Here is a 72,089-nt window from a genome sequence, read left to right on the forward strand (position 1 = left end):
ATAGTGACAACACTGAGACACCTGCTCAAGGCTAAACAGCTGGTACGATCCCAGTGACTCTGACATTTAAATCCAGATGCTATGGACTGAATTGTCCCTCTCAAGTTCATAGGGTGCAGCCCTAGCCCTCAACATGATGGTATTTGGTAGGTAGGGCGCTTTGGGGAGGTAATAAGGGTTAAAGGAGGTCATGAGGGTGGGACACCCATGGTGGAATTTGTGTCCTTATAAGAAGAGGGAGAGAGAGATTGCACTCTCTCCGCCATGTGAGGACACGGCGAGAAGGCAAGCCGGGGAGAAAAGCCAGGAACCAATATGGAGTGGGGGGGGATACCTCGATCTTGGGCTTCTTAGCCTCCCAGACTGAGAATTAACTCTCTATTATTTAAACGCCATAGTCTGTGATGTTTCGTTATAGCAGCCCAAGCTAATACACTAGGTTTGTCTGAGCCTGCTGACTCTTCTCAGCCAGTCTGGGGCCACCCCAGGTGTGGGGCCCTCGACAGGTGTCCCCAGGCCCCTTTACTGACCACCGACCGCCATCGAAAGTTCCATTCATCCTCTTCCTTGGGATGCACTTGGCCTTGGGGCTCCTTTGAGCTCTCGGACCACCCCCAGACAATGCTGAGCATTTCTTTTTGTCAGAGCCAGGAGGCCAAGCCCAGGCCTCAAAGTCCAGGCCCTCCCCTGGGCTGGCTTCCCTCCGGGCAGCCACCACTCTTTAAAAGAACGCTTTCTCCTTGTTATCTTCACGCCAAGGTTATCTGCTCAAGTGTGTACCGAGTAAATGAGGTTGTTTGGCTTATGGATACAAATAGATACTGCTTTTTTGACTTGCAAAATGAATTCCACCGTGACTGGCTCAAACTTAAGTATGCTAATGCTCAATGAACCAGTTGTCTATTTATTTCTGTTTGTGCCTGCAGACCCATTAGCAACTTTTTCTTGTTTTCTCTGAGAATATTAAACGGTTCCAACATATTCTAAAAATTAGTTGATTAGCTTGTTAGGGCATATTTTAACTGCTAGCTCCGCCGAACCAAAGGAGAAAATGAAGGTAATTTTGTTTGCAAGGAATATATGATTCGGAGCTGACTGTTGAAAGATGTGCCACGTCAACGTAATGAGGGAGTGTAATATCTTAGTTTGCGTCAAGATGGAAATAACCGTGCGCTTTGACAGACCTGATGCTGAAGGCATCACCCGCCTGCTCATTATGCATTCTGGCTCTGATTATGAAAAATAGTGTGTTTTCTTTTAAAGAGGAATTCACATTATCCATCAAACCACTCCAATTATTTCCGAACGGGATCACAGTGAGATAGACACAGGGGCTTTCCAGCTAGGACCGCGCCTGATAGGCAGGCAGATCTTCAAGGGTGTGATATTTTTATTTCATGACAGTTGCTAGTATTAATTAGGAACACTAACGAAGTATTTTGTGTGGGGTACCCAGACAACCTGGCTTTCCCTGCTATCATCCGATCTTTATTATTTTGCTTTAATGAGCCCTGTCTTAAATAATATCAGTGCACTTCTAATGATACCTCTCATCCAGCCTGATATTCCAATGCTTCTCTGAGAGGGTTGTCATAGCAGGGAAATAAAGAAAGGAAAGGAGTGGAAAAAAAAAAAAAAAAAAAGACAACAGGAAAATCCTAGCCTGTGATGAGCGAAACCAAAACAGGAGTATGAAAACAAAATGACGCTCATTGCAACGGGGAAGTGTTTCCTTGAGAGTGTGTGTGTGTGTGTGTGTGTGTGTGTGAGAGTGTGCGCGTGTGCACACGAGATCTCTCTGTGTGGGTGACACGTGGGTTTGGAGATGACTCACTTGTTATTTTTATCCCGGTCTTGCAGATAAGTTAGAAGAAAAGTCCAGGGGTCAGAACAGCGGCTTGTGGGCCTCACGCTGTCCCCCACCGGACTGCCAGCTGCTTGAGGAAGGGCATGTGGGGCTCGTGTGTGTTTCCGGTAGGTTATCCCTCGGACCTCATGCGAGGTTGGCCCTCAGGATGTGTTTGCTGAGCGGACTCCGGAAAGAAAGGAGCTTTCTCCTTTGAGTTTAAAACCTGCATTTACACACCTGGAGAGCACACAGAAGCCCACATTCTTCTTGAACAAAACACAGTGAAAAACCAGTAAGAGGTATGATGGACGCTGAGTACGCGGGTGGGAATCACTTAGACCCGGACACGCTTCCGACGTGACCTTGGGCGCGTTGCACCACGTTTTCGATCGTCAATTTCCTATAGAACCAGCGGGGGCGGGAATTAGCCACAGCGTGGGGAAGCCGTGGGTGGAGGGTGGCATTCCAGCCTTGGTGGGCGATGGCTCAGTAAACGCTTGCTGCATGAACGAGTTGGGGGAAGACGGCCGCACCTCTTGGTGACCTTCCCCTTGAATCCCCCAGCAGGGGGGCACACTGACTGAAATGGTTTGGATGGTTGTGTTGTTCCAGCAGTGGAACCGCTGGGTGGTCTGGGGTGTGGGTGTGGGTTTGTACGGACCTGCAGGTGCATTCCCTCACGGCTCCCGAATGGGTAGCGGGGTTGTCATTTTCACCACGAGATATACACTTATCAAGTGCAAACTCAAGACCTCTCTGTCCATGGATGCTGGACCCCGGCCAGCGCCCCCCGTAAGTGCTGCTGCTCCCCAGCCCCACCACTCATCCTCTCACCCACACTTCGCCTCACCCGGGGCTTCCGGGGTTGAGGGAGCTCTGGCCTCTGTGAAGCAGGTGGCGATACCCCTTCGGACGCAGACCCTCGTCTCCCCTGAATGGATCATATGGGTGTGAGGGATTCCCTGTTCCCGGAGTACCGCTGCTTGGGGCCGGGACACAGGCCAGGGCAGATCAGAAGCACTAGGAGGTGAAGCCAGAAGGCCTGGGATCGCAGCCAGCCTGGAGAGAGATGTAGAGATTTGTCTGGCAAACGCTGGGGCTGAGAGCTTGAGCCTTGATGTTCTCGCATAACATATTCTGTGGGTCCCAGAGACCTAGGCCAGTTGTCTGTACTTACATTTTCATGGATGCACTGGTTCAAAACATGGGGTACCTACAATCTGCCCAGAATGCACAGGATAAGGCTCAGTTTCTGCCCTTCAGGAACTTGCAGTCCAGTGGGAGAAGTAAGACACACTGTGTAACCCAAGTCAGAAATGGTCAGTGACTTAGACAGGCCTTCTCTGGTGCTGCCTTGGTTCTGAGCCTGGGGGGATCATAGGCAGCTGGGGGGAATCAAGGAGGGCTTCTTAGAAGAGGTGGCTTTGTATTCATTCAACAGCAAGCATTTCCTGGGGCGCCTGGGTGGCTCAGCCGGTGGAGCATCCGACTTGGGCTCAGGTCATGAACTTGCGCTCTGTGGGTCCGAGCCCCGTGTCGGGCGCTGTGCTGACCGCTCAGAGCCTGGAGCCTGCTTCAGATTCTGTGTCTCCCTCTCTCTGCTCCTCCCCCACTCGCACTCAGTCTCTCAAAAATGAATAAACGTTAAAAAAAGATAAAAAAGAAAACCAATAAGCATCTCCTGAGCACGTCTCTTAAGGCTCCCTACCTGCCATAAGGTCTGGGCTAGAAGGTCCCTGTGCTTACGGAGCTCACATCGTCGGGGAGGTGAGGCCCAGCGGCAGACAATGAACAAGCCAATGAGTAAATGGAAAGGACCCTTGGCAGGGAGTGATGAGTTCAGAGAATGAAGATGTCCGGGGCCTTGATGAATGTGTAGAAGTGGGTCCTTGGAGGAAAGGATGGCAGGGTGCTCCAGGCAGAGTGTCCTGAGGGAAGAACCCTGGAGGAGAACAGGGGCGCAGAAGAGTAGACAGAAGACAGGAGGCGGGAAGGGGGGCCGGGAAGAACTTGAACACCAGGCTCAGGAGTATACATCTTAGCCAGGTGCAGTAGGGAGCCAAGACAGGTAGTCGAGCGGAGGAGTGCGTGATGAGAGCCAGATGTGCTTTAGGGAGCACAGCAGAGCGGCGGTGTGCGGGACGGAAGAATTGGAGTGTGGCTGGAAGGGAGAGACCCACGGGAGGGTGCTGAGATGCCCAGGGATGGAGGAGTGAAGGGGATGAAAGGCATGGCCACCGGAGGCGGCATGGGGTCATTTGCACAAGGGGGGGGCATGGTGGCTTCTGCATGGGGACGGGCAGGACAGATGCAGGGGGGAGTGGAAGGGGGTCAGGGGAAGGTGGCGCAGGGCGGAGTACTTCAGCAGTAGGACCCGTCAGCCTTTCCGCGGCATCTTTCCTCTTCTGATCCTACCAATGCTTGGCGACCCCCAGAGGGACAGGGTACGAATGGACGGCTAGCATTTCTCAGTGCACTTAGGCTGCAGGGTGAGATTTCCCAGCGCCTGTGCCTCCTCTGTGGCCGCATCCACACCGCGCTTGAAACTACAGCTTTTTGATGGGGTTGCCGGATCCAGCAAATGGAAGTACAGGATGCTCTGTTAAATTTGATTTTCAGGGGCGGAAAAAGAAAAAAAAAAAAAAAAAGGGATAATTTTGTAGTATAAGTATATCCCACCCACTCTTTGGGGGTATACTCAGACTAAAAATTGTTTGCTGTTTATATGAAATGCAAATTTCCTGGGTGTGCTGTTATTTGACCAGGCAACCCTAGTCTTTGGTAACCATTGATAAGAAGAAGTTGCCAGCTGTGTCCTAAGAAACAATGTTTGTGTGTGTGTGTGTGTGTGTGTGTGTGTGTGCGTGCGTGTGGGACACAGAGAGAGAGAGATCATGTCTTAGTTTTCGGAATGGAAACAACAATTCTGAACGACTTGAACTGGAAGCTGTTTGGACGGAAAGGGCACCGCACTGCTGTCTCCACGGCCAGTCCGACTGGCCGGGGAAATCCTGCTCACTGGACAGTGTGTCGGCTTAGAGGCCGTGGTCTCTGTGGGATCCTTCATTGACAGGGCTCCTCCTTCCCAGGAGCCGCTGGGGCCACACGTCAGGGAGGATCCGACGATGTCACCTGCACGCTTCCGACTGCAAGAACCCGGATGCTGATGACCGTCTGGCTCCCCTGGTCCAGCTGCCTCCCTTGTGTCAACAGGAAGAGTCAGCACTTGTGGGGATCGCACATGATGTGTCCCGTGTCCGGGCGTCTGTGATTTGTACGAGCGGGAGCAGGATCCTGCCGGGCGGTCAGCAGGCAAAGCTGGCCTCGGGGGACACCTACGTGTTCTCAGGACCTACTGGGTTCATCCCCCCTGAGGTGATGCAGGCAAAACAGCTTCTGGAAGCTCTGGGTCCGACTTGTTCCGGCGTGTTGCCATTACTACGGGGAGACTACGAAGGCCAGCCCCACGGCAGGCACCTGCAGTTCTGGGCGCTGAGGACCGTGACGTCTCTGGCAGTGGGTGTTGGGGGTGGATGGCACCTGGATCGAGGAACTTGGTTTCGTGTTCCAGGGATGTCTGGGTATCAGTTCCTGGAGACGGTTTTCCTTCTGCCGAGAAAAGGCTTCCTCCCCTCCTACTCTGGAAAGTTCCACAGTGCTTTCAATTATCCACATGGGTCTCTCCCTCCCGCCTGATCCCTTTTGGCCTGTCTTGTACCAAATTCTGCTTGGAGTTGGCTGTGGGGGCACAAAGATGATGTTGAAAGTCTACTGGAGCTCTGCTAAGCTGGGACACGTGTTCCTAAACTGGGGGGACTTTAGATTTTTTTTAATGTTTATTCATTTTTGAGAGAGAGACAGAGCGTGAGTGGGGGAGGGGCCAAGAGAGAGGGAGACACAGAATCCGAAGCAGGCTCCAGGCTCTGAGCTGTCAGCACACAGCCCGGCGCGGGGCTCGAACCCACAGACCGCGAGATCATGACCTGAGCTGAAGTCGGCCGCTCAACCGACTGAGCCACCCAGGCGCCCCTGGGGGGTATTTCTTAAAAAAAAAAAAAAAAAAAAGGATTGTCATGATCATTTCCTCCCTCAAAATTCAAAAAGGCAGCCCTTGAAGGCCCGACGTTGGGAAGAGTCAGAGATGGTCCTAGAACGTGCACCTGAGAGCCAGCCAGACCTGGATGTGAGCCCCGCCCCCCTCCCGCTCCTGCGACTCTACTCAGGGGCTCTATGACTTTGGGGCATGCACGTGACCTCTGCGTGCTTCAGTGACCTCATCTCTCCAGGCCCGGAGAAGCGGCTGAGAGCGTGGCGGTAAGACCAGTGGCCCTCGGCGGGCACCCAGGAGCCCAGAGATCATCACCACGTGCCACGTGCTGTTTAAGCGCTTTGCACACATCAGGCTCACGTAATTCTCAGCGTGGTGCTGTGGCTGTGGTTCTACCCATTTTGCAGGTGAGGAGCCTGAAGGAGAGGCGTTCGTTCTTTCTCCTCCTGGATTAGGATCTGGCAGGAGGCACCGACGGTCCCCCTAAGTGGAGTGCGCTGGTAAGCCTCGCCAAAGGGCTACAGAAGGTACTGGGAGAAGGCGCGGGGGTGGGACTCAGATTAGCGGCGGTGGGGAGGCTTTTGGCTGTGGTGGGTTTCAAGAGGGGACTCTGAAAATCCAGTGGAGTGTCGCTGGGCGGAGATGGGAAGAGAGAGGGGCCTCAGACGGGGCACAGCAGTGGCAGAGGACAGAGAGTGAGGACGCGTGGCGGGGAGAGAGGTCCTTGCTGAGCTGCAGCTGGGTGCTGGCTCCGTGTGTGTGTGTGTGTGTGTGTGTGTGTGTGTGTGTGTGTGCGCGCGCGCATCAGAGGGGACAGGGAGGCTGAAAGCTCGGCCCAGCCCTTTGAGTTTCATTCTGTGGAAAGCGGTGCTATCTCCCAGGTGCAGACTCCGAACCTGAATCACCTTTTAACTCTATTATTGAATCTGTCCATCTTTTTAATAAGATGTTTTTAATGGCAGTGAAAGCCTGCCCTTTCCGATCAAGATGGGCCACTGGACTTGACATTTAATGGAAAACAGAGTTCGGGTCTGCAAGAGAAGGTAAGCAAGATGGGCACGTGTTCTTCCAGAGATTATCCTGCACCTGGGGAGGACAGGTCTGGCTTCTGTTGCGGGGACTCTGTCAGTGCTCGGCTGAGTCTCCGTAGAGTTGCAGCCAAGTCACTGCGTGCGAGCATGGCTGGCGGAGGCACAAAGCTGGGGACGTCCCGGCTTCTCCGACGGCTTGCCGACACGTCGCTCCTGCTGGGGGAGTGGAAAGGACATCTTTGGACGCAGCTGTAACAGAAGGTCAGATGTGCTAAGTGTCTGAAAGGTGCACGTAAAGGGCTGTGGGAGGGGCAGTTGTGCCCCTCCGGGGTGGAAGGGAATGGCTCTGTGGGGCGGGTGTCCCATACCATTTGGGGTGGCCATTCTAGTTAGGGAGTACAGCTGGAACAAGATTCACTGGCCAGACAGGTGATCGTCAGCCAGCAGACGCTGGGCACTGATGCGACAGGGGAGAAGAGGGAGGGGTTGGTAGAGATCGGAGACCTGGAGGGCTCCTGGGGAGGGGGACAGGACGTGGAGTTCTGGTCTAGGAGAAAAAGGCTTTATCACAGACTTTCCCAGGCTCAGGATTTCTCAGCAGCCTCTGAGGGCCTTGAGAAGAGGGAGGAACAAGTTGGTTGGCCAGGGTGCTCAGGTTGCAAGCAGTAGAAACGAACTCTGGAGTGAAGCTAAAGAGAATTTATTGGACGAGTATCCAGAATCAACGGGAAGACTGGAGACCTGGCTCAGAAATAGGCAGAAACCAAGGAAGCTTCTTGGGGGCGGAGGGTGGGGGTGGGAGAGGGGGAGGGTGGAGTAGAACGGTGGGAATAGCCTCAGGGCGGGAATGCTGGGAACATTCCTGGACAACTAGTCTACCGGCTCAAGATCCGCACTCATGGGGCCTCAGCTCAGATCCCAGCGTGAGCCACCCATCTTCCTCTTGGCTCGGGGAGGGCAGGGCCCTCCTACAATCCCACAGGTAGAGTAAGTTCCCCATAAAGACACTGCATTAGGAAGGTGAACGGGGGCGGGCGGCCCTGAGCCACACCACGGCCCACTAGACATGCACACTCTCCTGGAGAGTCTGTGGCTCACGCCTGGTTGTCGAGAGTGTTGCCAGCAGGGACAGGTTGGCCTTTGGCCTTCAGGGTAACCCTCAGAGTATCCACAGGCCTCATACCGGCTGGTGGCGTGGGGCTCTAGGCAAGGCCGTTCGGGTGCCCCTGCGGTACAGAGAGCTCATGTCCCGGCCGCGGTAGCCCCCGTGTCAGTGGGAGAGAACTGTCCCCAAGCCTTTGCAGGAGCAGAGGCAGTACATACGTTCGGCAGCTTTTAAAGAGAATTCCCCAGCACGAGCCTCGTTCTACCAGGAATGCAGGCGCTTCACGAAAGCCAGAATAAAAGCTGGGAAAACCTGACAACTTATGACAGACCGAGCCAAGCAAAAACGACAAGCCATGTGACGAGATGGTATTTTGGGGTTGGGGATAGAGTTAGAAATAATTACAGCACAACTGAGCACAGCTTTCCCACCCCTCTTGCTGTGCTGCTGGGGCCTTGTGTGCATGGACGGAAGAGAAGGGGGAATCATTTGACTCTAATTTCCAGCCTTGTTCCTCTAATGGTTCCTTGTGGAAAGATGTTAACTAATGATCATTATTACGGAGCCCTGTGCGTTGAGCAACTCTCGTCAACTGCAGCTGGGGCCTGTGGGGTTTGTCATTTCTCTCCGAGATCGGTTTGTGAGGCCAGTCTACAGATGCGTGCGATTATTTCCTCCCAAACTTCCTAACTGCGCTTTGGGTAGGCATCACCAGATGAACCCAGACATTTGGCGTTTGGCATCGTACGTCCAGCAGCTTAGGCCTTCCGTGGTCACGGAAAACTAGGATTGTGGAGACTGATGCACACTCAATGCCCGGATGACCGTCCACGCAAACGCTATTCATTCTTTTATCCAGGCACCTCCGTCCCATTCCAAGACTAGTGATGGCCATTGAGGGAAGCTTTCTTCTGTGCCTGGTGCCCGGCCTGAGGCTGAGGACCCAGAGGGAAACAGGATATGCTTCCCCTTTCCAGGAGTTCAGAGAGCACGAAACCACTGGTCATAATAACGTGCAAGGCATTCTTTTTATTTAATTTTTTAAATTTTTTTATTTTTGAAAGACAGTGAGAGACAGAGCACAAGTGGGCGAGGGGCAGAGAGAAGGAGACACAGAATCCGAAGCAGGCTCCAGGCTCTGAGCTGTCAGCACAGAGCCCCACGCGGGGCTCGAGATCCCACGGACCGCGAGATCATGACCTGAGCCGAAGTCGGACGCTTAACCGACTGAGCCACCCAGGTGCCCCGCAAGGCATTCTAATAAAGACGTGCACACGGGGGTTAGGAACTAGCGAACGGATTCCCAAGCCAGTTTGGAATGGACAGGAATCTAAGAGAGGCTGGCGCTTGAAGGGTAAGTAGGAGTCAGAGAACAAGTCTGTTCCAGGCAGGAGGGCTCCATGAGTCACGATATGGAGGCACTCAAGCAGACTGCAAGTCTAGGGGCAGGAAGGGTGACCCAGTGGCTGAAATGAGGCAAGACCCTATTTTAATTTGAAAACAAGTAAGTTTTTCTGAGTAGAGCAATAATAAATGTTTAAAGATCACCGCGGTTAAAACTTGGGTATTCCTCCTCCGCTGCGTCCTCCCCCCACTGCCTCCTCTACGAGCAGACTTCTTCCCTACTCATTTATCTCTCTCTCCAGAGTCGGGATGAAATTGCACACCTAGTTTTTATATCCTTATGGCACTTACGGATTATGTTATGAACATTTCCCCTATCGTTAAATATTCTTCCTCGATATTATTTTTAACGACTTAATACTTCATCACATGGATGTACCATCGGTTTCTAAACTGTTCTCTCGCGTAGGACATTTAGTTTGTTTTCAGTTTTTTTGACACTGCAGTGAACGACAAGATCAATACTTTTGTCCATATTTCTGATGAGTTCTTCAGGATAAATTCCTAGAACTCTAAAAGTGGAACGAAAGGGTATGAATGTTTCTAAGGTTTTTGGTACACATCGATTGCTTTCTTTAAAAAAAGTTCAAACCAGGGGCGCCTGGATGGTTCAGTTGATTAAGAAGTGTCTGACTCTTCGGCTCAGATCGTGATCTCTTGGTTAGTGAGTTCGAACCCCGCGTTGGGCTCTGCGCTGGTAGCATGGAGCCTGCTAGGGATTCTCTCTCTCTGCCTCTCTCTCTCTCTCTCTCTCTCAAAAGAAATACACTTAAAAAAAAAGTTTAAACCAACTTCCAGGTAAAGATGGCAGATGAAAACACACTAATTTCGCTCTCCTTCCCCCCCAGTACAGCAGGATTTTTTGAAAAGGCATAAACTTGCAAGAATACGAGAGGAGCACAGCAGCACAATCTGGGAATCTGGGAAGCAGATGAACAAGGGGTAGGTAGCTGCTTTAGCAGATTTGGGAAGACTGAACTCCCAGCCGGTAGTGGAGAAAACAGAAAACCAATTCAATACACTCAGCCGAGTCCTCGAAACAGGCAGGGGTGGTACCAAGTGAGTCTCGGAAGCTGAGAGTTTTTCCAGAAGCAGTCAGATCCCTCGACTTCCTACTGAACTCTGTTGGCGGGGCATGGAGTGAGTCCCACACCCTCCTACACCTTGCATGCATTTGGATGTTATTCTCTGGAGAAGGTAAGACCAAGCAACGTTGCATTGGGCCATTAGATGCAGTTGGGGTGGGGTGTTTACCATACCTGATAGTCTGAGTGAACCTAGGCAGGGTGGCTGCTGGAACCCCCACTAAAACACCCCCCCCCCAAGACTCCTGGGACATGGACAGCCAGGCAGAGACCGCCAGGCTGGAGACTGAAGGATTTTTTTTTTAATGTTTACTTATTTTTGAGAGAGAGAGAGAGAGAAGGGAGGGGGAGAGAGAGAGAGAAAGAGAGAGAGAGAGCAAGCATGAGCAGGGGAAGAGACATAGAGAGAGAGGGAGACACAGAATCCAAAGCAGACTCCAGGCTCTGAGCTGTCAGCACAGAGCCCAATGGCGGGCTCGAACTCCCGGATTGTGAGATCATGACCTGAGCCAAAGTCAGATGCTTAACCGACTGAGCTACCCAGGTGCCCCTGCAGGAATTTTCTTTAGGGAGACCGTTCAGCACAGGAGGAAAGACTGTAAAGATACTAATGTGCAGAATTTCAGATGAACTTCCAAGGATGTTTGTAGTTGACATGCCCTTCCCACACACGCAGAATCCCTAGACCGATTTTTTAGTTCCTCATGTTTGAGCATGTGAAGGTCACCAAGGATTACCAGATATCTGCAGAATGTCTCTAACGTGGAAGGAAAGGGCCAAAGCAAACTGTCAGAAACACTGGCCTCTACCTCACGCCGCACACAAAAACCAGTCTGAGATGGACCATGAGACTGAATGTGAAAGGTACAATAAGTCATAGAGCTTCGAGAAGAAAACATAGCGGAACTGTCATGATTTTGAAGTAGGCAAAGATTTTTAAACTAGGAGAGACACACACACACACACACAACCCATTAATTAAGAAATAAAAGATGAATTAATTAGAATTCACGAAGATTTAGAAGTTCCGCTCCTCGAAGGACACCATTTAGAGAATGAAAACATAAGACACAGAACGGGACTAGATATTTGTAATTCTTATATTAGACAAAGGGCTTCTATCCAGATTATATAGAGAACTCTACAAACCAATAATTAAAAAAAAACCAGCCAGCAAAAAAAAGATCGTTTGAAGGTTAAAAGTCTTCTAGAAATGGGGCGCCTGGGTGGCTCAGTCGGTTAAGCTTCTGGCTCTTGATCTCGGCTCAGGTCATGGTCTCCTGGTTTGTGAGATTGAGCCCCATGTTGGGCTCTGGACTGACAGCGTGGAGCCTGCTTGGGATTCTCTCTTTTCCTCTCTCTCTGCCTCTCTCCTGCTCATGCTTGCTCTCGCTCGCTCGCTCGCTCAAAAAATTCTCCTAGAAATGAGAAGCCCAGAATAGGGCTAAAAAAGATAAAGTTGAAGAATCTCACAGAAACAGAGTGAAAAGACCATGGGATGGAAAATAAAAAAGATGAGACAATGAGCAGACCAGTTTAGAGAGTAGGAAGGGAGGAAAGAGAAAAGAGAAAATAGCAAGGGACCTGATCCAATAAAAAAATTTCAAACTGAAAGGACATAGGTTTCAGAAGGAAAGGGGCTCATGGGTTTACCCTGAATCAGTATAGAGTCACATCATGGAATTCCAAGGCACCGAGGACAAACTATGAGCTATCACAGAGAAAAGAAAGAAAGTAAACCCAATGCAAGAGAATAAGTCCTACTCGTAGGGACAGATGTCAGGCTGGCTTTGGATTTCTTAGCTTGCAAGCCACCTGGCAGTTCCCAGACAATGAGCAATGCTTTCGTAACATGGAAGGAAAGTGATTCTCAGCCCCAAATTCTACCCAACTGACCTACCAATCAAATCTGAGAGTAGCATAAACTTAGTTTCATGTGTGTAAAGTCCTAGAAAGTTTATATCCCATACGCACGTTTCTCATAAAGCTGCCATAGTGTATATTTTACCAAAATAGCAAAGTGAACATAAAGGAAGACTGGGAGGCAGGAAACTGGGCAAGCAACAAGGAGAAAGGCAGGTGGAGGGGCCTCTAAGACCGTGGTGGGGGGTGAATGCTGGCCCCAGCTAAGTAGCCAGCTGCTACTGATCGGAGGGCCCCCGATCAAAGCTGGGGGGAGTTGAGACAAGAGGGAAGGGTCGTCGCCACCTTGATGCCTTGTGCCCTTTTGCTCTCTTGGTATTTTCTGCATTAAAAAGCATTTTAAAAATTGTGGTCAAATATATATAAAATTTGCCATCATAACCGTTTCTAAGCGTCTAACGCAGTGGCATAAATTAAGTCTACATTCACAGTGTGGTACAACCCTCTCTACTAGCTGTTTCCAAAACTTGTCATCACTGCGAACAGAAACTTTGTACCTACTGAGCAATAATTTCACGTTCTGACCTCCCCTGGTCCCTGGACCTCCATTCTGTTTCTTTCTATGAATTTGACAATTCTAGGGACCACACAGAAGTAGATTCATACAATATTCATTCTTTTGTGTCTGGCTTATTTCATTAAATTTTTTAAATGTTTATTTTTGAGAGAGGGAGAGAGAGAGAGAGAGAGAACACGAGTCAGGGAGGGGCAGAGAGAGAGAGGGGGACACAGAATCCAAAGCAAGCTCCAGGCTCCGAGCTGTCGGCACAGAGCCTGACGCGGGGCTCGAACCCACAAATGGTGAGATCGTGACCTGAGCCGAAGTCGGACGCTTCACCGACTGAGCCACCCAGGCGCCCCTCATTTTTCATATTAATTACCATTTACACTCATTTATATTTAAGTAGTTGTTGATAAATAAGAATATTTGAGAAAAAAGAAAGGTTAAACTAGCCTAAGTCCAGTCTAAGAACAGTATCCTTGTCACCACACAATATACATTGTTAGTGTTCATACTTTGATGTGACATATAAAGGTATTACTGTTTTATTTTTCTTTGTTCTGATCATTAGTGAGACTGCCCGTTTTTCTTCTGTTTATTAGTCGTTTGTATTTATCTTCTGTTCTTCAGCCCATGCACTTTTTAAAAAAGTTTATTTATAGATATATGTATGTGTATATATATATATATATATATAGATGAGAGAGAGAGAGAGAGAGAGAGGGCGCGAGAGAGCGAGCAGGGGAGGGGCAGGGACAGGGAGAGAGAGAGAATCCCAAGCAGGCTCTGTGCTGTCACTGCCGAGCCTGACGTGGGGCCCAGTCCCACGTACCGTGAGATCATGACCTGAGCTGGAATCAAGAGTCAGGCGCTTAACCGACCCAGGCGTCCCCAGCCCAGGCAGTTTTGATTTTCACATTGAAAGCAATGCTGAGTGGGTAGGAACAGCGTTTCTAAAGAAGAATTCCTACTTCTTTATGCACTCCTGCCCCGCCACCCCCCCCCTCCCCCTGCATTAGCACGCTCCTGGAGGAGATGGAGGCTGTAAAATGCCACTTATGCGCTTGAACCCAATGACTGTCATCAGAAGTACAATGCTGGTTCTCTGGAAAGTCAAAGTTGCCAAAGAAGTTAGTAAGCAGAAATGAGGGATCGCTGCGAAACCAGATGGAGCGTTTTCTTCTAATCGCATCCGTAGAAAGCACACGGTCTCGCGAAAGCAAAGTGCCCACCGCCCTGCTGGCTGCACTCTGTGTTCGGAACCAGGAAGGCTCACGGGATGCCAGGTGGGAGTCCCCGGGGGTGCTTTCACCTACTGGCCTGCAACCCCAGACCCTGAGAATTTGGCAGTACTCTGCTGAAATGCGCTCAAGACGGCATCCCACTGGTGGATGGCATAAAGACCCACTCACAGCCTTATTTGACTGTCTGCCAAGGCGTCGGCATCTCAAAGTGTTCCTTTCCCTTCCCCCTCTCTCCAAATGAATTCTCCGATTGTCATCCTATGTGCTTAAAGCAAGGAGATAATAGATATATGGACACATGCCAACCTTTGTGCCACGTTGTTAATAACACCAAAGGTAACTTATGTGTCCCACGGGGAAATGGTTAAGCTATGTCCCAACCACCCGAAGGAGTAGCATACACTTGTTAAAATTAGGTCTACTGGGAGTTTGTAATAAGAGAGGGACATGCTTAAAGTGTGTGGGCACCTGAAAACAGGACATACCACTGCATTCCTGTATTTATTACAGCCACATAAAAGGAATAAGCTATACATGGGAGAAAACGAATCCTGGAAGGAAATGCAAAGAAACATTACCCTGGTTGTTCTTGGGGAGTGGAATTGTAGGTGAGAACCCCTGCCCCCATTCCTTTTAAGTCCTTTTCTTTAATGAGAAGATCACTACTGTTATGATGGAGATCATTTATTGGAAATAAGAAATGGGAGGATGCTAATTACCCTGCCTTCAGTAAAACCGCGGGGAGCGCTGGCGGTTTCTCCCAAGGGCTGCCTCCCATGCCGGGTATGCAAACATATCTGAGAGCAGAAGTCAGTTCCTTCCCTCTGCTTCGGTTCCCTGCTCTGACACACCTCGTGCAGAGCACGGTGTTGTTCTTGTTGAGGAACCAGCCCCTTTGTGGTGGCATTCGAAACACGAGGGGTGTTTTAGTAATGAAAATTACAGCCTGGGTGGCTCAGTCAGTCACGCGTCCGACTTCGGCTCAGGTCATGATCTCACGTCTCGTGGGTTCGAGCCCCACGTCGGGCTCTGTGCTGACAGCTCGGAGCCTGGAGCCTGCTTCGGATTCTGTGTCTCCCTCTGTCTCTGCCCCTCCCCCACTCACACTCTGTCTCTCTCAAAAATAAACATTAAAAATTTTTAAGTAAAAAAAAATAAGAAATGAAAGTTACTCTCAAGAGTTGCAGCAAGCCAATCAAGGGTTCTTGCACTCTGTAAAGAGGAGGCAGATTTTACATGGCAACTTGCTTCTGTGTTTAGAAACCAGCCCAGGTTAATGTGTCAGAGGCACGGATTCTCTGACCCCGCCGGTTGGAGTGGGAATTAACACCGTCCTTCTAGAGGACGATCTGGTGACATTCAAGAAAAGCCTTATGATTTTGCATGTCCTTCGATGGCACGATTCTGCAAATTGGGATTTCTTCTAAGGAAATAATCCTGAATGCTTGTCAACAGAGTTGTAAGCGTGTCCATTATAGTAGAGCGTATTATAACGAACCGTCGAAAACGACAAGAGTCTGGCTCATTAATCATGGCACACTTATGTAATGGCGTGTGACGTTTTTGAAGAATATTGACCGAAATGGAAATTATTCAAAACGCATTGTTACATAAAGTAATCTGATTCTGGAGTAGTACATAATTTTGTACTGAAATACACATGGGCTAATTAAAAATAATGAAAAAAAATACACGAAACTGGTTAACTATAACTCTGTTTCCAGATGGCAGAATTAGGGGTGATTTATCCACATTTTCGCCGATAGATTCCTTCATTCAATGCATCTCACCTATTTTGCTCCGTGGAGCAGTGTGTAGTCAGTGAGGCATGTCCTGGGTGAGGCATGTCCTCAGTGAAGGTCTGTTGTGTTACCCGTGAGCTGCTCAGAGCATGGGGCCCCAGGCATGCTGAGAGCCCTTCCGAGCCCCAGAGTGAATGAGGCAGGCCTCAAGGAAGCAAGTGACACAGTAGGCTGGCCATTGTCCAGGGGACTTTTAGGAGGATCACTGCTTACTCTACAGGGATTGGAGAGAAAAGAGAAGTCCTTATTCCGGCCTTCCTAAAACTAGTGTGCCCTGAAAACTCTTCTAAGTCACATTTTTTCCAGTTCCATCCATCTACCCACCCAACTCTCCATTCATTCACCTACCTATTCCTTCATCTACCTAACCACCCATCCAACTGCTCATTCATACACTTATCTGCCTGTCCACTCATCCATTCACTTACCTATCTATCATCCACTCATCCACGCCCCCCACCCCATCCATTGACTCAGCGGCCAGCCCATACATCTGTTCATCCATCCAAACTTCTTTGCTGGTGTGACGACCCATCTGCCCATCCATTCACTCGCATGAATACTTATCCACCCATCCAGCCATTCAGCCACCTACCTAGCCATCTACTCACCCACGCATGCGTTCATCCATCTTCCATCATTCTGTCCATCCACGCTTTTGTTTCTTCATTCGTTCCATAAACATTGACCGGGGACCTACAACTTGCCAGATCGTGCACTTGGATGGTGCCAAGATAAAGGACGCAGCCCACCCTCAGGGAGTTCATAGTCGAGGTTGTGTCCATCATTCACACCAACAAGGCCTGTTGGCAACCTTGGTGTGGCCTGGTAACCACCTGGCACCCTCCACCCAGGTTTTTGTGAGCAGAGGGCCCTGGTTGAAAGAGCCCTTGGGCACATGGGAAACATTTCCTGGGAGGTGAAAGCATTTGGGAGTGTCCTCTGACACCTGGGGGTGGGGGTGGGGGTGGGGGTGGGGGTTGGGTTTGTGCCCACCAGCTTCCCTAAACCCTTGTCAGCATGGGGTGTGACCAATATTTGTATGTTTTGACTCTAGGATGGCTTAAAACTCCATATTTCCGTGTGTATTTCTCTGGACACTGACGAGGTCGAGCGTTTTGCATGTTTGTTGTTCAGGTACCCCTTTTCTTTTGTGACTTGCTTGTTGTAACTGTCAGTACGGGGGCACCTGGCTGGTTCGTTTGGTGTCCAACTCTTGATTTTGGCTCAGGTCGTGATCTCACGCTTTGTGAGGGCTCGTGAGGCTCGCTGCTGTCAGCGCACAGCTTTGGATCCTCTGGCCCCCTCTCGCTCTCTGCCCCTCCCCCACTGGCGCTCTCTCTCAAAAATAAACATCAAAAAATGTATATATATGTGTATAAACACACACGCACGTGCGCATATAATTGCAAGTCTTTGCCTATAGGCTCTCTCCATTTTTTTGTGTCTCCAGGACGCGTTTCTTAATCGTCACATTTAGAATTAGATGTTTGGCCCCTTGGTACCTGCAGTTAGCTAAGGCCTCTATCAGAACATTTATTTTGTTTGGTTTCGTATACGGGAAATACGTGAATTTGTTCACTTCACGTCCTGCTTCCTTCCTCAAAGGATTGCAGGCCGCATCGTGTGCGGTGGGTGTCTGTCTTCCGCAGGACTGAACTTAATGGCAGAGATTGTGGCCCGTTTAAGAGTCATGCTTACTCCTTTCACTATTTAACCAAGAACTCTGAATGGAGGTGGCAGAGAATTTCCCCACACGTTTATTCATCACGAAGTTTTTTGGAAGTCTCCCTTTCACGGTAGAGACATTCGGCAGACTGTGCCTTAACCAAGTGATCAGAGCCAACATCGCCCATAGGGGGACGAACATGGGTATCTGGGACCGTCATCCGCTCTGCTGCGTATTTTGCCCAATACGCACGGCCTGGATCCAACAGCAAATCCAACAAATTCCAATTGGAGACCACGTTAGAAAACAACTGGCCCGTTCTCTTTAAAGCAGTCAGCGTCCCAGAAGGCAGACAAGCTGCAGATGTGGTCCAGGTTAATGGAAACCAGAGCCACGGAAGTTAATGCTTGGCTCTTGGGTCAGAAACACGTTGCGCTAAAAGACGTTGTTGGAACAATTGGGAATTGGGTATGGATGCTATGAGAGTAATCTTGTATCAGGGTAAAGTTTCCTGATAATTATATTGTGGTTACATAAGAGGATGTCTTTGTTCTTATGAAACCTAGGCTGAGATATTTAAGGGTGACGGGTTGTGGTTCTGCAACTTATTCTCAATTAGCGGAGCGAAAAAAAATTCTGTAACACATGAGATGGGGAGGGAGGGAGGGAGGGAGGGAGGGAGAGAGAGAGAGAGAGAGAGACTGGGAGAGAGCGGGCACATCCATGCAGTTCTGACTCAACTGATGAATGCAGGTGTGCAGGTAGAGGGTACATGAGTGTTGATCACGGCACTATGGCCACATTTGAAAAAATAGGTTGGGCATTTCCAAAATAAAAGGTTATTTCTTACGTTGGGCAAGAAGAACACCACCCTCTCAGGTTGTATTGAAATCAGGCGTCTTTTCTAGAGTGGTTCCAGGCTCGGGGGACAGGATCTAGCAGTTGCCAGAGTGTACCGTCCGTGACATTAATGAAGGTTCCTAGGACCTTCCCTGCATCAACTTTTTTTTTTAACGTTTTTTTTTTTTTTTTTTGAGACAGAGAGAGACCGAGCATGAACGGGGGAGGGGCAGAGAGAGAGGGAGACACAGAATCGGAAGCAGGCTCCAGGCTCTGAGCCATCAGCCCAGAGCCCGACGCGGGGCTCGAACTCACGGAGCGCGAGATGGTGACCTGAGCTGAAGTCAGACGCCCAACCGACTGAGCCACCCAGGCGCCCCATTCAACTTTTATGAGCTTCATAGGGAAAGAAGGTTTAGAATGCTCTCTAATTCTTCTTTCATATCTTATCATATCATCTGGTTCACTATCGGCCCAGCATCGATTTAGCCCAAACCAAACTCAGCCACAGGGCTGCTGTTTAAAGAGAAGTAGACGTGTGGCCTTTTTCCAGGGGATCTGATGAGCTCCGGAGGCCCTTCCAGAAGACATTGTCCTGACACTTAGACTTGTGTCACGTACCGGTTCTGTTTTCAGTTACCCGCAGATGTAACTCACAGATGTAACTCACAGATGTAACTCACAGATGTAACTCACAGATGTGATGCGCAGTAACTCAGAGTCACTTATAGATGTCTATGCTGATCAGATTAACGGAATAGTCCCCTCGTCTTCACCCCAAGTCTGTAGATATGCTCCACGGGAAGCTGTTTGCTTGCCAGACATGGAATTAAGATTAATGGAGGAAGTATGATTCGCAGTGGCACCATGGCAGTGGGCGACTGACAACTGACAGGTGACAGATGATGAAGCAGAAAATCCAGAATCACATGCATCTGACCTCTGCATAAGTTGGATCCTTGCTGGGAACACAGCACGTTCCCTGCAACATTTCCTTGGGTTAGGAGGGATGTGTGTGTGTGTGTGTGTGTGTGTGTGTGTGTGTGTGTTTTAATGTTTATTTATTTTGAGATAGAAAGTGTGAGTGAGTGGTGGGGAGAGGCAGAGAGAGAGGGAGAGAGAGAATCCCAAGCAGGACCCTGCACTGTCAGCACAGAGCCCAACTCGGGGCTTGGACTCACAACTCACGAACCGTGAGATCATGACCTGAGCTGAAATCAAGAGTCAGACGCTTAACCGACTGAGCCGCCCAGGCTCCCCGGTAGGGCTGCTTTTTAAAACTGAGACATTACTCACATCCTAGGCATTTTAGAAGAAACTGCCCTGAAGGACAGAATTGAATTGAAGATTCTTTTCCTTACAGCCAGGATGGCTGGGGATCCCGGGTAGAGAGGGGAGCAGAGTGAAGGGAGCCCAGCTCAGTGGGGCTGGGGCTGCCGCCCAGGCGGTGACAAGGAAGCGTTTGGGAGGCTGAGCTGGCACGAGGCCAGGAAGGACCTGGGGGTGAGGACAGCCAGAGGTGGCGAGGAAAAGAAAGACAACTGGCCAGCCGGGCGCCCAGGCCGGGCTGCCTCCTGGTGCCTGTGCGGGGCTCGGCCCAGGGTACGTTCTAATTCCCATGAGGCAGATGAAGAAAACATGCAGAAAAGCAAAGGATGAACACGAAGCAGAGGCTGGAAAAGAAGGACTCGGTAAAAGGTTCCGGGCGTGGAATTACGCAGTAAGACAGGTAGCGTGGGGTTTGGCCAGATAAACCAGTACGTGAGCCACGCCTACTTAGTTGTGGGAGGACAAAGGGGAACGCTCTGGGGACGGGGGAGTGAGCACGGAAGTGTCTCCCGCATCAGGGACAGACCTGATCAGTGGCTCCAGACATGTGGGTTTCACAGTCTAGCGTGATCAAGAGCGCAAAACGGTAGGCACTGACCTCGCGTTGCCAACCTGTTATTTATTCGAGTCAGGGAGACGTTTGCAAATCCCAGACTCACCGTCTCCGATCACCGTCACGTCAGAAAACGGGGGAATTTCCACCCCCGTAAAACAGGAAGGACCGAACCTCAGAATGGAGGACCGTGCTGCACGCTGGACACGTGCAGTGTGGTACCAGACCACTTCTGTTTCTCTTTTTTGCTTCAGGCCAATGCAAACTTCGCCCAGTGGGGCAGATGCCCTGGCCTCCCGGCCACCTCGGCTCCACAGCCCGGAAGCCCCTGGCTTCAAATGGGGCAATTAACCCGAGGGCCCCAAGACCCTCACCTGTTAGCTCCAGAGCCACGGAGAGCCCTGGCCTTCTAATGAACAGGAACAGGGGCACCTTTGTCACCAGCTAACAAAGGGACTGAGGTGATTGGAGGCAGGTGACTGTTGCGCTTAAGGTGGTGATTTGATTCGTGACCTTTAGTCTCCATTTTAAGCAGAAGAGTGAACAACTATAATTGTGTACTGTGTTCTTTTTTTTTTCCTGTATTTAACCTTCAACATTACCTCCAGGCGAGCGCCTGATCTTCCCCGGCCCCAGGAGAGGGCTACCTTGTTTATGCGTTTAATTCTCCCTTCTCTCCCTTCCTGAGCCGCCATTTTCAGCGGGCACGGAAAAAGGGACCTAAGTGTAGGTAAATGGTTACGTTTCTGGTTTTTTTTTTTTTTTGACTCTGAGCTGAAGACTTTCTGTCCCGTTTCAGAGGATTAGAGCTAGCTCTCTGGAACGATTTCAAAACTCTGGCCCCGTATCCTTGAGGTGAATGTTAGGGGCACTTTGGGGCGACTCCCCAACACGCACGCCAGCCCCTCGCACCGCACAGCGGCAGGCCATGTCGGGGACTGACCCAGGTCGAGAACGGGCAACATTGGGTGAAAGGTAATCCGTCTCCCCTTGGACCGGACGGAGAACTCCATTCTGGCCATTCCGACTTGAGTCTGTCTCTGGCAGCTCCCGAGAAAGTTCTTCCTCCCTCGTAAGAGAGGCAGGATTTCTGGTTCCTTCTGAAGGTGAGCAAAGAGGTGAGCCGCCCCGCATGCTAGCGGCTCTCTTACAGCCAGGAGGGAGCCAGCTTGAGGAGGAGACCAATGACAAAGATGTGGACGCACAGATCTTGGAAGACATTGGATCTTGGTGGCACTGGGCTGCCTGGTCAGCCACGACTGGCGTCCCGTTTACCCGGAGTCTGGTGTCCCGGGAACCAGTGATTTCGGTTTGTGTGGGGGGTTTGATCTTGCAACCCCAGGCCTCCTGATACCGCACCCACCTTCCTTCTCCCCACTGGTTTACCTTGAACGTGTGTTCGGTTTCTCACAAATTCCTCCACGTCTTTCCCGGCATTCTCTGGGGGCTTGTGTGTCTGCCCAGGACTGTTGAAAAAAACAGATGAGTGCACTGTCCACTTTATTTCCTGGGTCCCCTTATCTCCTGTCCCCTAGTCAGACCGTCCAAGCTCCATATCGTCCCAAGACCCAGCCAAATATCATCTTCTCTGAAGAGCCTTCCCGAATCCCAAGAGAAGGGTCATGTTCACACTCCCTTATGCCTCCGTTGTGCAGTGATTAAGGGGGCGACAAGACAGGCGGCTTCCAAAAGGTCAGCATTATTAGGATGTAGTTTCAGATGTGTGTGATAAGATCTTAACACCAGTGGCTTCACCAAGACAGGTATTTATTCTCATGTATGTCAAGGTCTGAGCAGGAATGTGGGTCCGTGCCATGGAGTCATCAGGGTACAAGCCCTTTCTCTCCTGTGGCTCCGCAGTCCCTGGCGTGTGGCCCTTGTCTACAAGGTCCAAGATACTTGACCACCATGTCCTTATTTTGGCCAGGAGAGAGGACAAAGGAAAAGTGGAGGGTTTGTCCCCTCCCTTTAAGGAAACAACTTTACTTTTGTTCACATTCCGTTGACAAGACGTTAAATAGCCTCGATGAGCTGCAAAGGAGTCTGGGAAGTGTAGTTTTTATATTGGTGGTTGGTGTGCCCCGGTAAAAGTCTGATTACAGTGGAAGGAGGAGCGTTTAGGGATAGGGGTGACTCCCACTTTCTATAAAATATCATTGGCCTCAATCACAGATCAGTGCTATTAGCACAGGTTTCCACGCGGGACTCCTTACTCGACAGGTGAAATGCAACTTGGTTCCATTCTCAGTAAAAGAGAAAGCCGGTGCCACGAAAACATCCTTGCCAGTGGCAACCCATTGAGTGATTTCTGCAGCTGCTGCGAGCAAGGTGAGGACAACCTTAGGCCACACCCTCTAGCCTGAGACCCACCGGTGACAGCTGCCTGGATCTGGCAGTCTCAGGACACCAAAATTCTGAAACCATCGTAGTCCATGGCATGGTTCCATTTACTGTGAACGAGGGATCTATCTACATCTCACACAGTCGAATAGGACCCCACTCCTTCAGCGACACTTGCCCAGTTTGGTAAATCACAGAACAAAACAGAAATGAAAACCTGCGCTACAGCAATGCAAGAAATGTCGTGCTGGCCGCGAAGCCTGGACAATAACTTTGCAACGCGTATTGGATGAGACGCCTTGGCTGTCTCCATACAGGACACCTCTATCCTTAGTGGACCTGAGGGACTGATGTTCTCCGGTTTGGGGGTCTCAGAAAACTGCCGAAGGAAAAACAGTGCCAAATAAGCTCTAACGTTATGCTCAGTACGTGCGATGTGTTGCTTATTTGAACCGTAAAGAAAAGTAATGCCGTTCTTGTTCACAGAAAAGGAATTTCTTCTCTCTCTCCAACTGTTCAATGTTTAAAATGCGTTGCTTTGAAGAAGGGGCCAGATAATTAATTAGCCTGCACGCAGGTAAGCCCCATGTCTTTATTGGATCCTGATAGACTCTGGGTTTTCGTTATTTGTTAATAAACACCCCCCACCCCCGGGGTCTAAGATCCTTGAAGCCAAGCATGCCTTAAATCTCAATGTCCCCAGATGTTGGGGGATATTTGTAAAGCCGTGAGCAGGCAGAACACTGATCCAGGCAGATCCGCATTAGGATCTGGATGAAGATTTCTGTTAGAGAAGGACAGTCATCTTATGGAAATTTATAGCCCACACTTGAATTCCAGAGGCCCCGAGAAAGCCTGCTGTAAATAACTCAATTTAACTGTTCACTCCAGTGTGGCCCAAACATACACAATCACCCCTCTTTGGGCTTGTATTGAAAAATGATTCCTGTGATGCATTTTAAGCACATGTTAAACACAGAGGCCAACATAAGTACCCTTTCTTGTACCCATTGCCCTTCAGTCTTAGCATTTTGTCATACTATTTCAGAGTTTTAGAAAATTCAGTATCCCGGGGCACCTGGCGGCTCAGTCGGTTAGGCGTACGACTTGGGCTCAGGTCATGATCTTGTAGTTTGTGAGTCAGGCTCCATGCTGACCGGCCAGAGCCTGGAGCCTGCTTCGGGTTCCGTGTCTTCCTCTCGCTCTCTGCCCCTCCCCTGCTCGTGCTCTGTCTCTCTGCCTCTCTCTCTCTCAAAAATAAATACACGATAAGAAAATTTAAAGAAAACTCAGCATCCCTTTTCACGTAACACTTTTGAGGTCATAAGGAGCCTACAGCGGGAAATGCCGGCCCAACGAGTGGGCTCCCGCCTCAGTCTTGGCCGCCATATTCATACCCACACCGATGCTATGGCGTCTTCCTGGACCACTGCCGGGGCAGTTCCGTCTTCCCTCTCGACACTTCCACTGGCTCCCCATGCTTCCCGAGGACAGTCTTTGCTTTCCTTCGCCCAGGGTCTTTGTTCTCCGACCTCAAGAGACACCTTCTGAGCTAGGGGGTTCCTCCTCGTGGACAATACATACTGAGGCACAGAGGCACGTTGTTCACAGCCTTCCTTTTGCCTCGCCCTGGCCCTTCTCTCTTGCCTCTAGAAAGTATCTAGTAAGGCACGGCTCAGATGTACCTCCTTCAAGATGCTTTCACTGGATTCCCTCAGCCTCTGCAGTTCTCGAGGCTGATCTGTATCATGTCTCTGGAGACGCTTGTGGCGTTGTGGGCTTTTTTGTTTTTGTTTTTGTTTTGTTTTGAAAACATCACTGATATTTTCAAGCCTTTTGAGGCAAGGACTCTCTCTCCTGCAACTTTGTCTTCTGTAGCTCTCGGTGCAGGGTAAGGCCGTGATAGATCATGATTGAATGCACGAACAGGTGAATGAGTCAATACAACAGGCTTTCTCGTTGGATAGTCTTGAGGGCTAGAATTTGGATCTTGGGGTGGACGAAAACCTGGGTTTTATGAAGATTTGGCTCAAATCTAGGTTTTAGCCTGGGAAACTGGAGGAATGGTGACCCCGGCTGGCAAGAGGGCCACCAGCAGGAGCAAGACCTGGCTGAGGCAGAGGGTACAAGGCCAACCCTGGGCTCACGGTGTGCAGTGATGAGAGGACAGCCCCCCGAAGTGACGATGTGCACTCCACCCACCAGTGCAGAGCCAAGTGACCAAAGGGTGGCAAAAGGAGATTTTGGAATTCCTCAAAAAGTGAAGTGTAGAATTGCCCTCTGACCCCACGATTCCACTCCTGGGTATACACCCTGAAGAATGGAAACCAGGTTTCAAAGAAAAATTTGTACATCATGTTCCTAGCAGCACTACCACAAGCGTCTAAAGGTAGAAGCTACCCAAATGCCCATCGACAGATGAATGGGTAAGAAAATGTGGTCTATCCATACACTGGACTGTTATTCAGCCACTCTAAAGGACCAAGGTACCGATACACGCGACAACATGGAAGAACCTTGGGAACACTATGCCAAGCAAAATAAACCAGACACAAAAGACCACGTATACGATTCCATTTATAGGAAATGTCTAGAACGGGTAGATCCACGGAGACACAAAGTAGAATAGTGGTTGTCAGGGGTGAGGGAGAGGACAGGATGAAGGATGACTGCTTAATGAGTACTCAGTCTCCTTTGGGGATGAGGCAAATATTCTGGGAGAGGTAGAGGGGTAGGCATACAACACTGTTAATGTACTAAATGCCACTGAACGATATACTTTAAAACAGTTTCTTGGGGCGCCTGGGTGGCGCAGTTGGTTAAGCGTCCGACTTCAGCCAGGTCACGATCTCGCGGTCTGTGAGTTCGAGCCCCGCGTCGGGCTCTGGGCTGATGGCTCGGAGCCTGGAGCCTGTTTCCGATTCTGTGTCTCCCTCTCTCTCTCTCTGCCCCTCCCCCGTTCACGCTCTGTCTCTCTCTGTCCCAAAAATAAATAAAAAACGTTGAAAAAAAAATTAAAAAAAAAACAAAACAGTTTCTTTTGTTTACAATTTTTTAATGTTTACTTATTTTTGAGAGAGAGAGAGAGAGAGAGAGAGAAAGAGGGAGAGCGAGCAGGGGAGGGGCAGAGAGAGAGGGAGACACAGAACCCGAAGCACACTCCAGCCTCTGAGCTGCTGACACAGAGCCCAACACGGGGCTCGAACCCACCAACCGTGAGATCATGACCTGAGCTGAAGTCAGACACTTAACCGACTGAGCCACCCAGGTGCCCCTAAAATAGTTCCTTTTATGTTCTGTGGATTTCACCTCAATAAAAAAAAACGAAATAAAAATAAGTTCAAAGGAGGTGGACTTTGGGAATCCTGGCCTGTCAAGAGAGCATTGGAGAAGAGAAGTGTCCAGGGATCCGGAAGTGGCGGGGGAGCCAGAATGGGAAGCACAGGGTTGGCCAGAGAAGTAGAACACTGAGGTTCAGGGCCCCAGGAGCCTGGGAGTGAGGTATGGATGGGGAGCAGGTGGCCAGCAGTGCTCAGTCAGGTAGAACAGTGGAAGAAAGAGAAGCTGTAGGAAAGGTCACTGGGTTGAATCATCCAACATCTATTTACTGAGCTCCTGTGGTATGCCAGGCTCCATGCTGGTTATGGGGATTTCAGTGTTTTTTGAGGAAGTGGAATGCTGGGCAGGGAAGTCAGGTCTTAGGTGTTTCAGGTGGGGATGTGCGAGAGGAAACGGAAGCACCAGATGTAGAGGGACAAGACGCTGGACGTGGGAGCGGGCAAGACCTCAGCAGCAAGTGAGAATGTCCGTGCTACGATGGTGGGTTGAGGGAACCATTGAAGATGGAGGGGAGAGAGCCCCAAAGAGAAGGAGAATGAAGGAGCCAGGGAAGGAGGGGTTAATTGGGAGAGGGATGCCTTGAATGAACCGGCAACTGGAGTCTTCTGAACCCAGGCCATGCTATGCCAGTGGGTTTCACCTTGCGGGTTACCATTTTGGATGTGGCCAGCAGCTAGCGGTCACAGCTTTACTGATTTCTGGCCCAACGTGGCGGCGGCCCTGAAGATGTATTGGGCATCAAATGCTCTCAACTGCTCTAAGCATCTCTGGGGTGTCCCATTACTGTCTGCCAGTCATACATTTTCTCCCTAAGTTATCCAACCAAGGGGCATCTGGCAATTTGTGACCATTTCTCTCAGATCACCGAGGCCCAGATTAAGCCCAAAGGCTTGAAGAATGTCATGATAGTTTTGATGTCTCCGTGCTACCACCCTGCTGGCCAACAAGCGTTGGCATATGTGACTCCATTCTGTCCAAAACGAATTCAATGCTGAAGAACGTGAGCGCTTTCCAAAGACCATCTGTTTACTCTTCTGCTTAAGGAACTCCTCTCTCCCGCAGCCTCCTAGGATTGGATTCAATAAATTCTGACACAGAGGGATATTTTTTTGGCGGGTCTAGAAACTGAATGTTTTCCAAATGGTACATTATTGATATTAAAACCGATTTGTGCATCACCAGCCATCAAAGAAATGTCCTAAATAATATCTCCAGGAATGAAAAGGAAATTGAAAAGCCTGTCCACACACATTTATCAGCAAAAACACTAAGCCTAAAACTATAAAAGTCCGCAAGAGAGAAAGCTATGGATCCCTACACATAAACAAAAGGTCCTTGGGTATAGTCAGACTTAAATCCACCTAAACCCACCTAGAAACACCTGACATGAAACAAGCTGTCCCAGGCAGCCTTGGCTTTGCTCCCCTCTCCAGCATGTGGCCACCACGGGATGCACAAGGCACAGATCTGGGAGCGAGGGAAACTTGCAACTGAATCCCAATCCCCACCTCCCACCTTCTAGAAGTTATGGCGTGATCTTCCACAAGTTACTCAAACTCTCCAAAACCTCAGTTTCCTCACGAGTAACATATCCTTCTCATAAGATTGGGTGACTAGTACGTCTTACCTTCCTTTTCTAGCCTCTGTGCCCCCCAGCATATGTGCAGACAAGGAGAAGTACATCAGACCAGTACACTGTCCTTCTGTTCATCCTGCTTCCACGGGGGCTGGTTCGCTTGCCGCCTGTTTGCTACCTCACAGAATGTAATTTGCTAATACAGAACACTAAACATAGTAGATATTTAATCAACCTTTTGTTGAATGCCTGAGGATCGCATGCAATATAATTCAGTGAGTGACTTAAGTAAAGCAATGGCATAAATATTTAAAGACTCATTGAGGATGCAGCTGTAAATCTGTATTGATTGCCGCTGCATGTTTTACTAAACGTTATAAAATTTCTGTACATCATCCCAATGAAGACGGACAGATCTCCCCCACGATTCGGAGGCGGGCATGGTTTCCATTGGTCATGGAGAATGGAGTCTAATATCTGCTTTGTCATCAATAGAGATTTCCAAGCTGGTCAAGGGGCTTTTGGTCACCCTCCAAGGGTGGATGACGGCTGCAGATTTCTCCCGAATTTTATAAAACTTAAATATCAGCGGTTTTCAAGCCAGAATCACCAATGGTATACGAAATATTTATTTGACTTAAAATTTACCTTTCAAATAGATTAGTGGCAAGTTTTATAGGACTTTAATTAAAAAAAAAACCCTATCATGTCCACACAAATGTGCAATAGTCCAATTTTAACCAGATGGATCTACCAGCTCAGTCACATGGGCTGACCCTGGAGTGAGGATTCTGGGATCATTCCTGCGGAAAGGTAGGAGCTTCCAATAAATGTGTTTCTGTAAGGAAGGTTGCAGCTCTCCACTAGCCTTCTTATGAATCACAGAACCTACATGTCATGCCCAATTAAAGGCTAGGCCAATTCGAGTGCACCTACCTGATACACGTTCCTAGACTACATAATTAGTCAAGAGGGCAGTTACAGTTTATGCTACGATAATGCTGTCTTATGGTTTTGGAACTAGTGAATTTTAAGTATTTACTGTCTGGCTTCTAGTTGATAAAACATGGAGGCAGTTGAAAAGGCAGAACGATGTATCATCTAAAGTGAAACAGAGGAGAATAGCTTCATGATCACGGACGGGTTAGACAGAGATATCTTAGGATATCCACAGTCTCACAAATGCGATCCACAAAAGACTGCCAAATTTGACATCGTTAAAGTTAAGAACTTAAAGAAAAATAGAGATACAATTAAAATTAAGAACTTTTGCCCATCAAAATATGCTATTAAGAGAGTGAAAAGGTACAATAAAGGCTGGAGAAGATATTTGCACCATATATATCTGACAAAGGATTTGTCTCCAGAATATATAAACAGACCTTACAAGTCAATAAGGAAAAGACTTGAACGCGTACTTCACCAAAAATAATGTTCAAATGGCAAATAAACATGTGAAAAGATACTCAACATTACTCACTAGGAAATGCAAATTAAAATCATAAGACTTCACTGTATACTCTTTAGAACGGCTAAAACTGAAAAAAATGTTAATAATAAGTGTTGGTGACGATGAGGACACATGGCTCGTGGAGAGTTAATTGCTACAATCTCTATTTGTCAGAATCTATTTCAGTTGTGGAAACACATATCCTACGGCCAAGTAATTAGATTCCTAGGTATATACCCAAGACATAAGTTTATCTATCTCCCAAAAGAATGTACAAAAATGTTTACGCCAGCTTTGTTTACAAACTGGAAATAATTTAGGATACAAAGCATTATTTACAATAGCCAAGACATGAAAGCACCCAAGTATTCATCCACAGATGAATGGATACAGACGATGTGGTGTGTATATATATATATATATATATATATATATATATATATATACACACACACACACACACACACACACACATACACACACACACACAGAAGAATATTACTCAGCCATAAAAAGAATGAGACCTTACCATTTGCAACAATATGGATGGACCTAGAGGGTATAATGCTAAGTGAAATAAGTCGGACAAAGAGAGACAAATACCATATGATTTCACTCATATGTGAAATCTAAGAAACAAAACAAAGAAAAAAAGAGACAAAAATAGACTCTTAAATATACAGAATTGGTGTTTGCTAAAGGGGAGGGGGGTGGGACTATGGCTGGAATAGGCGAAGGAGATTCAGAGCACACTTATCATGATGAGCACTGAGAAATGTATAGAATTGTTGAGTTATTATACTGACATCTGAAACTAATATAACACTGTATTTTAATCATACTTGAATTAAAAAAAACTGGAAACAACCCAAATGTCCATTAAGAATAGAATGGATAAAGAAGCCAGAAAAATCTCAAATAAACAACCTAACCTTATATCTAAAGGAGCTAGAAAAAGAGGAACAGACAAAACCCCAAACCAATAGAAGGAAGGAAATAATAAATATTAGAGGAGAAATAGGGGCGCCTTGGTGGCTCAGTCGGTTGAGCATCCAACTTCAGTTCAGGTCATGATCTCACAGTTCATGGGTTTGAGCCTCGCATCGGGCTCTGCGCTGATAGTTTGGAGCCTGGAGCCTGCTTCTGTGTGTGTCTCTCTCTACCCCTCCCCCGTTTTCCCTCTGTTTCTATCTCTCAAAAATAAAAATAAATGTTAAAAAAAAAATTAGAGGAGAAATAAATGAAATAAAAACTAAAAAAACCCGATTGAACAGATCTATGAAACCAGGAGCTGGTTCTTTGAAAAGAGCAACAAAAATGGATAAACCCTTAGCCAGACACATTAAAAAATAGAGGACTCAAATAAAATCAGAAATGAAAGAGGAGAAATAACAATGGACACCACAGAAATACAAAGAATTATAGGGCAATATTCTATGTTAGTAAATTGGACAACCTAGAAGGAATAGCTAAATTCCTAGAAACATATAACCTCTCTAAACTGAATCAGGAAGAAATGGAAAATTTGGGGTTCCTGGATGGCTCAATCGGTTAAGTGCCCAACTTTGGCTCAGGTCATGATCTTGTAGTCTGTGAGTTTGAGCTCTGCATCAGGCTCTGTGCTGACAGCTCAGAGCCTGCAGCCTGCTTTAGATTCTGTGTCTCCTTCTCTCTCTGCCCCACCCCGCTTGCATTCTGTCTCTCTCTCTCTCTCAAAAATAAACCTTAAAAAACTTTTAAAGAAGAAATAGCAAATTTGAACAGACCAATTATCAGCAAGGAGATTAAATCAGCAATAAAAAACTCCCAACAAGCAAAAGTCCAGGACCAGATGGCTTTGCAGGTGAATTCTACTAAACATTTAAAGAAGAGTTAATTATATATTCTTCTCAAAAAATTCCAAAATATAGAAGAGGAAAACTTTCATATTCATTCTATGAGGTCTGCATGACCCTGACACCACAACCAGATAAATACACTACAAAAAAAGAGAACTACAGGCTAACATCTCTGATGAACATAGATGCAGAAATCCTCAACAAAATACTAGCAAACAGAATCCAACAATACATTAAAGAGATTCTTTACCATGATCAAGTGGGATTTATTCTGGGGATGCAAGGCTGGTTCAATGTTCACAAATCAATCAACATGATACATCATATCAACAAGAGAAAGGATAAAAACCATATGATCATCTCAATAGATACAGAAAAAACATCTGACAAAGTACAACATCCATCCGTATTAAAAACCCTCAGCAAAGTAGATTTAGAGGGAACATACCTCAACATAATAAAGGCTGCATATGAAAAACCCACAGCTGACATCATATTCAATGGGGAAAAACAGAGCTTCTCCCCTAAGAACAGGAACCAGACAAGGATGTCCACTCTCACATGTATTCAATGTAGCACTGGAAGTCCTAGCCACAGCAATCAGGCAAGAAAAAGAAATAAAAGGCATTCGGATTGGTAAGGAAGAAGTAAAACTTTCACTATTTGTAGATGACATAATACTATATATAGAAAATCCTACAGAATCCACCAAAAAACTACTAGAACTGATAAATCCAGTAAGGTTCCAGGATACAGAATCAATATACAGAAATCTGTTGCATTTCTGTGCACTAGTAATGAAGTAGCAGAAGGAGAAATTAAGGAAACAATCCCATTTACAACTGCACCAAAAGTACTAAAATACCTTAGGAATAAACTTAACCAAGGAGGTCAAAGACCTGTACTCTGAAAATCCTAAAATACTGATGAAAGAAATTGCAGCATGGAAAGATGTTCCATGCTTACGGGTTGGGAGAACAAATATCGTTAAAATGTCTACACTACCCAAAGCAATTTACAGATTTAATGTAATCCCCATGAAAATACCAATAGCATTGTCCACACAACTAGAACAAATAATCCTAAAACGTGTATGGAACCACAAAAGACCCCAAAGGGCCAAAGCAATCTTGAGAAAGAACAAAGCAGGAGGAAATCACAATCCCAGATTTCAAGGTATCCTACGAAGCTGTGGTGATCAAGATCGTACAGCAGTGGCACAAAATAGACACATAGATCAATAGAATACAACAGAGCCCCAGAAACAAATCCATGCTTATATGGCCAATTAATCTTTCACAAAGGAGGGAAGAATGTACGATGGGGAAAAGACAGTCTTTTCCACAAATGGTGCTGGGAAAACGGGGCAGCTACCTGAAAAACAATGAAACTGGACCACCTTCTTACACCATACACAGAAATAAACTCAAAATGGATTAAGGATTGAAATGTAAGGCCTGAAACCATAAAAATCCTAGAAGAGGATTTCTCTGGCAGTGATTTCTCTGACATTAGAGATAGCAACATTTTGTCTAGATCTATCTCCTGAGGCAAGGGAAACAAAAAGCAAAATTAAACTACTGGGACTACATCAAAAATAAAATGCTTCTGCACAGAGAAGGAAACAATCAACAAAACTAAAAGCCAACTTACTGAATGGGAGAGGGTATTTGAGAATGACATATCCGATAAAGGGTTCGTATCCAAAATATAAAAGGAACTTGTACAACTCAACAACGAACAATCCAGTTGAAAAATGGGCAGAAGAGGGGCGCCTGGGTGGCTCAGTCAGTTAAGCATCTGGTTTCAGCTCAGGTCATGATCTCATCGTTCATGAGTTCAAGCCCCACGTCAGGCTCTGTGCTGACAGCTCAGAGCCTGCAACCTGCTTCGGATTCTGTGTCTCCCTCTCTCTGCCTCTCCCCCATTTGCACTCTCTTTCTCTCTCTCTCTCTCTCTCTCAAAAATAAATAAACATTAAAAAAAAATTTTTTTTTAAATGGACAGAAGACACGGACAGCCATTTCTCCAAAGAAGACATCCAAATAGCTAACAGATACATGAAAAGATGCTCAACACCACTCATCATCAGGGAAACGCAAATCAAAACTATAATGAGATGTCACCTCACACCTGTCAGAGTGGCTAAAATCAACACCACAAGAAACAAGTGTTGGCAAGGATGTAGAATAAAAAGAACCCTCCTGCGCTGTCGGTAGGAATGCAAGCTGGTGCGGCCCCTGTGAAAACCAGCATGGGGGTTCCTCAAAATATTAAAAATAGAGGGGCACCTGGGTGGCTCAGTCGGGTAAGCACCCAACTCTTGGTTTCGGCTCAGGTCACGATCTCATCGTTTGGTTTGTGAGTTGAGCCCCTCACTGGGCTCTGAGTTGACGGTGTGGAGCCTGCTCTCTCCCTCTCTCTCTTCCCCACTCCCAACCTGTGTGCTGTCACACTCTGTCTCTCTCTCTCTCTCTCTCACAATAAATAAACAAACTTAAGAAAAAAGAGCATAACGGATGAACACACTGCAGTATATTTATACACTGGAATACGACACAGGTATAAAAAAGAGTAAACTATTGCTCTAGAAAACAACACGGACGAATCTCACAGACATAATGAATGAAAAAAAAAACCAGGCACGAAAGAGTATACGTCATGTATCCATTGATAAGATGTTTACCCACAGGCAAAACAAACCTGTAAGGACGGAGATCAAAACAGCGTGCGCCTGCTTGTGCTATGACCAGCAAGGGGGCCTGTGGGAATTTTCTAGAGTAATGGAAACATTCTATTTCATGATCAGAGTGGTGGTTACTTAGGTGCATATACAGTAAAAATCCATCCACCCAGAGGACACCTAAGATTTGCACACTTTATTGTATGGATGTAACATTGCAATAGAAATGTAAAGGAAATTAGAGCCCGCAGTGCGTTGGCAAATGTTTACCCAATTCTGTAGGGGAAAAGTTGCCCACTCTGACTTCTGGTGCTTGCTGACTTCTTTTTGCTAATTTCCCTGGTGTAAATATTCTCACCATGCCAGTTCCAAGCTATACTGGTTCAAGGATTGGCAGCAAAATTCCGGAGAATGTAATATTCAGCTCTCACCGGCTCAAACTTCCCACCGCCATGGGAGCAGCTGTATCACGCTTTTGATGGTTCTCAAAACTGACCTACTCCTCTTTCAAGCTTTTGAAATTAGTTAGGAGACAAGCCTGAGGGGTTTCTGTAAACTGCTTAAAAGTGTTACCATTTGTAGCTACTTATCTGTTTGACTCCGGATTCTCTTGATATTGAGAACCCAATATAAAGAAATTGATTGCTGGTGCTGATATTACAATCTTTATCGGTAGCCCCTGGTTTTCATTTTTGTGTGATTATGAAGGTTCTTGCTGTTTTTATTTCCAAGGAAATAGGATACAAATAGAATTTCTAAAGTACCTATTTTATATATTGAGGTCTGAACTACTTAGGACTCTTTGGGCTGCAAGCCAAAAACACAACTCAAAAAAAAAAAAAAAAAAAAAAGAAAGGAATATGTTTACATTTGTAACTGAGAAATCTTCGGGGGGAAGTCAGGAATGGCCGGATCTAGGGGTTCAAATAACGTTATCAGAGTTCTGTTACTTTTGCCACCTCTCAGCTTGTTTGCCTATAGCTGCGTTTATTCCCAAGCATGTTCTTTCCATGCAGTAAATAGCAGTTGGCATTATATTCCGAACTTATATTCTCTTTATACCTCCTGATCCCCAAGAGAGAGGAAAGCTTGGGAAAGACTCTGATTGGCCTGACTTAGATTAAGCGTCCATCTCTGAACCAGCCATTGTGGCCAGGGACATGGGCTTCTCTCACTGGCCTCACTGCACCCATCTTGGGGCTCTGGTGGGTGTAAGGGAACGAGGGCAGCCCCTGGAGTCACATGGACTGTGCAGGCTATCTATGGAGTGACAGAAAGACGGCTCTGCCGAGAGAGAGAGAGAGAGAGAGAGAGAGAGAGAGAGAGAGAGAAGGCACAGGTACGGATTTAGTACCACATGGCACATAAAATGTCAACCAAACAGAAGTTTGGGCCACTACATAGACTTGGATGGTGAAACTCCCAGGCAGAGAGGTAGAAAAACTCAAGTCAAAAGGAAGAAGTCACGTGACTAAAGACACAACGTTTGGAAGAAAGTTTAAGGATGGGGTGAGGGGGTGGGTATCAGGGAGTAGGGACAGTGCAGGCACCTGGGTGCAGCAGGTGGTGTGGGCACCGTTTCTTCCCACACCTCTTACAGACCCACTGTGGGGGCAGGACTTGCTATGCGTGACCTCATCAATGTAAGCCTTGAATGCCATGACAAGTATACTCGATTCAGGAGACAGAGCGGACCCAGGGAACCGGCGTGCAAAACACTAGCCGAGTGACTCAGTTGGGGGCGGGGGGGCTCTTTAACAAACCCTCTGAGCCTCTTATTCGTCCCCTGTGAATTGGGAATTCTATGCACTCTGAGGGCCTCTTGCCAGGGCCTAGAGCTGATCTACCGCGTATTAGCCAGGTGACCATGAACAAGTTCCTTAAACTTCTCTGAGACTCCTTCTTCTGAATCCAGAGAACGGGACAAGTCATAGCACCACCTCAGAGAGCCGTCAAGATCGAATGAGAAAATCCGCATAAAGCACACGGAGCCAGGCCCGGGTCGCCGCGGGGAACGGTAACAGCAACGGTTATTCCAACCAGGAGCCATCCAGTAGACTTAGTCCACCAGAAGCCCATCGCGCCCCCTCGGAACCCCCAGCGGTACCTTCGGCTTCTCCTGTGGCAGTTACCGCTTTCCGCGTCGCCCGAGAGGTGTGCAGCCGGGCCTGACGTCCGGCCCCATCCTCTGAGTCGTCTCAGGAGCTCGGCATCCTCGACCGCCGTGGTGTTTTATGGATGCTGCACATGTGAGAAGAGATGAATGGATACAAGCTCATTCGGACGAAGGGAACCAGAAGATACAATACCTTTAAGATAGCGGTAAGTTGGGTCATGGGGATTTTTGTATCTCGGAAAAGCAAACCCTGAGCAAGACCTATATATATTCACACGGATGAACCTTAAAAGGTAGAACTGCGGTAAAAAAAAATTAAGTTGGAGAAAGAGGACTCTTCTATGACATCATTTATATACATTTATTTTTTATTTTATCTTTTCCATCTTCTTATGTTTATTTTTGAAAGAGAGAGAGAGAGAGAGAGAGTGAGCGCATGCACACAAGTCAGGGAGGGGCAGAAAGAGAGGGAAGCACAGAATCCCAAGCTGGCCCTAGGCTCTAAGCTGTCAGCACAGAGCCCGACGTGGGGCTTGAACCAACCGCAAGATCATGACCCGGGTTGAAGTCAGGTGCTTAACCGACTGAGCCACCCAGGTGCCCCCATTTATGTAAAAATTTCAAGGCACAAAGTGTTTTCTATCAATGGACACGTCGGTAAGTGTATTTATTACCTAAGAGCATAATGTCGAACACCACCTGTGGGGGTGTCCCCTCTGGCGGGGTGTGGGGGGGGGGTGTCTGGATGTGTTGAAGGTCAACGGAGTTCAGCTTTATTTGGAATAGCTTCATTTTTTAAAAAAGGACAATGGGTTCATATGGGTTGTATAATCTTTACAAATAATAAACATAAACAAATGGGGAGCAAATATGGCAAAATGTTAAGCAGTGGTCAATTCTGGGCGCCGGGAATATGGGGTGGTAATTATTTTTTTATTTATCATGTTAGATTTAGCCTTCGTATATTTATTTTTATAGTTTACATCTTACTATACATTTCCTTAAAGTGTCTTATTCCCCAAATGATTATTTTCTCCACAGGTAAAATGGCACACCGTACCAAGTCAAAGCTACAAACAATTACAGTCAACAACTCCCTCCGGTCAACAACTGTTACCGGTTAGGAATTTTTCCCGAGAGACGGGTCTGAGTTCACACAAGTGTGTTTTTTTGCCCAAATGGTAGCGTTCTACACACACTTTCCTATGACTTGCTCTTCGAAACTTGACAGAGCATCTTGAAGATAGTTCTCTCTTTACGTACAGAGATTCTGCACTTTTTATTTTTATTTAAAAAAAAAATTTTTTTTAACGTTTATTTATTTTTGAGACAGAGAGAGACAAAGCATGAACAGGGGAGGGGCAGAGAGAGAGGGAGACACAGAATCGGAAGCAGGCTCCAGGCTCTGAGCCATCAGCCCAGAGCCCGACACGGGGCTTGAACTCACGGACCGCGAGATCGTGACCTGAGCCGAAGTCGGATGCTCAACCGACTGAGCCACCCAGGCGCCCCAATTCTGCACTTTTTAAAAATAAAAGGTTGACGGCATTCTGTTTTATGAATGGACCGTAATTTTTTTTTAAGCTCCTATTGACGGACGTGGAGTTCGCTTCCAATTGTTTGCTATTACCAAACACTGTCTTGGCAAACACCGCGGTCCCTACATCTTTTCTGTAGGTCTGTGAGTCGATCTGTAGGAGAAATCATTACAGGCAGAACTGTTGGGTCAGAGGGTGTGTTCATTCACATTTTTGACTGATATCACCAAATTGCCTTCCATTGAGATGGTTCCAATTTATCCCTCACCATCAGGGTATGTGATAGATGTAAAAAAGTTTTTGTTGTTGGGGCGCCTGGGTGGCCCAGTTGGTTAAGCGTCCGACTTCGGCTCAGGTCATGATCTCGCAGTTCGTGATCTCGCAGTTCGTGAGTTCGAGCCCCGCGTCAAGCCCTATGCTGACAGCTCAGAGCCTGGAGCCTGCTTCAGATTCTGTGTCTCCCTCTCTCTCTGCTCCTGCCCTGCTCATGCTCTCTCTCTCTCTCTCTTAAAAACAAATCAAGATTAAAAAAAAGTTTTTGTTATTTAAAAAATTAAAAAGCGGAACAAAACTCAATCCATAAGTTTTGAGTCCCAGGAACTGCAGACACCTGTAAATATCATGCATATCTGCGTTTAGAATTGGCAGGCATTCACAGCAGAAGACAGGGCATGTTTTAGGTAAATATTATGGCTAATGAATTTTGTTCTTGTCGGGCTTCAGCCCACAATAAGTCCCCGCACGGCTGAAATTTAAAAGTATTTTCAAATCACTTTATGTAGCATAACATAAGCATCCTATAACCCACACAGTCTCTGTTAGTTTGTTTTGAAAGTCTTTCCCCCCTTAATAAATTGCCTTGTTTAATATACCATGGATTTTAATTATCGGATTTACAGGGTTTGGGAAGACCTAAAAAAATTGGCACGCATCAGAACATTCACGACCTATTTAGCGGTGTTTTTTTTTTTTTAAACCAAAGGCCAAGAGGATAACTGTATCAAATATATATTACACATATGATTTCTTTAGAGTATTTGTTTCTGCTTCATTTCAAACATCCCCATTGTCTAAATGATGGATTTTTATTTTGCTTAGTCTCAGATTCCAAGAGAGTGATCTTAATGTATAAGAAGATATTGGCAGTTGACCGATAATAAACCACGAGCCCAGCGCCATCAGTGACACTGACAGCCACACAATGGCCTTTGGGGACTGAGCTTCGGCCCCAGACTTAGTTGCATCAAATCAAGGCCAATAAAACTTCCTGCTTTGGAAAGAAATGGGAAGTCTGGCACTTTCTTCCAAAGTCTTTTTTTCTTTTTTTTTTTTTAATTTTAAAACATGGAAAAGGATGTAAGTAAAAGGAAAAAACACGACTGGAGCAGAGAGAACTTTCCACTTGCGACGGACGTCAAAGTCCTGGCGCGTTATTTTGTGGATAGCAACAAATTGATTCTAAAGTTTATACGGAGTCAGAAGGCCAGAAGAGCCAACACAATATTGAAGAAGAACAAAGTTGGACGACTGACACTACTTAACTTTACGACTGACTATAAAGCTACAGACAGTGTGGTATCGGGGAAAGAACAAATAGATTAATGGAATGGAATAGAGAGAGAAATAGACCCATATAAGCGGTCAACTGATCTTTGAAGAAGGAGCAAAAGCCATAGAATGGATCAAAGATAGTCTTTTCAACAAGTGGTAGTGGAACAGCTGGACATCCACATGCAATTAAAAACAAAAAGAATCTAGACATTTGTAATGGATGGGACCAGATTATTAGGCATGAGGGGGAGGAAACGTTAAGATGAAATGCCAGAGTGGGGCTACCGAGGAGGGAGTGGGGACTTCTTTCCTGAAATCTCTAAGAATAAACAATTCTGCCCTAATTGGGAAGGTCAGCAGGTCTTGCTAAGGTTGCTAGAATTCTACAGTATTCCCCCCCCCCCCCCCCCCCCCCCCCGACTATGCTGCCTCGGCTGCCCTTTCTTTATCGTGCCCAGGGGTGATGCAGGGCAATCAAAATGTATCGAGGCTTATTACGCCCAGCCAGGGGCTTCTGTTCCAAGCAAATAGGAGTGCAAAATAAATACTCAGTGGCTTTGTCCAGGCTTATCCAAACAGGCTCGTTAATGGGAGTTTCCAAAAAATATATTTCGCCTCTTTGAGTAGAGGAAAATCAATGATAATATTAGGTTTATGTGAAGGTCAAGCCGTTCAGCACTTAGCTTCTCTCATCCTCGGATTTTAAAGGAAGCGATGAAGGAGCATTTCTGACAATCCTGCATGGAAAATGTCTTGACTGAGATTCCTGGACTTAATAAAAGATTTATGGTGGAAATTTTGCGAGTAATATCTTGTTAAAATAACTTCTGCGCTAACCTCAAGTGACAAGCAATCGCTCAAACTTGTTCCTACAGCTCCTGGGCCTTCTCTTTAATCTTTCATTAGCTCTGTTCTCCAAACTCGAAATACAAGGGACGACAATTGTTTGGGTCCATTATCTTTGATATGAGTGTCTCTTTGCTGTCTGCGAAGATGTGTTTTCTTTTTTCTGAATTACAAATGAAGTAAATGTCACCATTTGATGGTAATGGATGGCATTTAAATACACACTGATGTCGCATTGCTTAAAAGTCAAGACCCTTGTGAGCGGTGTTAAGTGATAGGCAGAGGGTGCTTTCTGGGATAGAGAAGACAGTGGGAAGACTTCACAGCTCTGTTGGTGACAGCCAAAAGCGACGCCTGCTCCCGGCTTTCTAGAATGTCCGTTGTACCAAGAATGTTAGAATGAAAATAAAGGAAAGCACAAGTGTGTATAGACATAAAGGCTACTTATCTCCGAGAGGAAGAGCAGCCAGTATCATCTCCCACAATCTGGTAATGGACACACAATCCTGGTTGTCTATGGTTAGTTATGTACTGAATTGTGTCCCCCGCCTTCCCCCCCATCCATAAGATAAAGTCCTAACTCCCAGTGTGATTGTATTTAGAGGTGGGGCCTCTAAGAAGGGAATTAAGGTTAAATTAAGTCCAAAGGGTAGGGCCTGAATTAAGACTGGTGTCTTTACAAGAAGACACCAGGAGCGCGTAAGTATGGAGGAAAGGCCACGCGAGGACACGATGGGAAGATGGCCATCGACAAGCCGAGAATAGAGTTTTCATCGGAAACCAACCCACTGACACCTTGATCCTGGACTTCCAGCTCCCAGAACCGTGAGAAAACAAATTCCAGTTGCTTCAGCTACCCAGGCTGTTACGGCAGCCCCAGCAGGCTGCTGTATCTGTCCGTCCACGGGTGCCAGCTAATCCCGTGCAGCTCAGGCATGGGCACGTGACCCATGCTAGCCAATGAGAGATAAAGGAAAGTCTGCTGGGGGCTTCTGGAAAAGACTTTCCTCCCTGTAAGAGACAGACACCTTAGAAGAACCTTCTGCTTGCTTTTGAATGTTGTCCTGTGCGGATGTGAAGCCTGGCGCTGCGGCAGGCATCTTGAGATTCTTTGGAGGAAGGCTAAGAGGATTTCCAGGGTATGGCCCCAGAGCCCTGGAAACTGCTTACCCCCACACTCTTCGGTATAGAAAAGAAACAAACCCCACACCGAAGCTACTCTTACCTGAATATGCAATGTTGGGTTGGAAAATACGCTAAGTGATGCCGTGATTAAAAAGCACACAAAGGAATCCCACTGAAAAGTCTGTCATTCTAGGTGATAGGATACCGGACAGAGAAGCCGTCTCATTCTGGAGAATTCTAAATGACTCAGGCCATTAGAAAGTTGAATCTTCGGCATAGAGGTTTCTCAGTGTTGACATTACGTATTGACTGTGAACAGTTACAACGACGTGTGTGATTCCAACATAACTGGAGTGGCTTGACATTCGGCCGTTTCTAGTTTTTTCAAATATTCCTCCCTGAAGACCACTAGAATTTGTCTTTTCGTCATCCCCAGCACAAGCACCCTGATCCACTGTCTTGCTCCCACCCGGTTCCTGTGGCTTCCCTTCCCATCTATGTGCACCTACATGCTTATTTTTACTAAAGAAAATTCAAATCGAAGTAACACGAGCTCAAGGTCAGAAAATAAAGCTGCACAGAGGGATTTATCGTGGGCCCCTTGCCTTGTCGCTCATGACCCAATCCTGCTCCTCACGGGCGATCCCTTTAACCATTAAGTCATAGTTTGGTAACTTTATAGTCCTCTCCCCCATAATTATATCATTATTTTTAGTTTTTTTTTTTAATAGTTTGCATCCATACACATATACTTATTTATCTATAGTCTGGAAGTTTCTTAGAAAGTTAAACATGAATTTACCACGTGTCCAAAGAGGAACAAACACCTATGTCTCCACGAAGACTTGCGCCAGAAGGTTCGTGGCAGCGCTATCTATAATCACCAAAAGGTGGAAATGACCCAAATGTCTGTCCACTTATGAATGGATAAAGTGTGCTATGTCCAGACAAAAATATTATTCACCAATAAGAAGGAAGTACCAACACGTGCTACAACACGGATAAGCCTTGAAGACATCATGCCACGTGAAAGAAGCCAGACCCGAAAGACCACGCGCTGTAGAATTCCACATGTGCAGAATGTCTAGAAAAGGCACGTGGATAGAGACAGGAATATTAGTGGTTGCCAGGAGCTGGGGGGTTGGGATTGGGGCAAAACTGCAACTGGGCGTGAAGGTTCTTCCCGAGCCGAAAGACACGTTGCACAGATCTGTCGATTGACTAATAATCATTGAATTGTGCGCGTCAAGAGCGAATTTTATGGAATGTAAATTATACCTCAAGAGGGCTGTTAAAATATATAAAACATGACACAACTCTCTCTTTCTTGTTCCGTCAGCTAGAAACAGGGCTGTCCACTTCCTTCTTTGTGGGGCAAGATGGTTACCCCATCTCCCGCTGCTCCTGCTCTCCCGCTTCCATTTCCCAAACGTCTCCAAATCGTACATTTACTTTTGTTTTGCAAAGAATGCCAACGTTTGACACAAGTAAACTTCACAGGATTGAAATCCGTAAGCGGCATTTACGTCAACATGATGATCCAAGTACTTTTCAGAAAAGAACCAAGCCTGGTACCAGGATCGTATTTCCTTCTCTACCGCTCCGCTATCACTTTTCCTGGATCACTCCAAGGGAAAAGGGAATGTTCAAATGGATTCTCCATTTTTGCATTCCATCATTTCCTTAAGATCATGTCACGTTTGGCCCTTCTTCATATCTGAGCACTGCCTTTTTTATACATCTGTGCCCTTCTCCTGCCCCTGGATTAAAAAGACGACGTTTCCATTTTAGAATAGTTTTCGATTTACAGGAAAAAATGTGAAGATAGTTCAGAGAGTTTCCATACACCCCACACCCAGTTTCTTCTGTTATTGACATTTCACGTTAGCGTAGTACATTCGTCACTATTAACGAACTGATATTGATGCATCATTATTAACTAAAGCCCATACTTTCTTTAGATTTCCTTAGTTTTAATGTAACATCTTTTTTCTGATTCCATTCTGGAAACCACATTACATTGAGTTATCGCATCTCCTCAGGCTCCTGTTGGCTGTGACTGTTTCTCAGACTTTGTTTTTGATGAACCTTGACGGTTTTGAAGAGGGCTGGTCAGGTGTTTTGTGGGGCACTCCTCGATTGGAATTTGATGTTTCTCTCGTGGTTAGACTAGGGTCGTGGGTTGTGGGGAGAAAGATCACAGAGGTAAAGTGTCATTCTGATTACAATATGGCAAGGATATGTGAATGAAAGTGAGCCACCACATAAATTATCTGGACTTCTGCACAGAAGCTTTGTCTATTCTCCCCCATCATTCATTCATTCATTCATTCGTTCATTCATTTTAGTAGTAGGGACTCATGAATACAGTAGAGTTTTTCAATTTCTCTGAATCTGCGTGAAAACAGAAAGGGAAACAACATAGCAAAACCCCAAATCCATGGACGACATTTACAACAAAGCTAGGCAATACTAAATTGTTCCTATCTACCCCAAAATACAACTGGGTGGGAGAAACACCAAGAACTGTAAGACTTTCACATCATCAGTTCTTCAGGGGGAAGAAGGAGGAAGAAAATGGAGTAGCGTTGAATGAATCTAAGTACAGGAGAACCTGGAATGCCAGGAAGTACCCACTGGAAAGAAGGTAGGAAAACTAGAGAGCAACGGCTGGAACCAGGAGGGGGTTTCCCTCTCTAAATAAGAGGCAAGTGCAAGGGGCCTGTGGTAAGAAGAACTGAAGGGGTCCTACACAAGGAAGAAAATTCTGGGAATATAAAAACTGAGCATGACAAGGACAAGAGAAAGGAAGGAACAAATAAGTCCAGATCAAAGCAGGGCAGAGGAACAGAGAGGCAGGAGAGCTTAAAAAACAAGACACAGTATTCTGGGGACACTATGCACAAAGAACAGAAGAGGGAATTCTGAAGTCAGGAAAACTGTTTTGAACTCCTCCCTTATCCTAAAATTTAAGAACTAATTTTCCATAAAGGCAGATAACAGAAAAGCATCGAGGCCAAATTGTATACAAAATTATTACTGAAAAAAGAAAGGGAGAGAATAAAGAGCAGAACAACACCCTCCGGACACCTGCAAGAAAGCCATACCCATGAACAGATGGAACCTGAATCCCAAAGAAAGAAAACATGAGCCAAGGATTTAGATCCAGCAAAACTAACTTTCAGGCATAGGGATCATGGACAAATTGTACTATTGATCCCATGGGCCCTTCCTGAGAACCTACCAGAGAACAAGATTCAGACACCCCAAACGATGGGAGAATCACCGGGGAAGCAGGAAATATAATTACCCACAGAATGTAGACCCAGCGAGGGGAAAGAGAGAGCACGTCCAGTGTATAACGGCCATGTACTCTTACAATACAGTCAAACTACCACAATGGGGGAGAGTGGGAGAGCATATACAATGCTTAACAGTTTTAGTAAGCCTAGTAATTATATTATTATTCTTCTGGGGTGGTTGTACATATTACACAGGATAAAACAAATCATGAGTTACAGGACATTCTAATCCTATCACCCCCCACGACTTTGAAAACCAGGATCTCAGCGTGGGGAAGGGAGATAGAGATGTAATGGATGAGAGGGAATAGCAGGCATGTGTATTTGCTTACTTATTTTCTAGCTCTGTCTGCTGGAAAGGTCTAGATACAATGACCAACTGTATTGGTCTGCTAGGGCTACCACAACAAAGGACCACAGTCTGGGTGGCTTAAATAAGAGTAGTTTCTCTGGGGCGCCTGGGTGGCTCAGTCGGTTAAGCGGCCGACTTCGGCTCAGGTCACGGTCTCGCGGTCCGTGAGTTCGAGCCCCGCGTCGGGCTCTGTGCTGACAGCTCAGAGCCTGGAGCCTGTTTCAGATTCTGTGTCTCCCTCTCTCTCTCTGACCCTCTCCCGTTCATGCTCTGTCTCTCTGTCTCAAAAATAAATAAACGTTAAAAAAAAAAAATTTAAATAAGAGTAGTTTCTCACAGGTCCAGAGACTGGAGTTCTGAGATCAAGGTGATGGTTCCTTCAGAGGCCCCTCTCCTTGACCTGCAGATGTTTGCCTCCTCTCAGTGTCTTCACATGGTTTTTCTCCTTGTGTCTTGATCTCTTCTTAAAAGGACACTGGCCATTTTGGATTAGGGTCAACATTGATGATCTCATTTTAACTTAATTATTCTTTTTTTTTTTTTTTAAAAACATCTTTAATGTTTATTTATTTTTGAGAGAGAGAGAGAGAGAGAATAGGGGAGGGGCAGAGAGAGAGGAAGACACAGGATCCGAAGCAGGTTCCAGGCTCTGAGCTGTCAGCACAGAGCCTGATGTGGGACTCGAGCTCACGAACATGAGATCATGACCTGAGCCAAAGTCGGGTGCTCAACGGACTGAGCCACCCGGGTGCCCCCTTAATTATCCCTTTAAAGACCCCATCTCTGAAGGCAGTTACATTTTGAGGTACTGGAGATTACGAATTCAACATATGAGTTCTGTGGGGGACACGATTCAGCCCGTAACACCAACCTCGTTCAATAGCAACGGGCATCTCTATTGCTCAGTGTCTGGTCCTTTACACTAAAAGAAGCAGGTCTTTTGGAGACGCTCTTGGAGTGCTAGCAAAATTTTATTTTTTTGACAGAAGTGGTGGTTATAAGGTGTTCACTTTGTAATAATACATTGTCATCTGCTTATTTTATGTAAGTTTTGGGTGTGTGTTTCATTTAATAATAATGCTGTAGGTTGAATGTCTGTATCCCTTCAAAATTCATATGTAGAAATCCTAATCCCCAGGGTGATGATATTATGGGGTAGGTCCTTTGAGAGGCGATTAGGTCATGAAGGTTCATGATTGAGATTAGCGGCCGTATAAGAGAGACCCTAGAGAGTTAGATTGCCCCTGCTTCTCTGTGAGGACACAGTGAGAAGAGAGCCATCTATCAACTAGGAAGCAGGCTCTCACCCTACACTGAATCTGCTGGTACCTTGATCTTGGACTTTTCAGCCTCCAGAACTATAGGAAATGAATTTCTGTTGTTCATAAGCCACTCCGTTTATAGTATTTTGTCATAGCAGCCCAAGTTGAGTACGACAAATAAAAAAATTGAGACAATTTTAAGAGGAGAAATGGAATGACTAGCAACTTGATCAAACATGCAAAAACAAGAAAATGTAAAAGGACCTAATACTTTAATAAAGAAAATGTAAAAGGACCTAATACTTTAATAAAGACAGAAGGAATAAAATCAAGTATATCAGTCATTATATTAAAAATGAATGAACTAAATTCTATCCCTGAAGACAGAGGTTTTCATATTAGAGTTTAAAACCAAAGCCAACTAAGATACAGAAGGTACATCTATCTTCAATAGAATATTACTCAGCCATGAAAAAGAATGAAATCTTGCCATGCAATGACATGGATGGAACGAGTGTATTATGCTAAGTGAAATAAGTCAGTCAGAGAAAGACAAATACCATATGATTTCATTCATATTTGGAATTTAAGAAACAGAACAAGTGAACAAAGAAAGAAAAAGAGACCAATAAAACAGACTCTTAAGGATAAAGAACAGATGGTTGCCAGAGGGGAGGCGTGTAGGGGGACGGATGAAGTAAGGGGAATTAAGAGCACACTTATCATGACGAGCACTGAGAAATGTATAGAATTGTTGAATCACCATATTGTACACCTGAAATTAATAGAACACTGTACGTTAAGTACATGGGAATTTAAAACATGAAAAAAAAAAAAAACCCCAGCTACATGCAACGTGTACGTATTTAAAGATAAGTGATAAAAATGGTTGAAAGTAATGGGTTGGCAAAGTGACATTAAGCAAATGCAACCAAGAAGAAAGCTATATGTAGGTGGGTGCAGCACATTTTCTTTATCCATTTATCCATCGATGAATACTTAGGTTGTTTCCGTATCTCGGCTATTGTAAACGATGCTGTAATGAACACGACGGTGCAGATACCTCTTTACGACAGCGATTTCACTTCCTTCAGATAAATATCCAAAGTGGCCTTGCTGGATCATATGGTAGTTCTGTTGGCTTTTTTTTTTTTTTTTTAATTTGACGAACCTCCATGTTGTTTTCCATAGTGTCTATATCAATTCCTATTTTCACCAACAGTGTAATAGGATTCTTTTTGTCCACGTCCTTGCAAGTACTTGTCATCTCTTGTCATTTTTATAACAGACATTCTAACAGGTGTGAGGTAACAGCTCATCGTGGTTTTCATTTGCATTTTCCCAATGATCAGCAATATTGCGCACCTGTTCCTATACCTGTTGCCCATTTGAATATCTTCTTTGGAAAGATGTCTATTCAGGTCCTCTGCCCATTTTAAAACTGGATTTTTTTTTGTTTTTTGTTTTTGCTGCTTTTGAGTTATATAAATCCCTTGTATATTTTGGATATGAACTCTTATCAGATGTACGGTTTATAAATATTTTCTCCCACTCAACTAAAGATTGCCCTTTCGTTTTGTTGATGGTTTCTTTGCTGTGCAGAAGCTTTTTAGTTTGATGTAGACCCACTTTTTTTTGTTTTTGGTGCGTGTGCTTTTAGGGGCACATCTATAAAATCATTGCCGAAACTGCTGTCAAGGAGCTTTCCCCCTGTGTTTCCTTCTAGAAATTTTATGGTTGTACCTTTAAGTCTTTACTCCACTTCAAGTTAATTTTTGTAAATGGTATGAGATAGGGGTTCAGTTTCGTTCTTTTATATGTGAACATCCACTTTTCCCAGCACCATTTATTGAAGAGACTATCTTTCCTGCATTGAATACTCTTGGCTACATTGTCAAATATTAGTTGACCATGTATGTGAGGGTTTATTTTTGGGCTCTTGATTCTGTTCCACTGGTCTGTGTGCCTATTCTTATGCGGATACCATACTGACTTGATCACGATAGCTTTGTAATATAGTTTGAAACCAGGAGGTGTGATGCTTCCAGCTTTGTTCTTTCTTAGGATTCCTTTGGCTATTCGGGGTCTTTGGTGGCTTCAGATGATTTTAGGTTTGTGTTTCTATTCTGTAAAAAAAGGCCATTGGAATTTTCCTGATAAAAATAATCCAAAAAATTCTGCGAATGGATAAATCCTAGAGGGTAGTCAAGGATACGTAAGAGAGAAGCTTAATGAGGGGACATTTGTCTTATCTGGTGTCAGATGATCCAATAAAGGTACTGCAGGGAAATCAACATGGTATTTGTTTCCAAACAGGCAAATAGATCAGTGAATCAGAAGAGGGAATCTGAAATCAGAGCCAGAAGAAAACTTCTATAGGACAAAAATGGTGGTTTAGTTTTTGGGAAAGTACAAGATTATTTAATAAGTCTCGGTGGCACAATCCACCTAACATCTAGAAGAAAATAAAAGTGAATCTCTATCTTATATCTATTGATCACACATTACAGAATATGGAATAAATACAAGAAGCAAAACCTGGCCCACTCTGTGTATAATGAGGGGTGGGGAGACTTTCTTTATCAGACCGACAATTCAAAAACTTTGAAAGAAAAAGACAGGGGCCCCTGGGTAGCTCAGTCAGTTAAGCATCCGACTCTTGGCTTTGGGTCAAGTCATGATCTCCTGGTTTCGTGAGTTCGAATTTCGGGATTCTCTGTCTCCCTCTCTCTCTGTCCTTCCCCTACTTGAGCTCTTTCTCTAAGTGAACTTAAAATTTTTTTTTTTTTTTTTACATTTTGATACATGAGTCTTTATTCATTTTTTTTGCTTTTTTGTTTTTTTGGTTTTTTTCAATATATGAAATTTATTGTCAGATTGGTTTCCATACAACGCCCAGGGCTCATCCCAACAGGTGCCCTCCTCAATGCCCGTCGCCCACCCTCCGCTCCCTCCCACCCCCCATCAACCCTCAGTTTGTTCTCAGTTTTTAAGAGTCTCTTACGCTTTGGCTCTCTCCCACTCTAACCTCTTTTTTTTTTCCCTTCCCCTCCCCCATGGGTTTCTGTTAAGTTTCTCAGGATCCACATAAGAGTGAAAACATATGGTATCTGTCTTTCTCTGTATGGCTTATTTCACTTAGCATCACACTCTCCAGTTCCATCCACGTTGCTACAAAGGGCCATATTTCATTCTTTCTCATTGCCACGTAGTATTCCATTGTGTATATAAACCAAAATTTCTTTATCCATTCATCAGTTGATGGACATTTAGGCTCTTTCCATAATTTGGCTATTGTTGAGAGTGCTGCTATAAAACTTAAAATGTTAAAAAAAAATTTCATTAAAAAAAGACATATTTGAATATATAGAAATTAAGAACCTTTGCACAGTGAGTGATGTTATAAATAAAGTCAACAAAATGACAATAAAAAGCTGATAGAAGCGATCCAATCGAGAAGAGAGTGGATAAAGGATGTGAACAGGGCGTTCAAGAGAGCACAAAACAGAAAGGTCAGCCAACAGGCAAAGAGGCTTAAGTGTACCGGTGTTAAGGGAATTTCAAATTAGCTATGTAATCTTTCAACCCACAAGAGTGCTTAAAAGTAAAATAGCACAATGCGTGTGTAATGGAGTATAAAACCTCTTGCGTGTGTATGTGTATTTATGCAAACGTGTACTTACATGTGCACTTTTGTGTCTGTTTACAATTTTATGAGCGTGGAGAATAAAGGCTTCCTTATAGATCGCCAACATAAGTTACTTATGTTGGTGCTGGAGGGAGGTGGGAAGGAAAAAGAGGGAGAAAACAAAGTCAAATGAGAAAGGAAAACAAAAAAGAGTATGTTAAAAAGCACTGATGATGTATTTATATATGTGTGTGAAATTATATATGTGCGTACATATGTAGATTTTATTTGGCAAAGAAGACATTTCCTCAGATCTTGAAACCATTAGTCTGTTGCCTCCCCATCCCCATTTTATTATAAATTTTAAAACATGAATAGAAACATTGAAATACTACAATATACGCCTTGATATCCTTTACCTAGATTCAACTGTTGGTAACAGGTTGATATATTTGCTTTATCTGTGTGTGTGCCCGTGTGTATAATGTATATACCTGTATTTACATACACACGGCTATTTACAGAACTATTTGAAGGTAAGTTGCAGGCAAAATTGTCACTTCATCCCTAACTGCTTTAGCACGTATCTTTTATAAATAAGGACATTTCCCCGATATATCCACAATACTATTATCACACCTAAAAAAATTAACACAAATTTCAAAATGTCATCTAATATCCAGTCCATATTGTTTTCCCCAGCTGTCCCAATGGTATATATAATGTTCACTGTTTCTCAGCTTTTTTTTTTTTTTTAAAGTTTATTTACTTATTTTGGGAGAGAGAAAGTAAAGAAGGGGCAGAGACAGAGAGAGAACCCCAAGCAGGCCCCGCACCACCAGTGCAGATCCCGACGCGGGGCTCGAACTCACGGACCGCGAGATCATGACCTGGGCCAAAGTCGGATGCTTAACCGACTGAGCCACCCAGGTGCCCTGGTTTTCATTTTTTGAACCGGGATCCAGTGATGTTTTATGCATTGCACTGTCATTTCTTTTCAGGTTTTTAAAATCTGGATTTTCTCCTAGGATATTGACCTTCCCAAGAGTCCTGGTTCACCCGCACACCATGAGTTAATCCTCCCTGTTGTCATTTGACCACGTTTACCTTGAGTGGCCTGGAGTAGAAAGCTACAGGGTGCACTGAATCCCCCCCTCCCCGACACTTTTTGGTCTATGTCTCTGTCCCACCTTCCATCAGGCACAGTATTTCTTGTTCTTGGGCATCCAAGGTCCTTGGGGGTCGACCAGTCCTCCCCCATAGGAGTCCAACTCCTGTGCTGTGCTCCTTGCTACAGTTCTGTCACCTGGGCCTCAGCAGTTACCTCCTTGCCGTCCTCCATAAATTTTGTCCTGTTCCAGACTGAGCAGAGGTAAAGGCTGATGAGCTACCACTTTACTAGGAGGTACAACTCCAGGTTAAAGGGCCATGGGGAGGAGGGAGAACCCGTACAAGGATGTGCTGGCCCACTAAGTTCAGTAGACTGGTCTTGCAGGACCAAGATACCGTGAGGGGTCCAGTGGCCCCATCTCTCGTTAATCAAAGGCTTACCCCCTGAGACTTGACCACCCCACACTTCCAGGTTGCAGAAGTCCTAGAGCCGTCTGCAGCATCCCATGCCCCAGGGAAGACCAAAGCAGGAGGTAAGACCTTGTCAGGTCCTGCCCGCTGGAAACTGGCCAAAGCACTCCCTGCTCTGTGGCTAGGACGAGAGTTTCTGAAGTGGGGCTGAAGAGGTAGGTATATCCCATGAACGACTCTGGCCAGTGGTCTGCCTCTTGTTCTCTCTGTCATTGACTTATACCCTTTTTGGTTGTTGTTTACCATGATTTAGGAGGGGTGACAGGAGGCAGGAAAGATAAATGCACATAGTCAATTCTTCACCATGAATAGTGAGTATCTTCATTTGTTTTATGTGCTTCCTGAAATATGAAGATGTGAACTCAATGGTGTGCCGGGAAATGCTGCATGAGTGGCCCTCTGGGGGCGGCGGGGGGGTGGGGGGAGCCCTGATTTGTAGCATTTGCTCATTTTCATGGTGCAAATCCTGCCACCATGGCCAATTTCCGGCTCCCGATGTAATGGCACTGAATGCAGAGTTGGGAAGGGACACAGACAATTAGCTCCCATGAGCTGGTACAAGCCAGCCCCAACACACTCCTGTGTGTTACCTGAATAATAAGCAATGAAGGACACGGTAATTGTAGGAGGCCTGCTCCATGGTCAAGTTGAGAGCAGCAGAAAAAGTAAGCAACAAACAATCAAAACCGAAAGGGCAGTCCTCCACTGGCCGACCCCGTATACACAACGAATCACCAACTCACAAGTGAAATATTAGAAGATATCTTGTTCCTGACACGGGGGGTGCTTCTACTTCTCAGCTGTGCCTGACTTTTTGGGGTGATATACAAAGCCACGTAAAACATCAACGACAGGAACGAGAGCAACAAAATGCGCTTTGAGGAGGACGCAGAGAAGTGTCCTACCTGTTGAGCCTGCGGGCTTCACGACCAACCAGACTTCAGATCTGATCTCCACTCCCACCAAATAATTATAGGAATTCCAAAGGACCCAGCTCTTCCAGTAACGTCAGGGTCTCTGGGCCCACACACTTCGCGCACACAGCCCAAGCAAAGGGGAGACAGACCTCCTGGCGAGTCCTCAAGGGGCATGACTGGAAAATCGAAGCTCACCTAAGAAAATGCTTCATGATGGCGTCAGTATCCACTAGAAGGCCCTCGAGGAAATGACTTTGAGGCTGATCCCGTGTTGACACACACCCGGGATGGATCCTGAATGGCGCAGGGTAATTAGTGGTCTGATGACCACAGGCTGGCACTTGTCCACCTTCCTCCAGTTCTGCGGAATTGAATAATGCATAGCTCCTGTATGGTTGATGAGCGTCAACCAGGTGTTTATAGAACAGTGTGCCAGGAGGCTTGTGGCTTTCTTAAGTCCTGGCTGGATGGCAAAGGTCCTAAGTCCCGAGAGGTCTTAGCGATTCAGCTAGATTGTGTCCCCACAGCTCAGGCTACTTACGAAGGGCTTCTGCTCCCACTGATGCTTATGGTGCTCCGACATATCTGGATGTGGCATCCAAGTCCACACCGATCGTATCAACGATATCTATTCTTAATGGATTTTGATCGTATTTACTCCCAGATTTAGTCTGTCTGGACCAAAGAGGCCCCAAGCTTGCAGCCTGCCCTTCCCAGCAGCCCCAGGGTCATTTCCGCGGTCCTTCCCTGGGCGGCCTAGCCTAGGCCCCAGAGCCATGGTTTTACAAACAGGGAGACAGGTAAACGCTGTCCAGTCTTTTTATGCACTTATGTCAATTGGATGCCAATTGGTGAGAAACGACTCCAACCAGGAATGACTTAAGCAAAAGAGTATTTATTACCTCACGTGTCAAGAATTCTGGAGGTAGGCTGGTTCAGGCCGGGTTAATTAAGCGGCTCAGATATTATCAGAGGCCCAGGTGCTTTCTATTTTTCCACTCCGTCACAACCCTCATGTTACTTATCGTTCTTAGGCTTGTTCTCTGTCGTTACCGATCGGTGCCCCAGTGCCCAGCCCTCTGGGCAGACACAGTTAAGGGAGTGGCAGAGGGGAGCCGTCTTCTCCTGTGTGTTTCCCTTTATCAGCAAGGAAGAACTTGCACCAGAGCCTTCTAGAAGTTGCCCCTAACATCTCACAGTCCAGGATTTCATCATAGACCCACCCTTGACTGGTCGGTGGCAAAGGGAATGTATTTCCCGTGAAAGGTGTAGATTGACATTGAACTTTCTGAGCTGCCTGCCTAAAGCACATTGCCATCTGGTGTTGGAGAAAATCGGGGTTTGTTAGCCACGTGGGTGAGGAGAAGCGGCTGTAGGACAAGCGACTCACCGCGTCTGCAGCCCCCCGGGGTTTGGTGACAACAGAGCACCCAAGAAACATGCCCATCCTGATTCCCAGGAAACGCTCTGGAGATCTTCATTTTACACAGGAGACAGTGTTGACTCCTTGTGTACCCAGAGATATCTCTATTTGCCACTACATTTCACTGCCGGTCTGGCCGGGTGTAGACTTCCGGATCAAAAGCACTGTGCCCGGGGACTTTGAGGTATGGTTCCGCCACCTTCCAGCACTCACTGTGTCTGAAGAGATGTCTGAGGTAAGTCTGACTCTCATGCCTATCTGGTAAAATGTTTTGTTCTCTCCGGAACCGTTTTGAATTTCCTGTTCACCTTTGGAGCTCTGAAATGGCACCCCAAGTGTCTAGGTGTGGGCCTTCTTCCATTCGTCCCTCGGGGCACTTGATGGTCCCTGGTAGTCTGAATATCACACCTTCGCTTCCACCCTTATGTATGCTTTTCCCCCCCTCTGCTTCTGGAAGTCGAATAAAAGTAATATTTTGCCTTCTGGCTCTGCCATGCTTCTTTCTTCACCTTTGCTAATTTTTCCGTGTGGGTCTGCTCTAAAGTATACGAGGTTTCCTTGGCTGATCTGGACCATGGGGCAAATCTGGTCTACTACGTGGTTTTCTACGGCTTGCGGGCTAATGTATATTTTTAACTGGTGGAGAAAAAGAAAACTAATACTGCAAGGCAGTTGACAATTATAGGACACTTAAATTTCAGTGTTCGTACATCAAGTTTCATTGAAGTACAGTCCCGCCTATTCACTTACATGTGGTCTCCGGTTGCTTTGGGCTGTAATGGCAGTTACACGGCTGTGGCAGAGACCGTATGGCTCACAAGGCCTAAAATATTAACTATCTGCCCTTTACAGAGAAAGTTTGCTGATTCCCGTCCGAGAATACCAGCATGGATTTTAGCCATGCTCATTCTATTGCTCAGGCGGTCCACTGAAAGTTTTCTTCAACAATCATTATTTTTTAATTACTATAGTTTTAAAGAGAGAGAGAGAGAGAGAGAGAGAGAGAGAGAGAACAGGGGAGGGGCTGAGAGAGAGAATCCCAAGCAGGCTCTGTGCTGTCAGTACGGAGCCGGACACGGGGCCCGAACTCACGAACTGTGAGATCACGACCGGAGCGGAGACCAAGACGGGACGCTTAACCAACTGAGCCACCCGGCTCCCTATTTTTAATTATTTTTAATTTCTAAGAACTTTATTTCTCTGGTTATTCTTTGTATCAGATGGATCGGCAGTTTTGTTATGGGTTTAATATTCATTTTTAAGCGTTTTGTACAAGTACAAAAAAGAACGCAAGTCATAAGTGGGAAGTTCAATAAATTTTCACCAAGGGAACACGTTCGTATAACCAACCAAAAGATAAATAAAATGACCAACACGCCAAAAACCTTCTCTGTACTCCCATATGCTACCAACCAAAAGGTAACCACTATTTTGACTTCTAATTGTGAACTTTATCGGAATGGCATCATGCGGGATGTATCTCTCTAGGTCTAATTTCTTTCACTCAGTATTATGCTTGTGAAATACACATCGTATGTAGCCATCAGTTTGCTCGCATTTCTAAGTACTATGCCTCGTATTTCTACATACTATTCCATTACACGAATATGCCACAGTGTATTTAACACTTCTATTAAAGTTGTTTCCAGTTTGGGGCTATCGAAAATAGCACTACTATAAACGTTCTTGCACATGTTATCGTGTCAATGTCTATTAATCGGGAAGAGATTTCTGAGGCACAGAATATGTTCACCCGTAGCTGATACTGACGAATTGCCACCAGCCGTGTTGGAGAGGTCAGTTCAAGGTCCTCACCAGCGCTTGGTAGGATCAGTCTTTTTAATTTTAGTCGTGCTGCTGGATGCGTGTTAGTTTTCACTGCGGTTTTAATCTGTATTTCTCTAATGACTAATGAGTTTGGGAGATTTCCATGTGCTTTGGGCCATTTGGCAGCCTCTTTTGTGAGGCATCTGCTCAAGTATCTTAGTTTTCCACTGGGTTGTGTGTCTTTTTCTCACTGATTCATAGGAATTCTTTATGTATTTTGGAATGACTGCCTTGTCACTCCGCATGGCTTTCCTTTTTTATACTCTCTATGGTGTTTTTTGTCTGTTTGATGACTTTTTAAAAATATTTTGTGTGTATGTGAGAGAGAGAGAGAGAGAGAGAGAGAGAGGGAGCGTGAGCAGGGGAAGAGCAGAGAGAGAGGGAGGCACAGAGAATCTCAAGTAGGCTCCACACTGTCAGTGCAGAGCCCGATGCAGGGCTCAAACTCACGAACCGCGAGATCATGACTTGAGCCCAGTCAAGAGTCGGATGCTTAACCGACTGAGCCACCCAGGCACCCCTAACTTAATTTTTTGAGTTAAAAATGTTTACCTTAAATGTTTTTTAAATTCTAATTTTTTTCCCCTCACAGTTATGCTTAGGAGATCTGTGCCCACTTTGCAGCCATGAAGATAATCCTGTGTGTTTTTTTTTTCCTAAAAGGTTTTTTGTTTTCCCCATCACAAGTTGACCTTCAATCAATCTGGAATTGACTTTTAATGGCGTGAGGTTCTGGCTAGGATTTGTTTTTCCCGCGGGGATATCCAGCTGACTCGGTTTCATTTCTAGAAAGTGCCATCTTTTCCTATCACGCAGACGTGTCGCCTTTGTTATGAATATAGTGACTGTATATGCGCGGATCTTTCTGGATCCTGTGTTCCACTCCACTTCTGTTTCCTGTACGTGCACCAATACCACACTGCCTTCATCACTGTGGCTTTGTAGCAAATCGTGACACCTGGTCATGTAAGTCCTCAAGTTCTGTGCATTTTAAGATGATCTGGGTTGTTCTTGGCCTTTCTCATTGGCCCATAAACTGGAAAACCAGCTTGTCAGTTTAGACACACACATTAAAGGGAAAAAAAAAAAAACAAACAACTTCTGAATTTTTATTGGGACTGCACTGAATCTGTAATTCAGTTTGGGAATATCTTTATAATACTGACTATTCAAATTCATGAATGTGTCCTTCCTTCCTTCCCTCCCTCCCCTCCCTCAGGTCTTTGAAAATTACCATGGATACTGTTTTGCATTTTGCGGTGCATATAGATTTTGCAACATCTTTTGTTAGATTGATTCCTGGACATTTTGTTTTCTGACGCCACTGTAAAGTGATATCATTTTTGAATTTAGTTTTCTACGTGTTTGTGGCTGGTACAATAGATTTCTGTATATTGACCTCATATCTAGTGACCTTGAATTCACTTAGCTGTAAATCTTTTCAACTGCTAACATTCAAACACGTTGCCTGTGAATAATGGCGGTTTTTTGCTTCTTTTTATCCTTAAATTTTTTTCCCTTGCTTTATTGCACTAGCAAAGACCTCTATTACACAATATTGACAAAAGTGGTGGTGAGCAATCGTATCTTATTCTTAATCTCGAGGGGGGAAAAGTTTCAGTATCTCACCACTAAATTATGATGCTCGTTCGGTTTCTTTGTCTGGTACTCTTTTTCAGTTTAACGAGGTTCCTTACTATCCATATGTTTGTTATGAATGGGTATTGAATTTTATTAAGTGCTTTTTCTGCATCTATTGAGATGATTGCATAATTTGATAACGCGGTACATTATTTTGATTGAATTTAGAATGTTAAACAACTTTCCAAATCTTAGCATAAACCCAACTTAATAATGATGCATCATCCTTTTTTATCTATCGTTGAATTTGACATAGTTAGATTATTATCTACCATTAGATATTAGTGGCTTCCAGTTTCCATTTGCTACCCTTGTTCTTTGTTATTTTTGTCTTCCACTCCTTTTTCTGCCTTTTGTTGTTTGAATGGAGCATTTTATAGGATTCTATTTTCTCTGCTTTCTTAGCATGTCAGGTATACCCCCTCTTCTTCCATTTTTCAGCGGTTGCCCCAGAGTTTGCAAAATATACTTGCAATGAGTCCAAATCCCCTTGCAAAGAACTCTATGGATTGTGCAAGTGCCTTATAGTCATGAAATGATCCTCCTCCTTTCAGTCCCTTTCATCATTGCTGTCATTCATTTTACTTAAATGTACACATACACTCGTCTTTGGGTATATACTAATATGGTATACGTATATACGATATACACAAAACCAGACATGCCTGAATACATCGTGGCTCTGATTATTTTGAGCAAACTGTTCTCTGTTTGGTCAGTTAAGAAAAATAAGTGTTTTTATTTTACCTTCACTTATTTCTTCCTTTATGTAGATCCACATCTCTGCTCTATTTTTTTCCTTCTAAAAAACGTCCTTGTAACATTTCCTGCAGGGAAGAACTACTGGCAAACATTCCCTCGACTTCTGTTCATCTGAAAAGTCTTGATTTCTCCTTCGCTTTTGAAGGATAATTCCACAGGACACAGAATTCTAGGCTGGTGGTGTTTTCGTCTCAACACGAAATAGTCTGCTCTACTCTCTTTTTTGTGTGGTTCCGCGGGGGATTCAGAGGCATTTCTTCTCTTTTTTAAAATTTTTAGAGAGCATGAGCGGAAGAGAGGGGCAGAGGGAGAGAGAGAGCACACGCACAGCGCAGAGCCCGACGCGGGGCTGGATCTCATGACCCCGGGATCACCACCTGGGGCCAAAATCAAGAGTCGGATGCTCAACCAACTGAGCCCCCCAGGCGCCCCTCTACCATTTCTTTTCGGTTCTTTTTAGGATTTCCACCTCTCCGCTTAGATCGCCCACCTGTTCTTGCGTGCCGTCTCCTTCATCCGTCGGAGCCCTTGGCATAGTAATCACAGTGGTTTTAAATTCCTGGTCTGAGAATTCCAACGTCCCTGCCATGCTTGGTTCGATGCTTGCTCTCTCTTCACATTGTGGCTTTTGCCTTTCAGTGTGCCTTATAATTTAGAGTGATACTCAGACATGATGCACCAGGCAGAAGGAACGTACTGGGTAAATAGGCCTTTAGGGATGTGGTGGTGACGTGTCGGGAAGCATTCTACGGTCCCGCGATTGGGTCTCAGTTGTCTAGTGAGCCTAGCCCTGTGGGCCGGGAATGTCACAAGTGTTTCTCCGTGTCGTTCTCTCCCTCAGCTGGGACAGGGTGGCTGGAGTGGAGTTGGGGATCTCTCCTCCCCACAGCCAGTGAGGCTCTGGTTAACGAGATTCCCTTGAGGCCAGGGAACAACAGGGTGCTCAGACCCGTGTCAGGCTGGCTCTTTTCCCACGCCCCCTGCCGGAACCCGAGGGGGTATTTTTCCGTCTGATATTTACAGTGGGAATGTGGCCGAGCTCCTGGAAGTACCTTTCACAATATCTGGGGGAGGCTCCCTCGCCACCGGGTCCCCCTGGAGTTTTCAACTTCAGACTTGCCTGCGCTGAGCCTCGAGCAACTTTGGCAATTAGAGCTCAGGATGATCTCCTACCACGGCCCCGGTTCCCTCTGCGGTTTCTGCTCGCAAGTCTCTGCTCTGGGAAGCTGCGACTCGCTATATTCGCCTGTTTCTCCGGCACTGGGAGACGTGTGCACGCGGTCTCCCCCTCGCTCGCGGACTCGAGAAGAACCGTTCGTGTTTTCACTCTATCTGGCTGTTTACTTGTTGGGACGGAGTGGCCACTTCCAAGCCCCTGACGCGTGGCGCTGGAAGCCGACACTTACCGCCGAAGTTGATTTGCTCATATTTGGTTAGGTCTTTCGCATCTATGCTCATGAAGGACGCCGGCCTGTGATTTTCCTTCCTTGCTGATGGCAGATTCGGAGACAGCCCGCTACCCACAGGCTACACCGTGATTCTTACAGAAGCCCCGCGGATGGGGATCCAGAGACACCTGCTGGGGGAGCACCTTCCCGCTCGGGCCGACCTGTTGCCTTGCGCGGTTTGAGCCTTTCAGTAAACTGAGTCACCATCCAGTGGCAGTCAGGCCCGAGGCAGTATTATTCACCGCTGATTCCTCCCTTTACCTCACCCGTGGCATCCAATATATTGACAATTCCTGTTGTGGTATTGCCACCCAAAATCAAAATTCAAAGAACTCCTGGGGCGCCTGGGTGGTTCAGTCGGTTAAGCATCCGACTTCGGCTCAGGTTGTGATCTCACAGCTCATGAGTTCCAGCCCCGTGTCGGGCTCTATGCTGACAGCTCAGAGCCTGGAGCCTGCTAAGGATTCTCCCCCTCCCTCCCTCTCTCTCTCTCTCTCTCTCAAAAATAAATAAACATTAAAAAAATTTAAAAAAAAAAACTCAAAGAACTTCTCACGTCTTCACTGCCATAGCCTCGTCCCAGTCATGGTCTCCTTTTGCCCGGACTTCTGCAACTGTCTCTGACTCACCTCCCCGCCTCCCCTCTTGCCCTGTGTCCCCACAACCTCCCCAGTACTCAGAAACCAGAGAGGTCTTAAAAAAATCTCTATCTGGTCATGTCACTTCTCTTGCTTTTACCCTTCCACCACAACCCCCTTGTAGCTAGAGTAAAATCCAACCTTCTTACAGGGTTTCAGAAAGGACCCAGTCCTCGGAGAGCTTATAAATCTCGTGTCCTACTCCTTTTGTTCTAGGTCCAGACTTCTAAGTTCTCTACCAAATTACCGGTGTTTCTCTATCCGCGGCACTTATCTGTATAAAATAGTAGGTTCGTTCCTATTATCTGCCCACCTTCCCCACACTCCTTGAGGGCTGGACATTCACTGACTGGTCCCCCTCAGCACTGGGAACAGTACCTCATCATAAAAGGTGCTGGGACATGCTTGGTGACAACCTGCTTTGTGTAACAATCGATCCAGTCCACCTGTGGCTTACCTTCCAGAGTTTCCACAGACTCTGGCTGCAGACTCCCTTTCTTGTTTTTTCAAGGCTGATTTTGATTTTGATTTTTATAAAGTGTTCATTTTTGAGACAGAGAGAGAGAGAGAGAAGAGAGGATGAGTGGGGGAGGGACAGAGAAAGAAGGGGACAGAGGATCTGACAGCAGAGAGCCCGATGAGGGGCTTGAACCCATGAGCGGTGAGACCGTGACCTGAGCTGAAGACCGACACTTAACCGACTGAGCCACCCAGGGGCCCCTCAAGACGAGTTTTAAAATCTTTTAAAATATCTCCTTTTTTTTTTTTTTTTTTTTTCCATTTCAGTGGGAATTTGCAAGGAAGGAAAGACAGGTGTATATATTTAGCCTGTGATTTTTGTCCTCACAATGACATGGTTTTCCCTAGCAATAGTTAATGTATTTATTCATTTCACTCATTACTGAGTGCTTGCTACGAACCAGGCACTGTACTGGGCTCTTGGGACATACTAGTGAACAAAAGAGACAAAGCTTCCTGTCTTCAAAGCTGGGAAAACCTGCCACAAATAATATGACTAAAGAAAAACGATAGAGGGGCGCCTGGGTGGCGCAGTCGGTTAAGCGTCCGACTTCAGCCAGGTCACGATCTCGCGGTCCGTGAGTTCGAGCCGCGTGTCGGGCTCTGTGCTGACCGCTCAGAGCCTGGAGCCTGTTTCAGATTCTGTGTCTCCCTCTCTCTCTGCCCCTCCCCCGTTCATGCTCTGTCTCTCTCTGTCCCAAAAATAAATAAAAAACGTTGAAAAAAAAATTAAAAAAAAAAAAAAAAGAAAAACGATAGAATATGTCAGAAGGCGGTAAGTCATATGGGAAAAAGATTAGAACAGGCTGGGGGGGCGGGGTCAGGGTGGTCCGAGTGGGGAGGCGAAATCTGAGCAAAGACCTGGAGGGGGAGAGAGTTAACCGAGTAGGCATCTGGAGAAGAGTGACCCGGCAGAAGGCATACTAGCCTCTAAGGAGGGAGCATTTGCCTGGAGCCTCTGAACCGCTGGGAGGCTGGTGTGACTGGCACCCAGTGAGTGAAGGGAAGAGATAAAGAGGCCAAAGAGGTATGGGGGTCAGATCACATAAGGTTGTTGCTAAGGACTGAATATGTGCGTCCCCACCCACCATCCATTATGTTGAATTCTAAGCCCGAGGTGATGTTGTTAGGAGGTGAGCCTTTAGGAGGCGGCTAAGTTGTAAGGGGGGAGCCCTCACGAACGGGATTGGTGGCCTTGTACAAGAGGCCCCACAGAGCTCCCTCACCCCTCGTGCCCTGTGAGGACACAGTGGGAAGATGGGCAGCCACGAACTAGGTAGCAGGCCTTCATGGAAACTGCTGGCTTCTTGATTTGGACCTCCACTCTCCAGAACCGTGAGAAACCGATGTCTGTAGTTTACAAGCCATTAAGTCTCCAATATTCCATTAGAGCAACCTCAACAGATGGACATAGCTGTATCTGCCATCGCAAGGGCTTTGGCTCTTACTCTGAATAAGATGGAAGCCGCCAGAGGGTTCTGAGCACAGGCTGTACGATCCGACTTCTATTTTGAGAGGATTTCTCTGGGTGCTGTGTTGGGAGTAGACTAGAGGGGGGCAGTGGTGGAAACAGGAGATCAATTTGAAGGCCAGTGCACTGCTCCCACCTGTCATTTAAGCAGGGCAATGACGAGGAGGTGGTTAAGGTGTGATCAGATTCTGGAAATGTAGATTTTTCATAGTTTCCCATAGGTTATTATGAGCATTTAAAAAATACAGAAAAATGGTCTTTTCTAGGTCATCTTTTCTCTTGAAAAAAAAAATGGGTCACATTTTTCCCATTTCTTTGTCTGTTGAGTAATTTTGGATTGTACAGTGAAGGTTATGTTGTGGAGTCACTGGGTTCCATTATATTCCTTTGAAGAGTGCCCATTTTTTTAAGCAGTCACTTAACTGGGTGAATCCCAGGCGTAAGTTGTGCAGTCCAGGTGAATTCCTGCGGTCGGCGGCCGATCAAATCTCAGTTCAGTTCCTTTAGCCCAAGCTGGGCCTCTGGAATCTGCCCTTCCCACACGTGGTTTGGTGTCACTCAGAGATCTGGGTTGAGTTTACATCCCGAATTTCAGGTTTCAGTTTTACGGTTCTCTCCCTTTCAACCTTTCCCTTCTCATTTTCTATCAGATGCAGTGGACCTGGACCCTCTCTTCTAGTTCCTCAAACAAGACTAAAGTTTTGCTGTTGGACTTTTAGACGCCCCCCCTGGTGTACATTTGAGGCTTCCCTCGGGTAACACCCATCAAAAGTGGGAAACTCATCCAGGGTCATTACTTTCTCCCAGGTGTCCACTCGCCTCAAAAACCCGTCTGCTCTGGGTTGTTCTCCAGTGCCTTTGGGTACTTATATTTTTATATTTGATTATCTGCACAAGAGTCTGTTTGATTAGAACTTCGCACAGTAACCAGGATTGGATATATTTTGAAGTTAGACTGTGGAACTTGAGAGAATTTTGGTTTTTCTCTAAGGAGTTTTCACTGGAAACTTGTAAAGATAGAGTTAGTACCAACTGAATTGGGGAAGACCGGGGATGGTGCAGATTTTGGTGGTGGTGGGGGGAGGGGTGGCGGAAATCAGAAGTTCAGTTTTGGACGTGTTGAATTTGAGATGTTTGCTGAGTAGGCCATTGATATGCAAGTGCCCAGCTTAGGAACTACAGCTCAGCGACAAATACATATATTTGGGGGATTGTCAGCATACAGATTTGACTTAAAGCCACGAAACTAGGTGAGATAATTGACAATATGGATACAGCGGAGAAAACCAAAGACTGAGCCGTGCACCCTCCAAAATTAAGTTGGGAGAAGAAGAACCAGCAAAAAAGCCAGAAATAGCAGTCAGCCTGGGAGGGAAACCGAGAGAGTGGTACCCTGAAAGCCACAGGTGAGGGCCCCACAAGAACGGGGTGACCTGAAGGTAAAGGGGCGATGGCTCTGAAGTCCAACCCCACCACCCTTGTCCCTGTGGTGTTGGCGCATGGGGCCACGAACACCCCCAAGAGATCAGGGCTTTGGGGTAGAGCAAAGCTTCAGCTTTATCACTTTTAAGGGGCGTGAGGGTGGCTCAGTCGGTTAAGCAGTTGCCTTTGGCTCAGGTCATCAAGATCTCACGTTGGTTCAAGCCCTGCATCAGGCTCCCTGCTTTCAGCGAAGAGCCCGCTTCAGAGCCTCTGTCCCCCCTCCCTCTCTGCCCCTCCCTCTCTGGCACTCTCTCAAAAATAAATAAAGCATACAAACGAACAAAAAACAGCAGCTGGAGGGGCTCAGTCGGTTAAGCGTGGACTCTTGGTTTGGGCTCAGGTCATGAGCTCACTGTTGGTGAGATCGAGCCCCTCATGGGGCTCTTGACTCACAGCGAGGAGCCTGCTTGGGATTCTCTCTTTCCCCTCTCTCTCTGCCCTTCCCCTACTGTCTCTCAAAACAAACAAACAAACACTTAAGAGTCATCTCCATTAAAAACAACAACAACAGCGACATCATCAGGGGGATTATTTCTGTCCCATCACTCAAGCCTTCAGTAAGAATAGTCAATATCAAATACTTTGCAGTCCTAGAGCAACTACTGCTTGGCATTCTGTGCTCATAATGTATTTGCAAACTGTTTAATGTTTTATTTTACTTACATTTCAGGGTTAGTGGAAAGCCAGGGAATAAGTACAAGCCTTCTCATGCCCCTTCAGTTCAAAATATTACTACCTCTCAGCTCCTCCCCTGTCCCAGCTCCTCCCCTGCCCCTCAGCTTCCATCAATCCTTAGTCCTTCTCAGCATTCAGATCTCAGTCTACCGTTACCCCCCCGAGGTAGATCTTTTGTGATCATTCTGGAGGAGTCCACCAACCCTTCTCCCCAATCTGTCCTTTCTTTCAGCACCCTTTCCCTTTCTTTCACAGAACTTGCTGCAATTTCTATTTCTAGGTTTCCTTTTTAAACAATTTATTTCTCTCAGAATAAAATTGCACTAGGAGCCAGGTCAACTGCCCTGTTCGCCATCGTACTTCCAGTCCCTGCCAGCGTGCTTGGTGCAACGAAGGCATCTAATACGTATTTGTCGGGCAAATATTTGTATCTCCATTTTATACATGACAGCAGTGAAACTCAGCGAAAGTGACATAGCCTGGTTTCCGACCCGGGTCATCCAACCTTCCTGTTTCCATAATCCCTCTTGGAATTAGGAAACAGTGGATTCTCGTCAATTCACCGGGATGGGTTAGAATGGCCACAAAGTCTTTATCACATTCTCTCTGGAGACGTGGTCCATGCTTTGCACCCGGATCCGGGACGCTCCTGAGACTGAACTGACATTGACCAAGAGGATGGCTGCAGAAGGGAAGCTGTGCCAGTTCCGGGCTCGGCGTCCAAGGGGACCGGCAACGTTGCCGTCCTCCCTCTTAGAACGCTTACTGTTGGGCCACCTAACAGCCTTGTGAGACCGACCGTCCTCTTGGAAAGGCCACGTGGCAATGCTACATGCACGATACTCAGCTGTGGGGCCATTTCGGCAAAACCTCCAGGGGACACCAGCCCAGCTGCCAATCGGCTGCCACTTCACGAGATCACAAGGTCTCGGGTGAGACCAGCAGGACTGCCCAGCTGAGCCCTTCAAACCTGCAGTACCAGGAGGGATTATTTTTTTCAAGAGAGAGAAAATGAGCAGGAAAGAGGGGCAGAGGGAAAGAGAGAGAATCCCAAGCAGGTTCCATGCGGAGTGCGGAGCCCCACGCAGGGGTTCCATCCCACAACCCCAGGATCACGACCTGAGCCGCAATCAAGAGTCGGATGCTCAACCGACTGAGCCACCCAGGTGCCCCCCACAAGGGATGTTAAACTGGTTGTTTTAAGCAGGGTGGGGTCTAGGGGGGCAAGAAGGCACCTAGGAGGTGTTTTGCTCTCAGGTCCTTGCTCGACCTCGAGAGTGAATACCTCCTTAGATCTCGTGCTCCGGGGATCTCGCTAGTCTCTCCCCACACCCGGACCCTGGTTTTCAGCCCTGACGCTGGGTGGTTTTGTCCAACTCCAGAGAACCAACGCGCTCGTGGTACCTTGCCCAGAGCAGGTACTGAGTGGCTCACCCTGAAGCGAATCAGTTAAGAGAACATTCCAACTTCCAAACAAGGTGTTTTCCTAGGCAGCCCCGCCCTGACCCTGCAAGTTTGTATCACGCTTTCTTCAGCATAATGTGCTTGTCGATTTCCCGTGTGTCTTTCCCTGTGGTTCTAAACTCTCATTGTCTCCACCTCCGCAAATCTTACTGAGCATCTGTCTTGGGCTCAGCACTGTCCTGGTGCTCACGGTGGGGAGAGGGCAGGGGAGACTCGTGAGTAAGAAAAGTGGACCTGCCTTCAGGGCCCCCTGCGGCGGCTGGGACCCAGGGAGCTGCGGAAGGGGCTGGAGGTGGTGACGCTTGAACTGGGGAGACGGCGGAAGACTGGGAGGGAGGTTTGGGCTGAGCCCGGAGGACGAACGGGGGGCTCTGACCGGCAGCCTGGAGGACGGGACACCCGTGCTCGGTGCCCACGGTCCCCGTTTGTTCTCGTGTTCCAGCCCCTTCCCCACCCCCTTTGGAAGGATCAAGGGAGAAGCATCGAGGTGTCTCCAGAGGTCTCTCTGGCTCTTACCTCAAGTGGTGGCTCAGACTGACTCCAGAACTACGCTTTTCTGGGAAGAGCAGCAGTGTTTTCCCGGTCGGTGGCTGGTCACAAAATCTCTGTCACCCTAGCCCTGCTCCAGTGTCCTTTAAGAAAATGACCCGAAGAGACTGAATCCATTGTTCTTGTTTGCAGATGTCCTACGAGACACTGGGAGCTCGGCACTGAAAAGTGAAATGAACGCGGGAAAGCTGGTCTGGCTGGTGAAGCACCTGCTCAGATCCACATTCAAACCTCGCTCTCGCTCAGGCTCACCGTCAGGTGCTCGAGCCGGCCCCCAGGTCAGGCTGGGCCTGTTTTAACGTACGTCTTCACAAGAAGCACGTGGGTTGTCTGCAGAAAAGGGCAGCTAAGTGTTTTCAAATGGCATCTTCTCTGTAGGTGAAACATTTACTTTCTGCTCTGCTAACACGGTTAATTTGCAGAGCGAACCCCCTTTCCTCTGAACTTGGCAACAAACGCAGCCCGAATTCTCCAGGACCCACACCAGCTACGGTGGTGGGGCGGGGCGGGGCGGGGCGGGCGGGGGGGCCGGGGTGGGCTTGTGAGAAGCCGGGTCAGGATCTGGTGGAGGAGGTAACTCGTCCCAGCTGGCAAGGGCAGCAGGAAACGCAGAATCTCTCTGTGGCAACCCGCGTGGGGCCAGGGAAAAGGTTGAGAAAAAACCCTTTGTAACCTTTGTGGCCCACTGGGGATATCAGAGTTCTCTAGGAAAGGATCCCCATATTCTGGGACCCACGGCTTCAGGCCCAGTGGAAATCCCTTGGACGATAACTCTTGCTAAAATGTAAATGTAAACATGTCAATTATACTTCTTAATTTTTGCGTTCACACGACCGTTCTTAGGGTCGAACATCTCACTGAGGTTTGGCCATGAGCTTTCACGGGGGGAGCTGACTGCTGGCCCTCCCCTCTCGTGGGTGTGGGGTGTGGGGTGCGGGGAGGGTGCCGGCCTCTTCTCCCTGATGCAGGGATTGCAAACCCAGGCTTCAGGGGCCAGGCGGGTGACGGGAATAAACGGCACATGGAGGGTAGGCCTGTGGCCAAGTGAGGCCCTCAGCTCGCTTTGAAAGGAAGCATGGCAGCAGATTCCTGCCTGTGAGAAACACTGGCCCAGTGTTCCCGCGTGGTCAGATCTTAGTAAGAGAAGATGGCTCTCTGTACTTCTTGAAATTGGCAGAAAAACATGGCTGGACCAAACAAAGCGTGTCTGTAGTCCACATGGGGGCAGCCAGGGGAAGGCAGGGCGTGGAGGGGCAGGGGAGGGGGTAGTCAGGCCCCTGGATGCTGGTTCTCCAGAGCCACTGGCTGTGTGACATCGTCCAAGTCATGTCCCTTCTTGGGCCTCATTTTCTTCATCCCATAGAGTCACAGGTCTAGGAGATTCCATCTTTAAAGTGTTGTTCAGCCTCAGGAATTTGAACCCCCCAGCCCACGGTGTGATGTGTATGCTCAACTAGGTGGCCAATAAGTTGATGTTGAATCAACACAAGAGTGCATTGCTCATCTGGACTTTTGGCAAAGATAATCAGCCTTGGGAAAAAAAAGTTCTAGACAAGTCCCTCCTTTTCCCTAACAAATTCCCCATTGTTTTCGAAATCTTCCTTTGATGCCGTTTGCCCCCTAGATTTCAGTTTCCTTGTTCCATGAAACCTCAGCTTTCGGAAAAGCAGACCCGCTCTGGACACCTCTGGTGCGGGAGCCCTGGGGTGGGGGGGTGGGGGGGGGTGCTGGCTGCCCTCCCCTTGGCAAGCCGCTCAGGTGGTCCTGATGTGCTGTCGTGGTCACGAGCCACCGATGTGAGCACCCCTTCCACACGACATGACAGCAAATCCCTGAGAGTGCTGGATGCCCCTGAAGAAGGACACCAGGTGTGTGGGGATGCCATTTGCCGCTCAGCGGCTCCAGGAGAAATGACGGGTGTGGTTTATTTGTGGCTACAGAAGGAAAGGTGATTTGCCCAAGTGTAGCCAGTCCAGGTGATAGCATGGCACCTGCACCTTTTGATGGGATCCCTTACCTGTGCAAATCCCCTACCTGTGCAAATAAATCCCCTACCTGTGCAAATCCCCTACCTGTGCAAATAAATCCCCTACCTGTGCAAATCCCCTACCTGTGCAAATAAATCCCCTACCTGGGCAAATGAAGTCAGCCTTAAGAGGACAGGATCCCAAAGATGTTATAGGCCAACAATGGGCTTTTCCAGGATTTGCAGAAGTTTTAAGCTGGAGGGACCCGAGGGAGGAGGATGGCTGGGAAGAAAGGCTGGTCTGCTCTGTGCCATCCACTCTCTGGTGCCCTTGTGTCTCACTCAGCCCTTGGATCACGTGATGCATTATGGCGGGACCTTACCAACGACAGAATGAAGGTCAGGTGAGGGAAGAAAGTTCCTCGAGATCAGGGGCGCCTGGGGGGCTCAGTCGGGTGAAGCGTCCGACTCTTGATCTCAGCTCAGGTCACGACGTCACGGTTCGCGAGATCGAGCCCCGAGTTGGGCTCTGTGCTGACAGTGCGGAGCCTGCCTGGGATTCCGTCTCTCCCTCTCTCTTTGCCCCTCCCTCCCTCCCTCTGTCTCTCAAAATAAATAAATAAACTTAAAAAAAAAAAAGTTCCCCAATATCACGTAACTTGCAAGGTGTAGAGCCTTGGAGGACCTAATTCGGAGGACCAAACTCCGAATTATCTGGCTCTGATGCCCTCATTCCTCCCGTGAGGGGTGTAGACACAGTTTACCAGGCGTGTCTCCTTCACTTGCTCGGTGAACCAATGTGGCCCGCAGAGCTTACTAGCTTCACCAGGGTCAGAGGGGGTGTGTCAAACAGCTGTTTTCCTTGTCAGGCAGTGGCCCCCAGAGGTCCTTCGGTACTGCGTCCGGCTCTGGGTGACCCCAGGCTGCTGGAGGCTGGTTCCCACGCACCAGGAACAGAAACCTCATATGCCATATGGGGCTCCCTCTTTATGGCATCCTCAACTCGAGTCACTTTGGATTGGACTGAGCCACAGTCCCCTTCAGGAAGAAGCCACAGAGATGGTCCTCAAAGGCTACCCTGAACGTGGCTTGGGACACAAGGGCCCAGATACAGGGGCCCACTCACAGAACCCGTCCTCCTCCCCAGGGAGGAGGTCCCCTTGTCTCACCTTGGGGCTGGCCCTTCTGTCGCTGGCAGGCTTGGGGTCCAGGGACCTCACTCAGGGCCACGCCACGGCAGCAGTGGTAAGGGTGACCCAGTTCCTCGCTGCTTGCTGGCCTCTCCACGTCACCGCCTGAGCTGGCCTGGGAGGTTTCTGTGAGCCTCGTCATCCCCGGCCGCCAGCCTCTCCTCGGATTCGTTTCGGCCCGGTAAGTTCTCCCGCCGCTGAGCCACCTGTCAGGCAACGCCTCCCACACCAGATGGCCATCCCTCCTGCCCCTCCACGGCAGTCCGGCCAAACCCAGGCCCGGCATGGACAGAAGAGGACCCGAGTGGCCGCGGCCAAGGTCAAAGTGTCCATCTGGACACAGGTATGAGCAGAGCGGAGGCTCTGCCACAGAAATGGCTTTGGCAAGGGAGGTGTTCGCAGGCTTCCGGCTCTCCGTACCCCTTCAGCCTCGTTTCAAAATCAAAAGCGGCTCAGATGCACAGCTTCTCGGGCAGGTTGCGGATACCCGAAGACTGCTTTCAGAAACGTCTCCCCAGTCACCCAGCCGGGGGCGGCCGCTTTCCGTATCCTTCGAGGACAAGTGATCTCCTGTCTTTGTCAGAGAGGAGCTTGACTCCGTATGACCCCCCCTCTGCTTTTCCAGGGCCTGTGCTGCCTGGTGCTCAAGGTCTGTGGTCAGCAAGGCTTTCCCTGTCCCCCTCCTCCACTCCCCTCCCGGTGGGCGAGCCTTGAACTCTGAACCTCCTCCAGTGCCACCCTCTGAAGACTTCCTTGTAGCTTTTCGATTTGACCTCGCGCTGTCAAATGAAAACGGAAGGCAGTATCATTGTACCAAATTGTTTATAACATAGCAAGCTGAAGAGGAAACTGCTTTGTTTTCCAAACAGGGAGAAACCTAAGCGGACCTACTTCTCTTGCGTTTGCTGGTGTGTCCACGTGTCCACAAGAAGGCCATTGAGATGACCTTGTAGGAAACTTGTTTTTGCTTTGAAGCAGATCTCTTCCTCCCCTCCCATGCCATTGGTAAGTAATATATTCTGAATAAAAGAAAAATTCCACTGCGTTCTGAGTTTCCAAACCAGCATAACCCATTTCTTATTCTGAACGAGTGAGCCAACATTTATCTTCGGGGCCAAGATGTCGGTGTTAGAAAGAATGTCTTAGGACAGAAAACTGTAACACACACCGTCCAAGGCTGGGCTAGGCTGACTCCATATGCATTAGCTGGTGGTCACAGAGCATTTGTGCTTTTTTTTTCTTAGAGCTTTTGTTTTTTCCCAAGTGGTAGCTTCAGGAAGCCATCTTTGTTCTCATTCCAGGGTGGCTTATATGCTGGATTCCATTTTCCAAAATGGCACCGGGAACATCTTTCCAATTTTCCCAGTAACTGGTGAGATGGAGCCCCAAGACTTACCACGTTCCTTTAGGAGACACGCATTTGAACAGGGCAATCCGGGCGATACGCGGGCCTGCCTGGGATGCTGGGTGGATTCGGTGTAAGTGAATTAAACGTCGGGCTTGCAGTTCTTGGGGCTTCAGACGAATGCTGTGATCGGGCCCGGATTCGCTGGCCTTCCTCAGATCACTGTTCAGCCATCAGCACCCCAATTCCTGCAGTGTTTTCCATTTGCTTCTCTATGGGCAGGGCAGGTCACCTGACAGCTGCCGCCTGGACCGGGCTGGTCTTGTACTTTTGCCCTTCTCTGCCACCTGCCACCTCTCGCCGGCCTCCCTCGCATGTTGCCAACACTAGGGGGGACGTCACATCCAATGTGGGCACCATTTTATCTGTTCGTTTGACACACAGATGTGAGTACATCTCTCTCCATCTTGCATAAGTATTGAAGCTTTCATTGCAACTTTCAGCACTTACTACAACAGACGGGCAAATAGACAACCTCCCCGGAGCCAGAAATACCTTTCCACGCACCTTGCTTGCTCTTCAAAGGCTGTCATGAACAGAACGTTATGAACTCAAGCAAGACTGGTGGGGGTTACGATAAAGTCACCAAGAATGAGTCACATGTCTCTCGGAACTATTTCCTGTATTCTGGAAGTGTGCGGAGAAGTGGTGGGGGAATGCATCTTCTCTGTTCCCAGTTTTGGCTCTTCCAAATGCAATGTTAATAGTATTACTACGGCTGCATTTTGGCAATATGAAGAAGCTTCCAGTAATAAGTTGTGCTTACAGAAATGTTTGTATTCATCGCAGGTTCGCAGAACCACGATTTATGTAGCATAATAGGTGTGTGTCCCCAGGCACAAAAATTCGTCAGGGAGTTCCTGAAACCCTTGAGAAGTCATTCTCCCAAATGAAGGTTCACCAGGAAAAGTGAATACAGTGCTGTGTCAGCAAAGCCTTGACCCTGTTGGTCAGGACTCAGTTATTCATTATCAGTTATTCATCCCAGAGGCAAATGGCTTGCTGTTGGTGTCTCTGCAAATAAATATGCCATTTTATTTAGAAAAGCATTTTGTTTTACTTTTGATTTTGGGCAGAGAGAGAGAGCAGGCTGGGGAGAGGGGCGGAGGGAGAGAGAGAGACAGAGAGAGAGAATCTCTCGATCCCATGACTCTGGGGCTCGATTCCGTGACTCTGGGATCACGAGTTGAGCCAGAATCGAGTTGGACGCTCAACCGACTGAGCCACCCAGGTGCCCCTGAATACGCCATTTTATAAGTGCAAAGAATGTGTCTTCGGGCGCACACAATTTTTGTCCGATTGACGTCCGTGGTGGTTCTGGCGGGCTTTGTGGAGTGGATGGCCAGGTGTCGCTAGAGCTCATGGGCAGGAAGCAAACCCCGGCAAGCTGGGAACCTGGAGAGTCAGCTCAGTGGCAACACGTACCACAGACTGAGGGAGCTCATACAACGGACACTTGTGTCTCACGGTTCCGGAAGCTGGAAGTCCAACATCAAGATGTCCGTGTGGTTGGATTCTGGTTAGGGTCCTCTTCCGGGGCTGTGGACAGCCTCTTTCTCGTATCCTCACACAGCGGAGGGAGAGATCGTCTCTGCCATCTCTCCTGGTAGGGGCAGTGGCCCCAGTCATGAAGGCTCCACCATCATGACTGAATTACCTCCCCAAAGCACCTCCAGATGCCATCACACCGGGGTATGAATGAGGTTTCAACATACACATTTCAGGGGGACACAAACCTTCAGTCCACAGCAGAAAGGGATGTGTAGATGTCCCTCTGGGAGGGAGACGAAGAGGATGGCTG

At 47.0% G+C, this 72,089-nt stretch overlaps 1 long non-coding RNA gene across 1 annotated transcript; it reads right to left on the reverse strand.

The window, feature by feature from the left end:
- Window positions 1-6,872: 6,872 nt before the first annotated feature.
- Window positions 6,873-59,899, reverse strand: LOC122202078. Its single transcript, XR_006194449.1, has 3 exons — window positions 59,709-59,899; window positions 35,718-35,851; window positions 6,873-7,177 (listed from the first exon to the last, which is right to left on the reverse strand). It is a non-coding gene; the product is annotated as an uncharacterized LOC122202078 (long non-coding RNA).
- Between the last annotated feature and the right edge of the window lie 12,190 nt (window positions 59,900-72,089).

Source organism: Panthera leo, chromosome D2 (assembly GCF_018350215.1).
Source record: "Panthera leo isolate Ple1 chromosome D2, P.leo_Ple1_pat1.1, whole genome shotgun sequence".
Classification (NCBI taxonomy): domain Eukaryota; kingdom Metazoa; phylum Chordata; class Mammalia; order Carnivora; family Felidae; genus Panthera; species Panthera leo.